Genomic DNA, 71,325 nt, shown 5'->3' with positions numbered 1-71,325 from the left:
CTACATGGGGGACACCCCTGCATGGCAGGGCACTCCTTGTGCGCATCAGCACTGTTCATGGGCCAGCTCCAAACAGATCAAGGAGGCCCGGGGTTTGAACCGCGGGCCTCCCACGTGGTAGGCGGACACCCTAACCACTGGGCCAAGTCCACTGTCCACCCTCACTTTTGAAGGACAGCTTTGCTGGATACAGAATTCTTGGTTGGCAGTTTTTCTCTTTCACTACCTTAAATGCATCAGACCACTTTCTTCTCTCCTTCATGGTTTCTCATGAGAGGTCTGCACTTAATCTTATCGGGTTTCCCTTTGCTTTTCTCTTGCTGCTTTCAGAATCCTCTCTTTATCTCTGATATTTGTCATTCTGAATAGTAGGTGTCTCAGGGTAGGTCTATTTGATTTACTCTGTTTTAGGTGCATTGTCCTTCTTGGATATTGATATTTACATCCTTCATAAGGGCTGGGAAGTTTTCAGTCAATTATTTCCTCAATAATTCTTTGACGTGATTTAGGAGAGTTGTGTGGTTATTACTGATTGCCTTAAATCCTGTATCTCTTCAGGATATTTGGTTTGTTCTTTTGGCTGGGCCATCTCTTCCTGGTTCCTACTATAGCTTATAAATTTTTGCTGATGTCTAGGCATCTGAATATGTTGGTGAATTTACTCTGATGGTCAATTTCTCTCTCTCGTCTTTGTTTTTTTCTTTTCACAGCTTTTCTTTGATATTTGGTTTGACTTATTCTCTCTTTAAAATTGCCCAGCTTAAGTTATCAAAACAGGTCCAAGGACTCACTAATGGGGGCAGATCCACCCCAAGGAGTTTGGGACAAGAGATACCTAAAAGCAATTTTTAGCATTGCAGTTTCCTGTCCAGCCAGCAGATGGTGCTTGTCAGCAAATCTTTCCTGGGAGGTGACTCTTTTCAACCTCTGCTTGCTCTTTTTTTTTTTTAATATTTATGTTTGGGGAATTCTCCATTTTTTTTTTTCAATTTCTCTCCCCTTCCCATCCCTCCCCTCAACCCCAGTTGTCTGTTCTCTGTGTCCATTCGCTGTGTGTTCTTCTGTGTCCACGCACTGGGAATCTGTGTCTCTTTTTGTTGCACCACTCCTGGCCAGGCTGCACTTTCTTTCATGCTGGGCGGCTCTCCTTACAGGGCACACTACCTGCGCGTGGGGCTCCCCTACATGGGGGACACCCCTGCATGGCATGGCACTCCTTGCGTGCATCAGCACTGCGTGTGGGCCAGCTCATGACACGGGTCAAGGGGCCTTGGGTTTGAACTGTGGACCTCCCATATGGTAGGCAGATGCTCTATCTGTTGAGCCAAGTCTGCTTCCCTCCACTTGCTTTTGATTCTGGTCTGGCCAGAGCAGAGATTCAAAGTAGGCTCTAGTGACCAAATTCACTGAGGAGAAATCACTCTCTGCCCTTCAGTGCACCCTCCCTCTTCCCAAGCAGTTGGCTGCAGTGAGCCACGAGCTTTCAGGCTGTTGGCCTTGAGGGGGGTGATGGGTGCTGATCCTGCCATGGGGGTTAGCAATTGACTTTTTTTTTTAAAGATTTATTTATTTACTCCCCCACTCCCTGGTGTCTGCTCTCTGTGTCTATTCTCTGTGCTTTCTTCTGTGTCTGCTTGTATTCTCATTAGGTGGCACCAGGAATTGCTCCTGGGATCTTGTGGAGTGGGAAAGAGGTGCTCACTCTCTTGTGCCACCTCAGCTCCCTGGTCTGCTGTGTCTTTTATTGTCTCTCCTCTGTGTCTCTTTTTGTTGTGTCGTCTTGCTGTGCCAGCACTCTGCTTGGGCCAGCTCACTGCACAGGCCAGCTTGCCTTCACCAGGAGGCCCTGGGAATTGAACCCTGGACTTCCCATGTGGTAGACGGGAGCCCAGTCACTTGGGCCACATCATCTTCCCAACTGTAGGAAAGGGTTAAGTTTAGTTTTCACAAAGGGGAAGCCAGAGCTCAGCCATGGGAGGAGGGAAGGGAAGGGGTTCTAGTGGCTTTGGTGCCAAGAATTTGAAAAGTGGCACCAAAACGAGGGGGGGCCAATGGTGAGAAGTGGGGGTGGGGCCAAAGTGAGAAGGGCCACTGGTGAGAAGTGGGGGCAAGGCCCATAGTGAAAGCGGCTCCAAATTTGAAAAGTGCTCCAGAAGTGAAATAGCAGGACGGTTTTATACCCTGTCAGGTAAGGCCTACTGCCTCTAATCAGTGGGAAGCAGTTACAAAAGAGTGACCATCGTCCTTCAGCACCCTTTAAACATGAGGTGTAAGCTCTCAGGGGGAGATAGAGGCTTCAGGGGGACTCAAACGGGCACTGGTGCAGGCCCCTGTTCTAACCCCCCCTTCCCTTGAGATACCTTTCTACCTGTTTCTTACAGTAGATAAAGGGACAGCCTTGGGGGTTCCAACCCAAATCTGGGGAAGTCAAAGGAGACCTGTAGCCTTCCTTTCCAAGATTTTGGATCCTGTCTCCTAGGGGATGGCCTGGATGCATTCAAGCTGTGGTGGCAACTGCTCTCTGGTAGAAGAGGGCAGGAAGCTGACTTGCAGGGAGGGCCTTAGTCATTAGCACTCCTCATCAGGTCAGAACTTTTCTGTCTCAGAAAGTGGGACAGTGGTTGACTGATTCCCAAGTTCTGAAGTATGAGGCTATCCTAATGGAAAAAATGACTCGATATTGACAATAGACCACAGCCTAAACCCAGCCTCCATCCTTTGGAATGGACCTGACCAAATGGAGCCTCCTGAGCATGACTGTTTAGATCTGACTGAGTATCAGACCCAAGTCTGGTCTGATGTAGGGGACCTACCCCTGCACTCAGGGGAGAAATTATTCATAGATCGGTCCTCCAGGGTCCTAGAAGGAAGGAGGCACAACGGCTATGTAATCGTAGATGGACTAACTTGTGAGGTGAAAGAACCTGGTTGATTGCCTAAGGACTGGTCAGCTCAAACTTGTGAATTGTATGCATTAAGCCAAGCCCTCAAATTAGTAGAGGAAAAGGATGGTACAGTCTATATTGACTCTACGTATGCCTTTGGGGTAGCCCACAGCTTTGGAAAATTTTGGGAAAAGGGGAGATTGGTTAACTGCAAAGGAAAATGGTTAGTCCATGGGGAATTAATAAAACTAGTATTGGCCAATCTACTCTGACCCAGGGACATATCAGTGGTGCATGTAAACGGACAGCAGAAAGGCCATACGTTTAAGCAAAGGGCAATAGGTTAGCAGATGAAGAGGCTAGGGAAGCCTCCCTTAGTTTTCCTTTGAAGTTGATGATACTGACACTCTCCATTCCCAAAGAGTTTGGGGTCCCCACATTCTCTGAAAAGGAGGCAAAAGAGCTGGAACAGTTAGGAGCCACCCTAAATGATCAAGAGAGGTGGCTTCTCCTGGATGGCTGGCAAATGTTGAATAAACAGGTGATGAAAGAGGTGTTAGCAGTCTTATCCCAAGGGGATCACTGGGGGATACAGACAATGTGTGATCTGGTTCTTAAGTATTTTAGATGCATGGGCCTTTATACTATAGCAAAACAAATAAATGAATGATGTATAATTTGCCAAAAGGTCAATAAGAAAGTTTTAAGGAAGAGAACTGGGCCTCAGGCCATTCCAGAGCATTCAGGTTGATTACACTGACATGCCCCCAATGGATCAGCTAAAGTATGTTTTGGTTATTATAGATCATCTAACAGGATGGGTAGAGGTGTATCCTCTGGCCTCAGCTACGACATCAAGAACTTCTAAAATTATCCTTGAACAAATCATTCCTCATTATGGGTTAGTGGAAAATGGAGACCCAGACAATGGTAGTCACTTTACCTCCTGTGTATTCCAGAATATTATGCAAAGGCTGGGTGTCACATGGAACTTTCATACACCTTGGCACCCGCTGTCTTCAGGGAGAGTGGAGAGAATGAACCAACCTTTAAAGAAGCATCTTTCAAGTTGGTCTTAGAAACAAAGTTACCCTGGATTAAGTGCTTACCCATAGCCCTATTGAGGATTAGAACTGCCCCTAGGAAAGAACTGGGAATCTCTCCATATGAAATGCTTTTGGCTTGCCTTTTCTAGGATTGGAGACCTCCCTTCGTTAGAGTTGAAGGATTTCTTCCTTAAGAATTATACAGTTGCTTTCTCCTCTACTTTGTCACCTCCCAGGTATGGTGGTTTGCTGGCCTAGACCCCGCCTCTTGAATTCACTGTCCATCAACACCAACCCAGCAGTTGGGCCCTAATCAAGTCATGGAAGGAGTCCAAACTTCAGTGTACCTGGCAAGGACTCTGTCAAGTTTTGTTGACAACTGAAACTGCAGTCTGGACAGCAGAAAAAGGCTGGACCCACTATATTCCAGTACCTGAACCAGATGATAAGTGCCCAACAACTTTGTCCAAGCCTTGGGAAATAATTTCAGCCCCAGGTCCCTTAAATATTACACTGAAAAGACAATAACTGGGGAGAGGGGGTTGAGCTGGGTATCATCCTAGTCACCAATGGCCCTAGTCCTCTCAGAATACCAAAGGAGGAATTCAGACCTTAAGTTACAGGTGAAAATAATCTTGCTAGCCATGATGTTTCAAACCCGAGAAGCAACTAGCCCCATCAAATTAGTTATAAACGTGACAGAAGGTCTGGAGTCCCAGACCGTGCACTTTGATGCCTGCCAAGTAATAGACTGTGGGAATTTAGAGCACCAGCGATGGCTGAGTGGGGAAAATAAATACCTGTGCCCACAGCCAGTGGGGAATGGTTACAGTCAAGCCCCCCTTGCCCCTCCTGAGATGATGTATAGTGGACTACCCAGAATAAGGGGTAGACCATGAATATGGGATGGGTCTCACCAAGTTCGAGGCCATTAAAGCGTAAGATAACCTTTTATAAAGGTAATACCCTGCCAGACTACAAAAGTCTTCAGGGCAATCCAGTAGTAATAACTGTTAAGGAGGCAGACAAATTAGAAACTGGGAGCAGCACCAGGGACCAAGTAGTCAATAAAAGAATATGGAATAGGGGCAGACATTACAGGTAAAGATCCTCTGGGGAGGTTCTGTATTCGATTTCCTCCTTCCCCTGTGGATATGATGTCAACATCTCCTCCAGCTAACCCTTCAGAGATACCGAGGGAAAACCCATCAAAGGCCAGTTCTCTGATGCGGAATGATCCCAAAGCAGTCAGGATACTTAACGGGATTTAAAGCAAACCATAGAAATAGAAATAGGATATCAGGACACAAGTGCCTGGGTAGAATTGGTCAAATATACAGTCCAGAGTCTGAACAAAAGCAACTGTTACGCTTGTGCAGCAGTCTGAGCCACTGCTCATACTGTACGCTTTCCACTAGGTATTAGGTATGGAAAAGCATGAAAGGGAGTTTAGTGCATGATACTCCTCTTCCAGAGTGCTACTCCTGCTGAAAATTATAGTACATTGTCCTCTCTCTTCCCTCCTGTCAAAAAGGGAAACACCAAAACCATACTGGCTTCCCACCTTGGTCCAGGAAGTCACTCTGCCTATCTTTCTAGATGGGGAAAAGGGCTCCAGGACCTTGGGACCGTGGCCTTGTGTACATGAGTATGGAACATGAGTGAGGATAGTACTGGCAAGTTCTCCAGGTTGGCCATACCCCGAGCAGACCTTTGGTGGTACTGCAGAAAGGGCATCCTCCAACTAATGTTATCTGAAAAGTGGGGAGGGACCTGTGTTCTGGTTCAATTGGCCATCCCATTTAGCCTGGCATTTGAAAAAGAGGAAGAAACACAAAACCAGGGAGAGAGAAAGAAAAAAATTTTACCTAGTTCCTTTGATGACTGAATTTATCTAGATAGTATAGGACTTCCCCGGGAGTCCCTAATGAATTTAAAGCTAGAAATCAAGTAGCTGCAGGATTTGAGTCATTCTTGTTCTGGTGGGTCACAGTTAACAAAAATGTGATTGGATTAACTATATATATTATAATCAACAAGGATTTATCAATTACACTAGGGATGCAGTTAAGGGACTAGCAGAACAGTTGGATGCTACTAGCCGAATGGCCTGGGAAAATAGGATAGCCCTAGACGTGATGCTAGGGGAAAAAGGAGGCATCTGTATTATGATTGGAGGTAGCTGATGTACCTTCATCCCCAATGGAACTACCCAGATGGAACTACCGCCAAAGCCTTGCAAAGCTTAACAGCCTTATTTGAAGAGTTAGCAGAAAATTCTGGCATTGACAACCCACTCACGGGATGGTTAAAGTTGGTTTAGAAAATGGAAAGGAGTGACCCTGTCTGTCCTGACGTCCCTTACCATCAAGGCTGGGGTACTCACAGCAGTTGGATTGTGCATCATCCCATGTGCCCGAGGGTTAGCTCAGAAACTCATTGACACGGCCCTAACTAAACAGATGCCCACACAGTACAAGAAAAACACCTTGTACCCCCTTAAAGAGGAAGATCTCTTTGATGGAGAATTTGAGGAGGCTCTTAGCGGATTTGAGAAACTAAATTGTGAAACCTAAAAGAGTCTGGAAGAAAGAGGGGGGATTTGTAGGAAAGGGTTAAGTTTAGCTTTCACAAAGGGGAAGCCAGCGCTGCTGTTGGAGGAGGGAGGGACAGGGGTTCTAGCGGCTTTGGTGCCAAGAATTTGAAAAGTGGTGCCGAAATGAGGAGGTGCCAATGGTGAGAGGTGGGGGCGGGGCCCATAGTGAAAGCAGCGCCAAATTTGAAAAGTGCACCAGGACTGAAAGCTGCGCCAAGCCCGCCCAGCCGGCTGGAATGCAGAGAGCGCGGGAGCGGGGACTCAGAGCGGGAACCGGGGAGCTTAGTTAGACCTCTCGGATCGGCTGTAACCCCTGAAGTACCCCGTCAGTGGGGAACAGGGGTGGGACCTGCGCGTTAGGCTTAGGGTATAAATGTCACTGTTTCTTGCTGTTTGGAGCATCGGCCATTTTATCCAGGTCGTGAGCCCGTTCTTGTAAGATTGTTAATAAAATTCTTTTCTCTTCCACAAGTGGGTGAGCTTTGGTTTTCTTACAGATACAGCTTTCTTTCTAACACCAACTTATAGTTTTCATTTCGGCTTCTTTGCCTCTCTGTCCCTCACCCTCCCTGGGGCTATGCAGCCCCTTCCTGGTCTGAAGACCCCAAAGCAAGTCCCGTGGGCAGCTTTTCCCCCTTCCTCTGCTATTTTTGTGGGAGAGTTGGGTTTTGCCCACCTTCTTTGAGGCCACCGTCCCAGAAGATCAGTTTCTCTGGTTTATGGTCTCACAAGTTCCAAAGATATATTGGCTTTTTAAGATGTTTTAGTGGGAATTTCCTATTTTTGGCAAACTTTTTCAGTAAAGGACCAGATAGTAAATATTTTTCCCTTTGTGGTTCCTCTGGTCTCCAGGCAGCTACTAAACTCAACCCCTAAGCCCCTGTAGTGTAAAATAGCCAAAGGCAGTATGCAAATGAGTAGGGATTTGGCCTAAAGGCTGTGGTTAAGGTCTCCTGGGCTAGACTGTTTTTTTTTTTATTTTTCAGGAGGTCCCGGGATTGAGCCCAGGACCTCATACATGGGAAGCAGGTGCTGCTCAACCACTGCTACATCTGCTCCCCTAGACTATGTTTTGTGTAAGTTTTGGATTATTTGTTTCTTAAATGTTTGAGAAAACTTTCCTTTAATACCTCACAGACCTGTTATGTTTTTTTAAACAAATCAGTTTTACTGATACATATTAATAAAGCATAAATCCATCCGAAGTGTACAATCGATGGTATTTGGTATAATCATGTAGCTGTGCATTCATCACTTCAGTCATTTTTAGAGCATTTTCATTATTCTGATAAAGATCTGTTTTTTTTAATGAATCATAGAGCACCATTACAGTATAGAATCTAGGCCATACAAAATACATACAAAGTTTCATCCAAGCAAGCCAAGGCTAGACTGGGAGCTGGACAACTGCAATACTTCGGTGAGGTGATTCAAGAAAGAGGAAATAGAGCCTTCAGAAACACGGGGTGCTGGTTAAGAATAACAGAAGTTCCTACAGAAAAGGAAGCCGCACCTGGCGGAAATGGTCTTGGACCCTCGGGTTTTGCCTTTGGCTTTCGACAATCCAGTCCAGCGCTTGCATCAATGGCTCTGGACTGGGAGGGACTGTGTGCAGCAGGGGATGGCTGAGACCACAATGGCCCACACCCACACGTGATTTCAGGTCCGCTGGAGCCAGACCAAGCCCCGCACTTGGACAGCGCACTGTGGCTCAGCAGATCCAGCACGTGGGGCCTCTGGGTCCCCGGCTCTCAGCACAGGGCGGGGCGCACAGCCCCTCACTCACACCCAGACAGGCCCCCCGGCTTTGGGACCAGACCCTGGGCCCACGACCCCTCTCCAGCCCCAGCTTGGTGTCCGAGTGACACTGGGAAGTGGCCGAGTGTGGAGGACGGCCTCTCGCCAGGCCCGGGGTTTGCTCTGCAGGATTCGGCTCACACGACGCGTTTCGGGTCAGCGTGCGCAGCGGCCTGTCCGCGTGTCCTCCAGGAGCTGACACCGGGCATAACGAAGGTTTCCAGGAGCCCTGGGGCCCCTCCCCACTGGGAGCGCGTGACTCGCAGGGTGAAGGCTGCTCTATTTCTCCTACCCTGCTCATTTATAAATGAAAGGAGACCTGCTCTCAGGCTGCATGGCGTGGGGGGTCACACTGCCAGTCTAGTATCTGGAGATGGGTCCCGACCATTTTCTCGAGTGGAACCTGCCAAGCCCCACCTGCCAAGCCCCACCCTTCCAGTGGGTGAGGGGTGGGGATGTGGGTGGGGAGAGAGCTGGGCGAGGCCCGTGGAGGAGGGGCCTGACGTTGAACCACATGCGTGCGTTGGTCAGGAGTGAGCTGGGTGGTGCACCCATGTTCTGTACTCTCCGGAATGTTCCTGGGGCAAACCTCTGAAGCTCAGAATCAGGAAGTGAGTCAGTGGCCTGGTTCTTCCCCGGCGAGCCTGATTTCAAAAACCATCAGCCCACATGCTTGACTGCAGCTTTAGAAAATAGGGTCACCAGAATCCTCTGGGGAATCTTTGGATAGCAAAAGGTGTACGTGACCTGCAAAACCATGCTTCTGTCCTATTTCTTACTGGTTGCGATGTGACCGATACATCAAGCCCTTTTAAACCTTCTGACATTCTTTCTGTGACTACGTAAGGTTTTTTAAATTTTAAAATTTTATTTATTTTTAAAATTTATTTCCCACCCCCTTACGGCCTGCTTGTTGTTTGCTCTCTGAGCCCATTCGCTGCGCGTTCTGTGTTTTTGCTTTGTCTCCCTTTTTGTTGTCAGTTGTTGTCAGCGGCACAGAATCTGTGTTTCTTTTTGCTGCGTCATCTTGTGTGTGACGCCATTCCTGGGCAGGCTGCACTTTCTTTCGCGCTGGGCGGCTCTCCTTACGGGGCGCACTCCTTGTGCATGGGGCTCCCCTATGCGGGGGACACCCCTGCGCAGCACGGCACTCCTTGCGCGCATCAGCACTGCGCATGGGCCAGCTCCACACGGGTCAAGGAGGCCCGGGGTTTGAACCACGGACCTCCCATGTGGTAGGTGGATGCCCTAACCACTGGGCCAAGTCCACTGCCTTGTCTCCCTTTTTGTTGGGTCACCTTGCTGAGTCGGCTCTCTGCAGTGCTGGCAGGCCGGGTGGCACTCTGTGGCACTGGCAGGCGAGCCTGCCTTCACAAGGAGGCCCTGGGGCTCAAAACCAGGGCCTCCCATATGGTAGACGGGAGCCCAACTGATCGAGCCACAGCTGCTTCCTACTACTAAGGTTTTGTAAATGGGTTAAATATTTATCGGTGACACCTGTTGTTGGAAGTCAAAATAATTAGGTAGGTTTGAAAACACAGCCCCAAAACAGGAGGAGCAGAAAGGTGTGGGAAGGCGATTGCTCAGAGCATGTTTGCGTATCAGGTGGCGATTGTGTTCTGCTGAGAGCACATGTGAAGACCACGGTGGACGCCGTGACCCTGTGCGGATCATCTTAGCACCTTTTGGAGATCCTGGGCTGGAAGGCAGATGCCACGGAGAACCTGGTTCTGCCGCACTTTGCTGGGGAATGGGGAGTCACCAGCCCTCCCCGCGCAAGCTCCTGTGGCCTGCGCCTGGCCTGGAGAGGGCTGGATGGCCACCGCCCTTGGAGGCCTGGACGTGCCGCTGCTGGTGCCCCTGCCTGGATTAATGACCTGGAAAGGTCACCTCCAGTCCTGCATTCCCCCCATAGGCCGTCACTGCCCATTTCTCTGTAGCACCCACAGGAGATGCCCGCAGGGCCCTTGGAGGAAAGGGCTGTGATTGTTTTTCCACGTGGCTGTAGGTTTTGCAGGCATCCGGGGAACTGACAACCGTTCCCCTAATAGGCTGATGGGAAGAGAGGCTTCCTGGCTTGGGACAGCAGCTGACCAGCACCCACCCGACAGGTGGGTCCAGGGGCTTCCGGGCCAGTGTGGAGAGGGACTCTCACTTCACTCATGCAACCTTCGGTTTGAGATCTCTGCCCCCTAGACCTGCTAGGATTGAAGTCTGCCGCAAAATAAAAGTGAGTTTCTGCTATTACTGTTTTGGGGTCCTCTGGGTTCCTCAATCCCCCTGAAACTAGCAAGCATGACCCTAAGTCCGAGTGCTGCCTCCCCCCATTTCCAGGTCCAGGTATGACCATGGAAGGGGCTGTACCTTCCCTGAAGTGAGGACCACTTTTGGGAATGAAGAGGTGCGCACCTGCCCAATGTCGCCACGCCTGCATATTTCTGTTAAAGTAGTGTCATCTTCCCATCCTTCAGACAGAGCACACCTGGGGTCTCTAGAAGAAAAAGGAAATTAAGTGCTCTCTTTGCGAACAGCCAATGCTCGCTTTCCACCTCCCATCTCCTCAGCCCTCATCCAAAAGAAACCAGCTCTTCTTTTTTTTTTCTTTCCCTCCTCCCCCCCCACCTCTCCTCCACCCTGCTGCTTTTGCTGTGTCAATTTGCTGTGTGATCGTCTGTATCTCTTTCTCTTTTTGTCTTCTATTCTCATCTTTCTCCTCTAGGATTCACTGAGATTCGATCCTGGTGACCTCTGATGTGGAGAGAGGTTCCCTGTCAATTGTGCCACCTCAGTTAGAGTTCTCTGCTGTGCTTCACCTTGACTCTCCCCTTTGTCTCTCTTTTGTTGCATCATCATCTTGCTGTGTGATTCACTTGCGTGGGCACTCGGCTTGCCATGCAGGCACTGGCTCGCTGTGCAGGCACGCTTTCTCTTCTCTTTTCACCAGGAGGTCCCAGGGATCAAACCTGGGTCCTCCCATGTGTAGGTGGAGGCCCTAGCACTTGAGCCACATCAGCTTCCCCCAGCTATTCTTTTTTTTTTTAAGATTTATTTATTTGTTTTTATTTATTCTCCCCCTCCCCCCAGTTGTCTGCTCTCTGTGTCCATTCGCTGTGTGTTCTTCTGTGTTTGCTTTTACTCTCATCAGGTGGCTCAGGGAATTGATCCTGGGACCTTCCAGAGTGGGATAGAGGTGATCATTCTCTTGTTGCCACCTCAGCTCCCTGATCTACTGCGTCTCTTATTGTCTCTCCTCTGTGTCTCTTTCTCTTGCATCATCTTGCTGTGCCAGCTTTCCGCGTGGGCCCCCTCTCCTGCGCAGGCCAGCACTCTGCATGAGCCAGCTCGCCACAGGGGCCAGCGTACCTTCACCAGAAGGCCCTGGGCATCAAACCCTGGACGTCCCATATATTAGACGGGAGCCCATTTGCTTGAGCCACATCCGCTTCCTGGGAATTTAAGTTTTGATTCATGAGAATATTTTTAAACTATTGATTCAATTGCTTGAATAATTATAGGACTACTCTCGGTTTTATCCCAACTTTAAGATATATCTTGTAGGAACAGTCCATTTGATCTAAGAAATTTTCATTATTAACTTTTTAGTTGAGGTTTTGATATATTGAAAATTGCCCAAACCACAAATGTACAGCTCAATAAATTATCTCAAAGTGAACACCCTTGTATAACTGTTACTGTAGTCAAAAGCATGGTCACCTCCCCAGCAGGCCTCTTGTGCTCCCTTCCAGGTACTTTTTTTTTTTTTTTTTAATTTTTATTAAAACTACTAATGGGGAAGTGGATGTAGCTCAAGTGGTTGACAGCCTGCTCCCCACATACGAGGTCCCTGGTTCAACCCCAGTACCTCTAAAAACAAAGCAAAACAAAAACACAAAAAAACTACTAATGGATATTTAAAAAATATCCCAGAATCTGGAACAAGTGTGAAGGAATAAACACTGAAATTTAACATCATGTAAGGCTGTGACCTGCCTCAGACAGGATGGATCTTTACCCTATTACTGGAGTATTTATAAATGGAATGAAATTCAGACAGAAAGAGAGAGAAAGCCATGGAAGAAAGAAGTTGAAATCAACAAAACCTGAAAGAGAAAGGAGAGACCAGCAGAGGCGCCACATGCCTTGCCACATGCCTTGCCACATGCCTTGCCACGTGCCTTGCCACGTGCCTTGCCACGTGCCTTGCCACGTGCCTTGCCACGTGATGGAGGGACCGAGGATCGCTGGCAGCCGGTCTCGGGAAGAAAGCATTGCCTGATGATGCCTTGATTTGGACATTTCTCCAGCCTCGAAATCTTGAGCAAATAAATTTCCATTGTTTAACCTGACCCAGTTTAGGGTATTTGCTTCGAGAAGCCTATCCTAGGAAACTGAAACATATGCTAAACAGTTTATAAAGAAATAACTTATTATATGCAATTAAAATAGAGAAAAAATAAAATCAGGTCCTTCCAGGCATAAATGTGTAGGTATTTTAAAATTTCATAGCAAAGAAATTTCTAATGAGGATTTCCCCATGTTTCCAAAGAAGATAATGCTGAACCTATCTTATAATGAACTTTTACATTTTGTCTCTTTTTCTGTAAATACAGTAGCAAAAACTGACATTCTCTTTTAAAAAATTCTCCCCTTTAAACACACACCTCTTTCTGGGTGGGTGCAATTTGGCCCACTGAGGCAGCATCACCTACAAAGATATGTGAGAGGGAAGGCATGCCCTCCCCACCACCTCCCCCACTTTTTTTTTTAGCTTGAGGCTTTAATGTCAGAATATAAAGTCTTGTAAGGGCTTAAAATAGGCCTTTCACAAAATAAGGCAGCTTTATGCTGTAAAAACATTGGTCTTTGTCAAAGGTTATGTTTTTTTTGCTCTCAACGGCTGTTACCAGCAGTCACTTCTTTAGAGATGAGTTTTCGATTCATGGTGACACCCGCACGTGGCTCTTTGGCTGCCCAAGTGTGGCTCACAGCCGAGACGCGTGAGCTCCGGCCAAGAGCGCCCCTGGTTTCACAAGCCGGATCCTGCCCAGCTCGTCCCCGCGGCTTCTGCCCTTGGCGGCAGGTCTGGGGCAGCAGGTCCTGCCCCGGCCGCGGGCCTCGCAGCCCCTGCCGTGTTGCCGGCGGCCCTTAGTCAGGTGCGGGGACCCTGCGCGTGGCGGCACGTGGAACGCGGGCTTCAGGCGCCCGCCGGGCTGGGGGACGCCGTTCCGGGTGGTCCTAAGGGTGGCCCTCCGGTCGTGGTCTGGGGCTCCCCCGCACCATCTGCACCCCTACAAACGCCCCCCCCCCTGCGCCCGGGCAACGCGCAGGGGCTGGCCGCTCCCCGCGCCCCCCCCCGCGCTCCCCGCGCCCCCCCCGCGCTCCCCGCGCCCCCCCCCCCGCGCTCCCCGCGCCCCCCCCCCCGCGCTCCCGCGCCCCCCCCCGCGCTCCCCCCCCCCCCGCGCTCCCGCGCCCCCCCGCGCTGCCCGCGCTCCCCCCCCCCTTCCCCCCCCCCCCCCCCCGTGCGCGCTGCCTTCGGCTACGCCCAACGTCTCAGATTACTTTTGTCCATTTTGAAACTTTATATAAATAGAATCATAGTCTATGTGTCCTTCCTTTCCATGTTTGGCTTCTTTCCTTCAACCTATTGTAAGGTTCATCCACGCTGTGGCCCGTACCCAGCAGTAGCTAAAACATTCCCCTGTGGGAATATCCCACGGTTTATTGACCCATGCGGCTGTTAATGGATATTTGGGTTGTTTTTAGATGTGGGCTTTTATGAATGGTGCTGTTATGAATACTCTCTTACGTGCCTTTTGGTGCGCAAATTTACAGGTTCTTGTTAGATATAAAATGGGAACAGAAGAGTCAGGTCATAGGGTTTTTGCATATATTCAACTTTACCGGATACTGACATACAGTTTTCCAAAGTGATGGGACCAATTTCGTACACTCCCACTAGCAATGACATTTCACAGTCTTGCTCACATAGAGCATTGTCAGCCTTTAATTTTTTGCCTTTTGGGTGAGGATGAATTGTGTAGTGGAATCTCTTTGTGGTTTTAGTTTTCATTCCGCTTGTCATTAAAGAGGTTGAACCTTTTCATAAGTTAACTGGCCTTCTGGAAGTCCTCTCTTGTAAAGTGCCGCAGTCTTTGTTTAGTTATATTAATCCTTCATGTACATGGACATAGCTGAAAGTCATAAAGGATATAAAGTATATTTGAGTAATCAAAAATGGTATTTCAGGGTTTGTACGTTTTAGTTACAGGGGATCCTCTGGGCTCTCATTTTAAATGTATCCCTCCTTCTTATACATGCAGTTCTAAGATGTATAGTCATCTTGTTTCTGGCCAAACAGATCAAAAACAGGAAATAGAGGGATGGTGTTTCCAGCCTAGGCTTAGTTGCAGGCCGCCTCCTGAGAGCCAATGCCACTAAAACTTGAGAGGTCACAATTTTAAAAAGGAAAAAAAAAGAAGAAATTAAGGCTCAAGGAAGTAGAAAGTCGCTTGCAACAAGCAGATTGATTTGAAAAACCCAAACCGGAAACGGACTTTGGGGTTAGGGCGTCCGTCTACCACATGGGAGGTTCGCGGTTCAAACCCCGGGCCTCCTTGACCCGTATGGAGCTGGCCCATGTGCAGTGCTGATGCGCACAAGGAGTGCCGTGCCACGCAGAGGTGTCCCCTGCGTAGGGGAGCCCCACGAACAAGGAGTGCACCCATAAGGAGAGCCGCCCAGCGCGAAGGAGGGAGCAGCCTGCCAAGGAATGGCGCCGCCCACACTTCCCGTGCTGCTGACAACAGAAGCGGACAAAGAAACAAGACGCAGCAAAAAGACACAGAAAACAGACAACCGGGGGAGGGGAGGGGAATTAAATAAATAAAAATAAATCTTTAAAAAAAAAAAAAAGAAAAGAAAAGCCCAAACCCCTTCTAGAGTAGTATCTGAGCAGGCTGCACCTGCAGCATTTTTGCTTTATGCAATCTGTAACACGTACAATGCCGTCAAAACCAAAATGGTTGCAAACTGGGGATGTGATTGAGGATGGCTTAGCCTTGGAGCCACAAAATGAGCAGTGTGGCTGTGTGCTGGATTTGACATAGGCAGGATGCATTGGAACTATGTAACAGGAATGTGGAAGAATTGGAGTTAACAAATGTTGACATGGCTCCTTAGCTAGCAAAATGTCCAAGTCATTTGATACAGTAATTATGAATCCTTTTTTTGGAACCAAAAATAATAAAGGGGCAGATACGGCCTTTCTATTTGGAAAGGGCAAGGACGGCAGCCCTTTCTTTATACCAGTCCTCGACTGGAGAACATATTCAAAAGAAAGCTGCAGATGGGAAAATCGAGATGGATATTATTGCAGAGTGGGAGTACGACCTTGCAGCATCATACAAATTTCATAAAAAGAAATCGGAGGATATCGACATGGATCTAATTCGGTGTTCTTCTTTAAAAACCTCCCAAGATAAAGGCAGCCTAACGGCTAAATAAAAGGAATAAAAAATTGTTTACTGAAAAAAGAAAACAGAAAACAACAAAATATCCCGAGCAAAGAGAAAGGCAGGGGATGAGGGCGGCCACGCCAACCCCAAGAGGCAGTAGCTGGCAAACTGTTAGAAAAACTAACTATGAAAACCAACATGTGCACACTCATACCTCCAGCTTCTCCTGCTGCCCAGGGCTTCCCCAGGACCTCCCGACCTCCCGACAGTCCATCCATCGAGGGTTAACTCCCAGCAAAGCAGCGGCATTGCGGGGACCCTGCCGCAGAGCCAAGATTGGCTTCTGTTCTGAGTGGCCGTGCCCTGGCCTTATGGATGCCAATAATTTGAAAATCACTCATGAACATGGGTATGCATTACTTTAATAACTGAGTAAACTAGTGAACACGTTTTGTTTTTTCCCCCATCCAATATCTGATATAAGAACTCCAAAAATATAACAGGGCTAGCTTCGTGTTGGCAGAACAATAATACAGTATGGCTCAGGGGGCATCAATATATTAAAATGCAGGATGATAATTGATATTGGTATTGGTGGGCCTCAGTCATTAAGAGAAATTTAATTATTTAAATATTTAATTATTTAATTATTTAAGAAAGCAGGCAAGAATATAAGACATTTTAGAAGTTCTAATCCAAAATGGATTCACCGTTTCGATGGTTATATAGGGCTGGGCTTTTAACCATCTAGAAAACCCACTTGTCCAGAAAAATCCATTTTCCAGAGTTTCAGAAGTCTGTATTCTTACATGAAACAGAACAATGGCCTGTCTGTATGACCTACAGAAAAAACGTGCATATTCTTGTGTTGCCAGACTCATTCTTCTCTACAGATTCTGTGTAAACCTGAGCACTGGCTCACCTGGACTGACCTTGCCTCCCTGCTCACCTGTGCTGACCATGCCTCCCTGCTCACCTGGGCTGGCCTTGCCTCCCTGCTCACCTGGGCTGACCTTGCCTCCCTGCTCACCTGGGCTGACCATACCTCCCTGCTCAATTGTGCTGACCGTGCCTCCTTGCTCACCTGCGCTGACTCTGCTCTGCTTACCTGTGTTGACCGTGCCTCCCTGCTCACCTGGGCTGGCCATGCTTCTTGGCCCTCTTCATTTTCTTTGCCTCAGTGGGCATCTGCCATGAAGCTGGGGTGGCACCAAGGAAGAACAAAAGCTCTTTTCTCATTTTTGACATTAGGTTGTGATGAAATTGCAACTCATCTCAGCCACTCAAACCATGGGCCTTTGAAAAATAGGAATTTAGGGTGGCAGACTTGGCCCAGTGGTTAGGGCGTCCGTCTACCACATGGGAGGTCTTCGGTTCAAACCCCGGGCCTCCTTGACCCGTGTGGAGCTGGCCCATGCGCAGTGCTGATGTGCGCAAGGAGTGCCCTGCCATGCAGGGGTGTCCCCCACGTAGGGGAGCTCCACGCGCAAGGAGTGTGCCCCATAAGGAGAGCTGCCCAGTGCGAAAGAAAGTGCAGCCTGCCCAGGAATGGTGCCGCCCACACGGAGAGCTGAAACAACAAAATGACGCAACAAAAAGAGACACAGATTCCCGTGCCGCTGACAACAACAGAAGTGGACAAAGAAGACGCAGCAAATAGACACAGAGAACAGACAATTGGGGTGGGGGGGATGGGGAGAGTAATTAAAAAAAAAAGAAAAATAGGAATTTAGAGTAAAAACAACCCCGATGAGCTGGAGATGTGATTGGATGGAGGCAAAAGGAAGTTCAGAGTACACAGCGACACACTAAAAAAACAAAACAAACAGTATGCTTCACAAATACAAGAAGGAGAAAATTCATGTAAAAGGTCAATGGAAAATTTTAGAGTTGGAGAAGACAATGAGTTAGAAATTAGGCAACATAAGCAATGCGTCTGTTATGTCTGGGGAGGGTGCTACAGACCCTTCTTTTCCAGAGGCAGGTGGCTCTTAGACTCAGAAGGCTGATCTGATCTGATCCGTTTATTAATGTATTTACTCAGTTGAACCAACTTTTCTCAATGTTAGTCATCTGCACGGGTTGCTGGTCAGCCGGGCTCTTGCCAAGTCCAAGGTATGGAGAAGCAGGCTCAGGCCTCGGAAGGGATGGCTGGACAGGGTGCAGGAGAGCTTGACAGCGGGGTCACTGGAATTTCAGGCTCTCGAGTTTCAGTGTACTTTCTTTTTTTTTTAGATTTAAAAATTTAAAAAAAAAATTTATTTGTCTCCCCTTCCCACGCCTCCCCAGTTGTCTGCTTTCTGTGTCCATTCACTGTGTGTTCTTTTGTGTCTTGTTGTATTCTTGTCAGTGGCACCGGGAATCTGTGTCTCTTTTTGCTGCATCATCTTGCTGCATCAGCTCTCCATGTGTGCGGCACCACTCCTGGGCAGGTGGCACTTTTTTCACGCGGGGCGGCTCTCCTTACAGGGCCTACACGGGGGACACCCCTGCGTGGCACAGCACTCCTTGAATACGTCAGCACTGTGCATGGGCCAGCTCACCACACGGGTCAGGAGGCCCTGGGTTTGAACCCTGGACCTCCCACTTGGTAGGCGGATGCTCTATCAGTTGAGCCACATCCGCTCCCCTCAGTGCACTTTCTGTAAGGATCCATGCAGGGCAATGAAAGCAACAGGGCTCTCTTGTGAACCCCAGATGGCGGACGCCCATGGGGGCAGAGCTGGGGGCTCTCAGGAGCCTCAGAAGCTCTATCTCCCCTCGTGGCCTCTGTGGGTACCCCTCCTGGAGTCGCCGCTTTGAGGGTCTGTTCCCATCTGCTCTGACTCCCTCCGGCCCCTTTTCCTCCCTCTCTGGGCCGTCTCCCCCACCCCACGGCTCTGGCTGACTCAGAGTCCCTTTCCACTCAGCTCCACCTTGCGCGGGCCCATCCAAGCCTGCCCGCCTTCTGCCCACACCGCGGCCCTGTCTTCCCACCAGGTGGATGCCAGGGCCCTGGCAGGTCTCAGGGTTGATGTCCCTCCTTGCAATGCTAGCAGACGTGGGGGTACGCTGGGCTCTACCAGGTGGCTCTTTGGGCAGCCTGTGGGCACGGGACAGAACTAAGCCTGGACAGTGGGTCTCTGGTTTCTGTAAATGTGGACTAGCGTTCCAGGAGTTGGGGATCATTTCTCCATAAAATGAGGGGGCTGAATAGATAATCATGCCATTTGCCACATACCAGGCCCTGCTCCAAGGACTACCCATAGATTTACTGTTTTGTTTTTTTTTAAAGATTTATTATTTTTTAAATTTCTCTCCCCTTCCCCACCCCATCCCCCAGTTGTCTCTCTTTGTGTCCATTTGCTGCGTGTTCTTCTGTGTCCGCTTGTATTCTTGTCAGTGGCACCTGGAATCTGTGTCTTGTTTTGTTGGCGTCATCTTGCTGCGTCAACTCTCCATGTGTGCGGCGCCACCCTGGGCAGGCTGCACATTTTTCGCATGGGGCGGCTCTCCTTACGGGGTGCACTCCTTGAGCGTGGGGCTCCCCTATGTGGGGGATACCCCTGCGTGGCACGGCACTCTTTGCATGCATCAGCTTTGCGTGTAGGCCAGCTCATCACATGGGTCAGGAGGCCCTGGGTTTGAACCTTGGACCTCCCATGTGGTAGGCGGATGCCCTATCCGTTGGGCCAAATCCACTTCCATAGATTTACTGTTGACCCCCTCTTAAAGATGGGGAGACTGAGGCACAGAAAGGTTGAATAAATTACCCAAAGTCACACAGCTAGTAAATGTCAGAGCTGGCTTCAGAATCCTTGCTCCTAGCCCTGCTTGGCTTCCTTTGAGATTCTTTCAGCTCTTGTTCTTTATGGGTCTAAGTTTTCAGGGAGATCTTTGCAGCAATTGATGCTCTCTAATTAAATGACAGTGGGGAGTCCTTTTGAAATATGCAGGAGATCCCGCGTTCACCTTCGGTATCCTTGTCCTGAATTCACGCAGCCATTCCAACATCCCTCTGACTCTGGAAGGGAACAACGAGGAAGAGGAGGCAAGGGAAGGGATTAGATGTTTGCCAGAATGGGCGGGTCTCAGCATCTGGCCGTGGAGGCGAGTGCCCTGCAGGATCTCTGCCTGCCCTCCGCCAGTTCCTTCTCCAAAGGGCATGGCAAACGTGGGCCTGTCACCAGGAGGAAATTTTTAAAGTCTATCCCTCAGCTAATTTCAGGAGGATTAGTCAATGCATTGATCAGACGTGTTTGATGGGTTTGGGTGTGACAAGGGCAAGCAGCCCAAGGAGACGCCTGGACACCCACACTTGCTCAGATGGTCCCAGGACCACTGGGATCTGCCTCGTGTGTGCTGGGGCTCTGGGGCCACCACTCGGTGGCGGCTAGAACAAGACGGCAACCGCCTCCGGTTCGGCTCCTCATCTCCCGCCAGCACGCATGGGTCTGCAGCCGTGGCTCGTGTCCATTCCTGAGACCGGCAGGAAATGCACGGTGGGGTCCCGTGAGGGCTGCCAGGATACCTGGGATACCCCACCAACCCCTAGGGCTCTGTCCACCAGGAGCAGGGGCCCAGGAAGCGCCATCGTTCGGGACAGGATGCCCCATCCTGCTCCTGTCTGCCTGAGGCCTCATCCTTCTCCAGGGGACACGTGTCCACAAAGGCTGCACTGTGTGGCATTTTCAATGCATTGTCATAAGACACTTAATAACCAAACCCATGAACCGATTGGACATGGTAATGACACTGGAGGAGATCAGGTATGTGCACGGCCACCTGGCCCAACGACCTGAGTCAGAAGGGCCATTGTGGAGAGGCTGTTATTGTTTTCCTGGGCGCAGCCAGGTGGATCCGCCCGGCTGGACTTGGTCAATTGCTACTGACAATTTCTCAGCCTTATAAGAGAAGAGCTTCCCGGGAAACGGCCCAGAACCCAGACCCGGAGTGCCGGGAGGATGCTGGTGGTCCTGCTGTCCCTGCTCCTGGGCGCCCAGGCCCAGCATGGGTCCGAGTGGACCTACTCAGGTGAGCCCTAAAAGCGCGGAGCCTGCCATTTCACAGGACTGCAGCGCGGGCCGCTCGGGACCTGGGGCGCTTCCTGGCCTGGAGCCTGCTCACCTGGGGCTCAGGCGCGGCCTTTGCGATGTCTCGGGGTGTCTGAAGAACAGTCTAAACCTAGGCTTCAATTGAGAAAAAGAGACAATAACTCTCCCCCTTCCTAAATCCCATGCGCTTGCAGAATTTTTGCTTTAAAACCCTCTCCCGCCCTGGCACTGACGGGCTCAAGAGCCAGCTGGCTGCTTGACTGCAAAGCTGTTTGCTTTTTCGATCTGCTTCAGTGTAACTGGAAAATGAAGTTGCTAGAAAGGAGAGGAAGGGCTTGCGCGTTAGGCGTAGGGGTATAAATTGTGTCATTTTTCTTTGTTTGGGGCGCCAGCCGTGTTTTCTGGTTGTGCACCCCTGCTTGCAAGATTGAGAATAAATTCTTTACTTCTCAAAAAAAAAAAAGTTGCTAAAAAGGATCTACTGTAGCCTCCAGAGATAGCCACAGGGTTTTTGAAATTTCACAAATACAGTGTCTTCCCGAATGTCTCTCCTTGATGTGCCACGAGGCACCTGTAGGTACTTCCTGACTGCCTCCTCAGTTGCGGTCGGGGAGACTCAGCCCCTTATGTTACTAGGATCCTGACTTTTAAAATGGGAGCTTTAAACCCCTGGCATTTAGCATGGATTCTAGACCACGGGGGACCCAAAGAAAAGAAGGCCGTGTGGGTCCCTGAGCACTGAGGAGACTTCCTGCCTGCTGACCCCCTGTATTCTGTACCGGACCAGCGAGTGGGGACCCGGGAGGAGGCCCGAGGCTGCTGGTGGAGGCAGGGGGCACACGGGTGTCGGGGCCGTGCCGCACCATCCGTGCCAGCCCCAGGCACATGGGGAGGTGCCAGCGCAGGTGGGTGCTGTGTCCCGAGGTCAAGGGAGCTAGCACTGGGGAAGCTCTGACGAGTGTCAGGAAGGCCAGCTGCAGAGGGCAGGACCGGGACATGCCACCCGCCTGCCAAGCCCCTGCAGCCCCTCGGCCTTCCTGCCCCATCTGGTCCCAGAGGTCCTGGGGGCGCTCGGGGGTGAAGGAGGGGAGAGGATTCAGCAGGAAGCCTGGCCTCCCAGGCGCAGCCCAGCCTCTGAGACTCCGGGCCTCCCGGGGAGCCATTGGAGACCCCGGAGAATGTTGGGGAGCCACTGCCAAGGCCTTCAGCCATTCTTGAGAGACACTCCACCTTGGTAGGGGCAAGGCCAGGACATTTTAATCAGTGAAGGGGCCGTGCTTAAGGCCCTTGGCCTTGGTGCAGGTGTCCTGCCTCTGGGGACCGAATTCCTTAGAAACTGGTTTGTATCATTGAATAGTGAAGAGCAGAGAATAGAAAACTGACTTTTCTATTAATTGCAAACCAAGAAGCTGAGAGAGCCCCAACTACAAAGACCTTTCTGAAACCAAGCTGTGCTTTTAACACGGAGCTTCTCCCTAAAGGGAAAAAGAGAGCTTGGACCCCCCCCAACTACAAATCGGTGAAACCATGACCCTCGGCTGTTAGGGGGCCAAGCCACCCTAAAAACAACTTGCCGTCATCCCTCTTTCCCCTGTGATTATTCATCAGCTTTAAAAAGATACACTTCCTGACTTTGGTGTTTTTTGACTAATCATGCTATGGCCTCTTTGAGTCTAACGCTTCATTAGCTGGCATAGGGGTAGCTGACGCCCACTGGTCTTTACCACACTGGGAATTCCTAAAAGGGGTTGGAGCAAGAAAACAGACGAGAAGGGTGCTGTGGATTGGGGGCAGAGCGGGCTTGGAAAGGAAGTCTGTACTTTTCAGCGGAATCGAGGGAAAGCCCCCCAAAAGCAACATGCTAATAATTCCATGCCCAAGGACTGAAAATACCTAACGGGGGGAAAGCTACGTGTTTAAGACTCTCTTTGCTGCCAAAGTACCAAGCCCTGTTGCCAGGGCTAGTGGTCACGCCCTGAGAGGGGGGACTCGGGCCAGGGCCCCCAGACACTGGGGTCCTAGAGTTGCTCTAAAAGCCCCTTCGGCCTCTGCTTCCCGGAAGGGCACCCCGTGGGTCTCCCACGCGGCAGGCCCCAGCCCAGGCAGCCCCGGAACGCGACCCTCCTGGCTCTTTCCTGACTCAGAGGGGGCGCTGGACGAAGAGCACTGGGCCGCCCACTACCCGGCCTGCGGCGGGAAGAGGCAGTCGCCCATCAACCTGCAGAGGAGGAAGGTGCGGTACGACCCCGCCTTGCCCGAGCTGGACCTGAGCGGCTTCCAGGAGCAGGAGGGCGCCTTCCCCATGGTCAACAATGGCCACACAGGTAAAGCGGCCGCGAGGCCTCGGCAGCCCCTCGGGTCAGCAGGGGCAGGCAGGTGACAGTCGCCTGGGCCGGCGGGAACGGAGGCCAGCGGGCAGCCTTGGGGTGGCCTCTTCCATGTCTCATCGTGTCTGTCAGACTCGATTCCCTGCTGGCTCCTGCTCTCCCCCTGGTCCCCTCCTGGTGCTCATGCTCTGCCCTGGTCAGCAGGAAGTTCGAACGCGGGTGGGCAGGGCTGCTGGGATTGCAGTGACCGACCGTCCCCATCGGGGACAGCTGCTGAAGCCACCCCTTCCGCGTGGGCTGTTTCTTGTCTGATTTTCTGAATTCAGATTGCATCTGATTAGCTCAGGGTGCCGACAGGTAGGCCCGGCATTTACCAGACTTTAAAAAGAAACCTGTTTCGGTTCCCTCCTAGATGGGGGGCAGGTCCGGAAAGGCTGGGTCTTGTGCACCCCTGTTTCAGAAGCCCCCTCTGGTCGACTGCAAAATCAGTGCAGAAATTTGCAGAATGTCCCCTGGTTTTCCACGTGGGCTCTTCTCCTTAAAGCCTCACGAGGGCCCCACGGGGGAGGCATTTTTCAGGCAAGGGCCTAAGTGACACACTTAAGGTCACAGCCTCCAGTGGCTGAGCAGGACCGGCTATGGATCCTTTCCCCGGGCGGCGCTCTCCCACTCTGGCCCATAAAATCGAGGTCACGGGACTCCGTTTTCCCATGTGCATAACCTAGAAAATAAAACCGATTGTCCTCCGTGGGGCTGTTGAAGGTGGCGCTGGGGGAATGGAATCGCACCTGAAAAAGTGGGGCGGACCTCAGGCACCAGTGCTCTGGGCCACGGAGATCCACAGATAATTAACGAAGCTCCCATTTTTATCGTTCGCGTGGAGGGGCTGTTTCCAAAGTGACTCTCTGAAGCTTCGGGCAGGTCCCTGCTTCCCTTCCCTCCTTACCCTTGGTGGGCAGGGGCTGGGACAAAAGGGCTGAAGGCAGCAGTAAAGGCAGCCACAAGCCCAGGTAATGCCACCTGGTCAGCAGCAAACCACTGACACCTGCCATGTGCCTGCTGTGCACCTGCTGAGTGCCTGCTGAGCACCTACTGAGCGCCTGCTGTGTGCAGGGCTTTGTACTGAGGGTCTGGAAGAGCGAAACTGTAAAGGAAGAGCCCACCTTCCTCCCACAAGGCTGGAGTGAAGCCCCACCCACGTAGAGCATCTCAAACATATTAAAATGTTTGAATTTACTACGTTCATTCATTTTTATGATGTGTATTTTGAAAGATTTTTTATGATTTAGCTTTTGAAATTATTTGATCGTACTTTTTACAATTGGCTGTAGGTTTTCAGCTGATTATAAATAGACAACTAATTCATAAATTTTCAGGTTTAATGAAAATCTGATGACTACTAAGTTGCTTAATAATTAATAAAGTTGCCAGGATGTAACATTTGTTAATTTTGATTTTGCAATGCTTCTTTTATTTCTTGGAACTAATATATATATATAAGCTATATATATATAAAATTATGTATATATATACATAAATATATATACATAAAAACTATATATATATAAAATTATATAACTATATATATAAAATTATGGTAGCATATACATATAACAAAATTTACCATTTTAACCATTTTTTATTAAAAAATTTTGAAGTACATTCAAACTTACAGGACAGTTACAAAAATAATACAGACCCCATACAAGAGCTCCAACATACCCCTACCCCTCAGATACCCAGTTCCATCAATTTTTTAAACATTTGCCACATTTGCCATATCATTCTGTCCCAGCTATCTGTCTGTCTGCCTATTTATCAATCCATTTTCTGACCACTTGAGCATAGGTTGTACACATCATGCTCCTTGATCACTTAGTTCTGCCATGTACATTTCCTAAGAACAAGGATATTCCCTTTTGTAACCACTTTAAGTGCAGTTATCAAGTTCAAGAAACTCAACATTGATATAAAGCTTATATTCTATATTACAATTTCTCTTGTGTCCCAATAATGTCCCTTTGAGACTTTTCTCCCTTCCAGGATCATGTATTGCATTTTATTGTCACTCTCTCTTTAGTTTATCTTCCTTTCTTCCTTTTTTTTTTTTTTTTTCCAATTGCGGAAACGTATATGTAACATAAACTTCTCCATTTTAACCCCTCCCAAGCACACTATTAAGTGGGATTAATCACGCTCACAATGTTGCAGTACCCTCATTACCATCTATTACTAGAACGTTCCCTTCACCCCAAACAAAAACCCTGCACTCATTCTGCCTTAACCTCCATTGCCCTTCCCCCCTCCCCTGGTAATCTGTACTTTACTTTCTGTCTCTATGAGTTTGCATATTCTCTGATGTTTTCTTTGTGGTTACCATGGGGCTTAAATTTAACATCTTTAATCTATAACAATCTCATCTGCTTTGGTAGAAACCTAACTTCAATAAACCAAGTTCCTATACCCTTTTGTCCCCCACCTTTATGTAGTTCTTGTCACAAATTGCATGTTTATACTTTATGTGTAAAAACCATTGATTTATCATTACATTTTACATACTTACCTTTCTGAACCCATAGGAAGTAAAAAGTGGAGCTATAAAAAGGCAGTAGCACTTACCCATGCCATTATCTTTACCAGAGGTCTTTATTTTTTCAAGTGACTCCAGTAAATTGTCTACTGTCCTTTCCTTTCAGCCTGCAGAATTCCCTCTGGAATTTCTCATGGGCCCGTCTAATGGCGATGAGCTCCCTTAGCTTGTGTTTATCTGGGAATGTCTTTATTCCTCCCTTATTTCTGAAAGTCAGCTTTGTTGCTATAGAATTCTATATATTTGCCAGATAGAATTCTTGGTTGGCAATTTTTTGCTTTCAGCACTTTAACTATGTCATCCCACTGCCTCTTGCCTCTGTGGTTTCCAGTGAGAAATCAGCTCTAAATCTTATTGAAGCTGCCTTGTATGTGACATATTCCTTCTTTCTTGTGGTTTTCAGAATTCTCTCTTTATCTTTGGCATTTGAGAGTATGACTATAATATGACATGGCCTGGGTCTATTTAGTTTTATACTGTTTGGAATTCATTGAGCACCTTGGATTATATATTCATGTCTTTCATTAAATTTGGAAGTTTTCAGCTATTATTTGAATATTCTCTCTACCCCTTTCTCTCTTTCTTCTCCTTATGGGACCCCGCAAGGTATATGTTGGTAGGTTTGATGGTGTCCCACAGATTCTTCAGGCTCTGTTCATTTTTCTTCATTATTTCCTCAATCTGCTCCTTAAACTGAATGATTTCACTTGCCTTGTCTTTAAGGTCACTGATTGTTTCTTCTACCATCCCCAATCTGCTGTTGAACCCCTCTAGGGAAGTTTTAATTTCTGTTACTGTGGTCTTCAGCTCCTTTTATTTCATTTTCATAATTTCCATCTCTTTATTGGCATTCTTGTGTTCATCTGTCCTTTTCCTGATTTCCTTTAGCTCTTTGTCAATGTTTTCCTTTAGCTCTTTAAGCATATTTAGGATCATATCTTAAAAGTATTCATCTGGTATGTTCCAGGTCTGGTCCTCCTCATTGATGGTTTCCAATGCTTTAATCTTTTTTTTTTTAAAGATTTATTTTTTATTTATTTATCTCACCTTCTTTCCACACTCCCCTCCCCCATTGTCTGCTCTCTGTGTTCACTCGCTGTTTGTTCTGTGTCTGCTTGCATTCTTGTCAGCAGCACCAGGAATCTGTATCTCTTTTTTTTTTTTTTTTAAGATTTATTTGTATTTATTTATTTAATTCCCCTCCCCTTCCCCGGTTGTCTGTTTTCTGTGTCTTTTTGCTGCGTCTTGTTTCTTTGTCCGCTTCTGTTGTCGTCAGCGGCACGGGAAGTGTGGGCGGCGCCATTCCTCGGCAGGCTGCTCCCTCCTTTGCGCTGGGCGGCTCTCCTTATGGGTGCACTCCTTGCGCGTGGGGCTCCCCTATGCGGGGGACACCCGTGTAGCACGGCACTCCTTGTGTGTATCAGCACTGCGCATGGGCCAGCTCCACACGGGTCAAGGAGGCCCGGGGCTTGAACCGCGGACCTCCCATGTGGTAGACGGACGCCCTAACCACTGGGCCAAAGTCCGTTTCCCTGTATCTCTTTTTGTTGCATTATCTTGCTGCGTTGGCTCTCCATGTGTGCAGTGCCACTCCTGGGTAGGCTGCGTTTTTTTTTGCATGGGGCAGCTCTCCTTGTGGGGCTTCCCTATGCGGGGGAGACCCCTGTGTGGCACAGCACTCCTTGCATGCATCAGCACTGTGCATGGGCCAGCTCACCCCATGGGGCAGGAGGCTCTGGGTTTGAACCCTGGACCCAGGGTAGGCAGATGCTCTATCAGTTGAGCCAAATCTGCTTCTCCAATGCTTTAATCTTCTCCTCTAGCCTGGGCCATAACTTCCCATTTTTTTGCATGTTTTGTGATCTTTTGTTGAAACCTGGACATTTTGCTATTTTGATGTGATATCACTGGGATTTAGACTCTGAGATGTCTGTTCCTTAAAGTTATATCCAGCTAGTGTTTTGACAGACTTTCCTTGAATGCCAGGAGCTAACAAAGAGAAGAAGAAGGAAAAAAATAAAAAAGAAAACACCTTGTTCCAGCCCTCTCCTTCAGGGCTTGTCCAAACAGTCAGTTCCCTGAGTAGCTCCAGGCCAATGCGCAGGGCCATCCCTGATCCTTTCTGCTTCCGCAGCTTCTCTTTGGGCATGTGCGTGTGGCCCTAGGAATCCCCCATCTACACAGTTCCGGATGTCCCTCGTCCTCTTGGTTCTGGGCATTGCACTTTATGTCCTACAGCCAGCAGTCCTTTGCCCCTGGCAGCCTCTTTTTTAAAAAATTTTTAATATTTTAAATTTGTTAAATTATTTATTTATTTCTCTCCCCTTACCCCCCACCCCCACCCCGGTTGTCTGCTCTCTCTGTCCATTTGCTGCGTGTTCTTCTGTGACTGCTTCTATCCTTATCAGCAGCACAGGGAATCTGTTTCTTTTTGTTGCGTCATCTTGTTGTGTCAGCTCTCCGTGTATGTGCGGCGCCATTCCTGGGGAGGCTGCACTTTCTTTCACGCTGGTGGCTCTCCTTACAGGGTGCACTCCTTGCGCGTGGGGTTCCCCTATGCGTGGCACAGCACTCCTTGCGCACATCAGCACTGCTCATGCGCCAGCTCCACACATGTCAAGGAGGCCTGGGGTTTGAACCGCGGACTTTCCATGTGGTAGGCAGACGCCCTATCCATTGGGCCAAGTCCGTTTCCCCCCGGCAGCCTCTTGACTGCTCTCCCATAGGGTGCTGTGGGAGGCTCCGTGAGCTGCCTTCTCCATACAGGACCAGTTCTGGGCCAACAAGTCACTCAGGCCACCCCCAGACAGACTGGGTCAGACATACAAGCTCCCAGCGCGTGCGTGAGGTTTACTCTGCTACCTTGGGTACTGAGACCCAGGATCCACGTGAGGTCATGGGCTGGCTGAGAGCCGGTGAGGAGTCAGGGAGGGGCCAGCCAGGGTGTCATGAGATCCTGCCACTTTTAAGTTGCCTTTTTCTCTATTGTGTGCTCCTCCTGTCACTGAAGTCCTTTAGCTGTTGTCTGGAGCTCTGAGAAAGATGTCTCTGCCAGTTCTTGCTGGTTGTTCAAAGCTCCTGTGGGGAGATGAAGGCCTGAAGCATCTCACGCTGCCATCTTGATCAGTGCAGGCCCGTGTTAGCCATTTATAAGTATATGAGCCAATGGCATTAATTACTTTTCTCACAGTTTCAGAGGCTCCAGAAAAGCTTCAAAGCCCGAGACACTGAGCTTGTAGTGTTGAGTGGGGAACCCATCTCTGTTCTTTTTTTTTTTAAAGATTTATTTATTTTATTTATTTCTCTCCCACCTCCCACCCCCCGTTGTCTTCTGTGTCCATTCACTGTGTGTTCTTCTGTGTCTGCCTGCATTCTTGTCAGTGGCACCAGGAATCTGTATTTCTTTTTCCTGCATCATCTTGCTGCGTCAGCTCTCCGTGTGTGTGGCGCCATTCCTGGGCAGGCTGTGCTTTTTTCATGCGTGTGGGGCTCCCCTTGATGACTCTACATAGGGAAACTTGCTAATGGGACAGAGGCTGCCTGTCCCTTTCCAAGTCCCAAATTATATCCTCATTGATATTTTTTTTGATTCACTCTTGCGTGTCACTCTCCATTTTCTTTTTGGCCTCGCTCATTCCAAAAGATACAGATTTCCCCGAGACCTGAGCTAGTATGGGGAGCAGGTACAGGAGTCGGATCTGAGCGGCTTCCCTGGCCTGTCTGGCAGAAGGAAGCTGGAAGAATGATCAATTTTCCCACTGGCAAGAGCCTAATGTTCCATCATCCATCGATAATCACAGCCAGATTAAATCCAAAGCAAAAAATTCTGTGTGTTCACTGTATTGCAACAGAATTTGGTCTCCTTTCTTCTGAGGGCAAATTAAGTCATGTCATGGCCAAGTGGGAGAAGCCCAAGTGGGGAGTTTAAACCCTTGCTCTCCGCCCTGCTCTGCTCCCGACAGATGCACTGTGTGACACTGAGTAAGTCTTTCCACTTGCCTGGGCCATGTAAACTTCCCTGTTCATAAAATAAAGGTGTTGGCCGCCAGTGGGTACGCTTCCTTCCATCCAAGAAGAGCTGGCTGTCAGTTGGGATAGTTCTAGAAGGCTACATGGGCCATGAGTTTTAACCTGGTCACGAAGAGGACAGCGGCTTTAGGTGGCCTTCTAAGCCATACCAACTCTGGGTAGTCAAGTTAATTGGAAAGGCCAGTCCCAGTAGGTGTGGCCCACTCTTCCTACACCTTGAGCCAATTCCAAACTTGGCCGGGGTGGGGAGGGGCATTCCAAGTTTCCACATCCATTGGTATTATTTGGTCAGGGCCTCCCCATTCCCTAGGGCCAACCAGCTGGGACCTGCCACTCCGTGGTCCTGCCTTGACCTTCTGGTTCTGGGCGGGACGGCGTGTGCCCTGGGAAAGGCTCCTCTTCCAGCCCTTCTTACTCAGCACCTGGTCCTGACCTCACCTTGCACCTGCGTGTCCACCACCTCCTCCTCTTGGGTGACCCTGCTCGTGGCATTTGAAGCCCAGGGAATGGGCAGGTGGGAGGTGACTTCCTGACCTGGAGGACCTCACCCAGCCCTGCACCCTGTCCTCTCTCCAGTGCAGATCCAGTTGCCTGGCACCATGCGCATGACGGTCCCCGATGGCACAGAGTACATCGCAGAGCAGATGCACTTCCACTGGGGCGGCGCATCCTCAGACACCAGGGGCTCTGAGCACACCATCGATGGCAAGAGATTCGCCAGCGAGGTATGGCGACCACCCTGCCGGCTCCTCTTTCTTTCAAGTCCCAGAGTCACTTTTTTCATTCGAACAGCCACGGAGACTGTTTGCAATGATGATGGCCAAGTAGCCCTGAGGGCGAGTTTATTTTTCATTCATTCAACCGCTCTTGAAGGGTCACTTATGTGCCAGGAGCACAGGCAGGGCCCTTGCCTTCCTGGAACTCACAGCTGTGCAGGAGCTAACAGCGCCCAGGGTGAGATAAGTCGCCTTCATTTCGGCTAGATTTCTATGTGCTAGGTTTTCCGGGTGCCCTCTTTTGCCCGGATCCATCCTTAGGATGACCACTGGTTTAGGGAGGCCTCCTGGGTTAGAGGGGCTTCACATTTGAGGTTTGCTTTTGGGACAGAGATCTTGGGACTGTACAGAGGACATCACCACTTGGCAGAGCCTCACTTCAAGAGCTGATAGATGGCTCTGTGCCAGGCCGAGGTGGAGCTGCCCACGAGGGGATCCCGGCCCCCACAGAGCTCTGAGCCAGTGAGCAATGCATGGTCAGGACTTCTGCCTGCAAGGGGACGCTGCTCCCAGGGGACTTTCCCTGAGTTGCCCTCTCCTCCCTCCTGTCATAGCTGCCTGCCTGTCCATGACTCCCTCTGCGTTTCTCCATCTCCTGCTCAGACGGTGCCTGGTCTCACCTCACTCTGGTTACAGTTTCTTCTGATCAGTTATCATTCATTCATTCATTCATTCATCTATCTATCTATCTATCTATCTCTCTATCTATCTATCTATATCTATCTATCTATCTATCTATCTATCTATCTATATCTATATGTATGCATGTATATATTTTATTTTATTCTATTTTGCGGGCTCTATTTTTATTTTATTTTATTTATTTTATTTTACGGTGTCTCTTGCTGTGAGGTCCTGCTTTCTCTGCCAGGCCGTGAGAGTCCTTGGGGTATGGCTGCCCAGTGGGCGAGGAGGGCCACGGTTTCTGCTCTTAGGACCATGCCTTAGTTTCCGGCAGCTGCTGTGACAAAGTGCTACCAACAGGTGGCGTAAACCATCTGAGATGTGTTCAGGTGGCCAGGAGGCCAAATCCCAGGTGGGCAGGGCCGTGCTCTCTCTGAAGCCTCGGGGGGAGGGTCTTCCCTGTGCCTCCTGGGGTTCTGGGGGAGGCTGGCAAACCTCAAGGGTCTCTGCCTCTGTCGTGATGTGGCCTTCTCATCTGTCTGTCTGGGTTCTCATTTCTTGGGACACTGGAGTTAGGGCCAGTCCTAAATCAGGATGATTAGCTCTTGATATCTTTAACTAAATACATCTTCAAAACCCTATTTCCAAATAAGGTCCCATTCTGAGGTTCCAGGTGGACACAAATTTTGGGGGACACTGTGACCCCTCTGCAGACCAGACACCAGCCAACTGGAAACCCTCACCCCTCTGCTTCTGGTCCTTTCTGACCAGGGACTGGAGAGTCCCTACCCCACCCCCAGCCCCTCTCCAGGCCCTTCACAGTCAGGAGGACTGTGCAGACCCCCACCCTGGGCCCTCGATCAAGCAGGCGGTTGCGGGGTCTCTCACACAAATCCACGCGTGGCCTCCACAAAGGGCCAAGGTCTCCGGGGAGCAAGCACTAAATCCGCTCCTGACCCCAGCTCTTGCCCGACCTCCAGAGGAACAGATGCCCAGGCCCCCTTCCTCGACCCCCAGAGACCTCAGCAGCCCCCATGGCTTTCTCTGATCCCTGCAGGCTCCACCAGCTTGTCTGCCTGGGAGGCGAAATGCCACTTCCACCCCAGGATCCCACTCGTGCTCTTTCCATGTGTGAGAAGTTCTAGATGCAGAACCCAGCTGGAGGGGGAGGGGAGCAGGAAGTGGTTTGTGTGCCTCGGGGGAAGCCTCCCTGGCGTTCAAGCCGGCTCCTGACCTACCCTCTCTTGCCCTCACAGCTTCACCTTGTGCACTACAATTCTAAATACAGGAACTACGAGAAGGCCAAAAACGCCCCAGACGGTCTGGCGGTCCTGGCAGCTCTCTTTGAGGTAAGTAGGCATACGCGCCTACCTTTGAAGTGATAGATTCATGTCTTAGAACATGGCATGGAGTCCAGGTGAAGAGTCTTCTTCATCCCTCTTGAGCTCATGATTTTTGTAATGCTGACCCCATTTCCAGACCTTGTTCAGGATGGGGCTTGCTCTGTGTTATCCCCCTTGGGGGCCTTGGGAGATTGGGCCAGATGGCTTAAAAGAGCTGGAATCCCAAAGGGGCTGACCGGATGGACACACCTGGCCTGAAGGGCAAGGGGCAGCCATAGCCCGACAGACAAACGCCAGACCTCTGCATTTCTAAGAAGTTCTGGAGGGCAGGACTAAAAATCTGATCCTCCCACAAAAAAAGTGTTAGTGCAATTGTCCAAAACAACCACCTCAGCACTCTGGAAATGCACCAAAGGCAAACGACAAATTGAAAATTATTGGTGAAAACTCGCTTGCATTTTGAGTAAGAACGGGAGGGTGCTCTGTGGCCTTGTTTCCTGGGCTGACTTATCCCCGTGCCCCGGTTTGGTCAGGAAGGTGGTTTCACTGGGGCAGAGCTGGTCGTGAAACCAGCAGCTTCCTTGCCAGAGGTGGCTGACTTGATTTGGGATGAGAGCTAAAACCCACACGGAGAGGCACTGTCAAGGAAAGTAGCAGACTTGACAGTAAAGACAGAAACAAACAGGGAACACTTGCGGCTCTGCTAGGCTGAGGTTGTGCTCCTAGTTGAGCTGAGTGGCAGAATAGTCTGAAACTTAACAGGGGAATCCTGGAAATGAGCGAACAACAGAAGGACTGTGTCAGCTTCCAGGAGGGCTGGGGAGAAGCAGAAGCTGGGGCAGAGCTGAGGATCAGCTGACGCTGAATGTGCTACTCGTCCCACATCAGGGGAGGAGGGACAGCTCATGGATTCAAGGGGTTGAGCACAATATCTCTCCAAATTGTTGGCTGACCACGTGGTTGTGCTGCCCCTACGTGACCTCTAGGAAGCCAGGCTGAAAAAGCAAAATAAGCCACTCACTTGGTCATTCTAATGTGGCATATGCATACAACGGGATGTTTCTCAGCTGAAAAAGGAATGAAGTTCTGATATGTGCTACAATGTGGATGAATTTTGAAGACATCATATTGTGTGAAATAAGCCAGATACAAAAGGAGAGATAGTGGATGTTTCCACTTACATGAAATAACCAGAACATGCAAAGTCATAGAGACAGAAAGTAGATTACAGGGAAGCGGATGTGGCTCAACAGATAGAGCATCTGCCTACCATATAGGAGGTCCAAGGCCTCCTAGCTCATGCGGTGAGCTGGCCCACGCTCAGTGCTGCTGCATGCAAGGAGTGCTAGCCCACGCAGGGGTGCCCCCACATAAAGGTGCCTCCCACGCAAGGAGAGGCCTCTCTGCAAGGAGAGCCACCCCACGCGAAACCGTAGCCTGCTCAGGAGTGGTGCCACACACAGAGAACTGATGCAGCAAGATGACGCAACAAAGAGACTCAGATCCCCAGTGCCGCCTGATGAGAATGCAAGCGGACACAGAGAGCAGACAATGGGGGGTGGGGATGGACAGAAATAAATTAATTAAAAAAAAAACAGAAAAGAAAGTAGATTACAGGTTACCAGGGCGAAAACAAAGAGGAAGTGGGGGAATTAGTGTTTAATTAGAATTTCTGTTTGGGGTGATGGAAAACTTTTGGTAATGGATGGTGATGATGATATAACAACATTGTGAATGTAATTAATGACTCTGAATTGTTTACTTGGAAGTGGTTGAGATGGGAAATTTTATGTTGTATATAAGTTACCCAATTTTGAAAGGGACACTATAGAGACAATGATAATTAAATGCAATACATGATCCTGGACTTGATCAAATAATGAACCAGAAAATGCCCAAAAAGACATTTTTGTGACAATTGAAAAAAATGGACTATAGACTGTGTATTAGTCAGCCAAATGGGTGCTGATGCAAAATACCAGAACTCTGTTGGCTTTTATAAAGAGTGTTGGTTTGGGGGAGAAGCTTACATTTACCAGGCCATATAGCTCAAGTTACTTCCCTCCCTAAAGTCTGTTGCTACATGTTGGAGCAAGATGGCTGCCGACATTCAGCCTTCCTCTTCCTCTCAGGGCTCCATGGTCCCATCTTCTTCCAATATCAGCTGTAGGCTGGGATAAGTCTCATCTCTCTTCCGGGGCTTGTTTCTCTCCAGTCTCAGCTGCTCTGTTCTCTCCAAAAGGTCAGCTGTAGACTCTCAGACTCTCAAGTCTTTGTCTCTCTCCTTGGGGCTTGATTCTCTCCAGGTCCAGCTCTCTCCCATGCGTTGACCTCCCAGGCTCCAGCTCAAAACTCCCATCTCCCTTCTCTGCTGTGGTTTCCCTTGGTGTGCAGGGACTCAATGTCCTACTGGCGTGGCCCAACCAAAGCCTTTACTCATAATTTAATCAAGTAAAAGTGAAACATCTGAATCCAATGTAATCTAATATGCCCAGAGGAACAAACCAGTTTACAAACTTAATCCAGTACTTATTTTAGGAATTCATAAACAATACCAAACTGCTACAGACCGTATGCTTTATATCAATGTTAAATTTCTTGAGATTGATATTTGTACTTTTGTACTTATAAAACATACATAAGTTTTATGTTCTATATGAAATACACATGAAAGTATTAAATGGTAAAGGAGAATGATGTATGAAAGCTACTCTCAACTGTTTAGAAGCTAGGTTAGGTAGATAGATAGATAGCTGATAGAATGATACAACAAATATGGCAAGATGTTAAAAGTTGGTAAATCTGGGTAGAAGGTACATTGGAGGTCTCTGTATTATCTTTGTGTTATGTTGGCAACTTTCCTATTTGGAAATTATTTCAAAATAAAAAGTTTAACAAAAAAGAGAGCATATTATGATCAGTGAGGGCTTTTGCAAATTTCTAGAAACTTCTAATCCATCTTATGAATTATGTGTTAAGATATTCACCGTTTGAAAAGTAAAAACTTTCATAGAAATCAATTAGCCGAAAAATATTTTTCCACATAAACGATGGTGAATAGATTGTATTTCTATCAACCCTAAAATATAATATACATATTCATAATAAAATCGTGGTCTTGATTTAAAAAACAAACTGAGCAGACACATCAGTAGTTGTAAAATGCTGGGGTCTCACATCCTGCAGATTAATTCCAGATAGGCTATTAAACAAATAGACAAACAAAAAACCCTCAGGAAAAAAATATCAGAATCCAGAGTGGCTGCCATACATTATCTAAAATGCCCAGTTTTTAACAACCAAAATTTAGGACATGCAAAGAGCTAGAGAAATGTGTTACCAGACAGTAAGTTGAATCCACCAAAAGAAACGAAGAGTGCCAGAAATAGTAACTATAAAAGGGTATATAAATACAATGTTCTCTTCTCTTGATTTCTTAAAAAAAACCTAAGATTTTAAAAGAACAATTATAACACTTATTTTTGGGTTTATAACATACGGAGATGTAAGATATATGGCAAAAACAGAAGAAAAGGCGGGGGGAGAAATAGAGCCAGAGTGGAGTAAAGTTCCTGTATTTCACTGGAATTAAATTACCGTTAACTTGACTTAGAGTGTGATCAGCAGTATATTGTAATTCCTAGAAAGCCACTCAGAAAATAACTAAAAATGGTTAAGGGTACATTAAATGGATTTGTTTAATGCACAAAAAAGGCAGAACCAAGGAACAAAATGACACGAGTCCGAAGGAAAACAAACAGCAGAAGGGCAGTCAGAAAGCCAAGGCAGCCGGAATTTACTCCCGGGGGAAGGGGACGGGGCAGCACCACTCATGGCAAAGAACAGTAGAAAACAGGTGTGTTCCACCCCAAGCAACGTTTCTGGCTTGCTGGACGTGAACACTTACATGAATTAAAACCAAGAATGCTGGGCAGAAGGGGCCGCCTGGCCTTGGGCGCCCGCTCCCTTCCGCGGGGTCAGAAGTCCTCGGGCCGAGAAGGGAGCCCAGGGGACCGGCCGCCCTCGTCGCGGCGTCTGGCTGGGGCTGACCCAGCTCCAGACAAGGCCCTGGAAGCTGCCAGGCGGCTTCAGAGACGCTCCCTCCGCGGGCCTGAGGGGCAGGCAGCTGGCGGCCGAGGCTGACCGCTGTGCCCGCATGCCCGCGCGTGCTGCCCCGGCCACCGCGGCTCTGCCCCCTCGGCCCGCGGGGTCAGCAGACAGAGCCCGGGTCCCTCGGCCACTGACGCTCCCCACTCTGCGTTTCTCCTACAGGGACAGGATCAAGTTGAAAACGTTTTTTACAGAGACTTCATTTCCCATTTGGGCAGGGTCAAGTATCCAGGTAAGGCAGGCTCAACAGGTGCTGCGGGAGGGGGGAGGAATGAGGGGTGAAGGGCGAAGCAGATGCGGGGGAGGGTGCGGGGAGGGTGCTCTGGTGGGGCGAGGTGGCCGCGAAGCTCCGACGGAAGCACAGCCCTCCCTGCGCATCTCTGGTCCAGCCCTTGCTGCTGTTGGCCCAGCTGGCGAGAACCTTCCAGAGCCTGCTCGTTGACTCCACCCCCAGCATCTCGCGATGGCGGCTTCTGGGTGGCCCGGGTTCTTCTAAGGAGGGGCTTCTTCCGTGAACGATGCTCACCCCTGGCCCAGCGGCGATGGCCGCCTCCTGTTAGAGCCAGCCTGGGCGCTGGACAGCGACGTCCTCCTTGGCTGCCCACCGAGAGGACTCCTAAAACTGGAGCCCCTCCCATGCCACCTGGGCGAGCGGGTCCCCGGAGCTGGTCTCCACGTCTCCTCTGCCTCCAGAAGCGAGGGTCTCGTCAGAGCCGTTGACCTCGTGATCCCTAAGAACCACCTGGGCGCCGAGGTCTCCACTGGGAGCGTCCAGCCCCTGGGCCTGCCCCAGCCTCCCGCTCCCGACCTCAGGGTGGCCGTCCCTCTGCCGGCTTGATTCCACAGTGCAGCCTTAGCACACTCCTACCAAAGCCCCGGTGCTGCCCTCCAGCCCGCCACCTGGCAACGCCCCAGACCAACCCTGGGCCACGCCTTTAGCCGGATCACCTGAAACCTGCTGAAGGGAGAAACTTACTCGTCCGTCCGGCTTTCTTTTTATTCCTAGCCACAAACATGAGCGGGTATTTGACCCGGCCTGGAAATCTTACCGCATCCCTCTGGGCGTCTGCTTTGCCCCGCTTCAGGATTCTTTCACCCCATTTCTCTCCTGAAGCCCCCGGCCCTGGTGCCCGTTCCTCCTCTGGATGTGCCCGTTCCTGCGATGCCCCTGTGCCCGCCCACTGCAAGGGCACAGACAGCCTTCCCTGGCCTCACCCCGTCTTCTGAGCCCCTGCCTGCCACGCCTGGGCCAGACCCTGTCTTCCTGCCCACTTGCACCAGCCCTCCGTCCTCCAGGCCGTTGCCCCTCTCTTACCCAGTCCCTCCCCCACAGCCTTCTTTTCGGACTCTTCATGGGAACACCCTTTCAGCACTCAGCTGTGCTTCAAGTCCACCCATCTCAAGACACAAACAAGCCAAGGCCTCTCCAGACCCCACCCTGCACCCAGCTCTCCCCTCCCCTTCTGTTCTCTTGAAACAGTCTAATAGTCCTGCTCACTGTTCTCGCCCCACCCTGCCTTCATCTGCCCCTACAGCCCCCCAGCCTGCGGATGGTGCCCCTGCTGCTGGGCCCCTGAGCCACTGTCCCCTGTTCTCTTCTTTTTTATTTTTTATTTTATTTTTTAAAATTTCTTTCCCCTTCCCCCCTCCCCCACCCCAGTTGTCTGTTCTCTGTGTCTATTTGCTGCGTCTTCTTCTTTTTGTCTGCTTCTGTTGTTGTCAGCAGCATGAGCATCTGTGCCTCTTTGTTGTTGCGTCATCTTGCTGCGTCACCTCTCTGTGTGTGCGGCACCATTCCTGGGCAGGCTGAACTTCTTTTACGCTGGGCGGCTCTCCTTTCAGGGCGCACTCCTTGTGCGTGGGGCTCCCCTACGCGGGGGACACCCCTGCATGACATGGCACTCCTTACGCACATCAGCACTGCGCTTGCATCAGCTCCACACAGGTCAAGGAGGCCTGGGGTTTGAACCATGGGCCTCCCATGTGGTAGACGGACGCCCTATCCACTGGGCCAAGTCTGCTTCCCATCTCTTCTTTTTTTTAGATTTATTTATTTTTTATTTATTTCTCTCCCCTTCCCTCTCCCCCCCCAGTTGTCTGCTCTCTGTGTCCAATCACTGTGTGTTCTTCTGTGACTGCTTCTATTCTTGTCAGCAGCACTGGGAATCTGTGTTTCTTTTTGTTGCGTCATCTTGCTGTGTCAGCTCTCCATGTGTGCGGCGCCATTCCTGGGCAGGCTGCGCTTTTTGGTTGCACTGGGTGGCTCTCCTTATGGGGCACACTCCTTACACGTGGGGCTCCCCTACACGGGGGATACCCCTGCATGGCCAGGTCCCCACACAAGTCAGAAGACCCTGGGTTTGAACCCTGGACCTCCCATGTGGTAGGCGGATGCTCTATCCATTGAGCCAAATTTGCTTCCCATTCCCTCTTCCCTTAAATGACCCTGTAACCACTCTCCATTGTATGACAGCTCTCCCCTGCCCTGCCCTCCTAGCTCTGCTCACTCAGTCTCTTTCTTTGGGTCTTGCTCTAACGGTGCATGGCTCCACGACAGTCCTCCCTCAGCTACTTCACTCAGTCCCATGGCCTGAATTGCCATCTTTAGGCCATGGACTCCAAAATTCTCTTTCTCCTCCATCTGCCTAGTGACGGCCGCAGGCAGGCCAGGTAAGTCAAGTGGGCGCAGGAACAATCTGGCTTGTTTACTCCCCGACACACTGGCAGGAGAAACCACAGGCCTGCGGAACCGGGTTTCCCAAGTCCACTGACTTCTGCGGTGCTATTTCTATGAACTGACTCTGCAGTCTGAGAAATTTGGCGGCTGATCAACATGGCCCCCTCTGGAGCCCGGATTCTTCCATTCAGCTCCTCGCTCGATGTTGCCCTGGGGACCCAAGGCTTAGCACAGCCAGGGCACAACCGTGCCCCCACCCTTCTCTGCCAATCCCCAGCCTGATTCTCTCTGCCATCTCCTTACACCCCTCCTTTGGGGTGCCCTCTCCTTACACCCTTTGCCTGGGGAGTGCCCTCTCCCTGCATCCCACCTAGGGAGTGCCCTCTCCTTACACCCTTTGCCTGTGGGTGCCCTATCCCAACGTTCCACCATCAGCTGAGCTTAGTTCCCAAGGGGCGTGGCAGGAAGAGCTCTGGTCGATGCACCCAGACCCTGGCTTTTTTTTTTTTTATCCACCCCCCCTTGCAGCTTTTTTTGGCTTGCTGTCTGCTCTCTGTGTCCGTTTGCTGCGTGTTCTTCTGGGTCTGCTTGTCTCCCTTTTCGTTGTGTCACCGTGCTGATTTGGCACTCCGCGGCGCTCCTGGCTTGGTCCTTATGCTGTTTTCTAATCTCCATCCACCCCCTCCTAAATGTCCCTGATCCAAGGACTTCTGCCCTTCTTTTGAGGGTGCCTGCCCAGAAGCCTCTGGGGCCATTCTTCCTTCCGGTCATTTGTCGTAACCGGTGTCCTCTGCCCAACACTAGCGATGGTGGTGAGGGCGTTCCTCTTGGGAGCACCTCCCTAGGTTCAGTGCCAGTCGCTTTTCAAGCATTTCCCCATTTGCCCTCATCGCCGTCCTCATTACCCTCCATTTTACAGGGAAGGAAACAGCCTGAGTGTAGTGAGTGCCAGCCAAGACCCCGCCGGCAGGAGGAGGCATCTGAGCGGTTTATCTCCCCGAGTCTCTGCTCTTGACCTCTTCAAGGAGGCAGGAGAGCAGGGACGTGTTTCCCAACGATCAGCTTCTGGGTTCTTCTGCTTAAATTGGGAGACTCAGCGCAGTGAGGGCTGAGCCCGAGCTCCCTCCCTAGAGGCAGCCGCAGCCCCTAATATGCATTTAATTCCTGATCCCTCCATTAGAACAAAACACGACTCTGCATAGCCTTGACATTCAGGACATGCTGCCTAAGAACCTCCAGCACTACTACAGCTACGAGGGGTCACTCACCACGCCTCCCTGTACCGAGAACGTCCTCTGGTTTATCCTGGCCGAGACCGTCAAGCTCTCTAAGAAGCAGGTAATGAACGGCACCGCTCTACCAGCCTCCCCCTTCACCAAATGGCTAATGAGAGGGATCCCCAAAAGCTCACCTGATGCCAACACCTGGGGCTCCTGTGGCATTTGTCATCTCATCTACAGGGCTACTTGTCCCTCACTTATAATGTGGTGTGATCTTACTAGTGCTGGGGCAGAAATGGGGAAACTGAGGCATTAGGGAATCCAAAGAGCTTATAGTTGATGCAGCAAAAATACTGGAGCCTGATCCAAATCACAGGGAAAGAGTTGCATAGTGAAGGCAAATGTCTACTGAGTGCTGCTGTCGTTGGACACTGTTCTAGGCGCTTGATGTAAAAAACCTCCTTCCTTGTGGAGCTTACGTGCTATCTTCTTAAATGGCTTCGTGCAGGAAGATAATGTCAAACTTACCCTTCGAGAGAACAGCTGTCAGTCGTCTTTTGTCCCTCAGGACAGCATTAACACCTGATAAATGTTTGTCAAATTGAATACATGGACAAATGTTACTGAGGTTGCAAAGCAACACTGGCATTTCCTTCCGGGTGATGTTCCGCCTCAGAAACAAACATTTGTTATTTTTTATTGCTTCTAAACTTCTCATTACACTACTCCAGGGAAGCGGTAGAAAGATTCCTACTTGAGGACACCCCCCCGACGATATCAACAAAAAAAACGTTGCCAACTAGAAGGAACCAAATTGTATCTTTTCCTGTAGACTCCATGTCTGAATATAAGAAAACCCTGTGCTCTCTCCTTTCACAGAGTATTTAACTTGAAAGCAGGAAATTGTTTTGATATAATAAGACAAAACTCACTCAGATTAACACACACACAGAAATATTTACTGATTCCCTACTGAGGTATACGGCATGTACTTTCCATGCATCATCTCATTTAACCTCACAAAAGTCTGGAGTTGTGGGTGTTAATTTTCACTTCCCAGAGATACTCACAAGATAAACAACCATGGTTGAAAATAAATGGATGGCAAAATCTAGCAAGACACATAAATATATGAATTTAGAGATGACATTGGTAATATCAACAAAGTAGACTTCAAAGTGTTAAAAAGGACAAAGGAATATTTTATTTTCTTCCAAGAAATTAAAACAATCATGTATATTTACATACCAAATAACCCAGTAGAAAAATTAAGATTTTAAAAAGTGTTCAATATACAAGACTTGACAACACTTCAATAACCCTAAGAGGTTCCTGACGGGGGAGCTCTGTTGCATTCCCTAATGGAACAGCAACAATCCTCCAAGTGCAATGGCTAAGACCAATAAGGAAGGATGGTCCAACAGTGAGTTCTTGATGCTAATGACTATGCTTGTGGGCCTGTGGGCCTGAAATAAGAACTAGGCCTAGAGCTGCAGGGTGCCTAAGAGTTACCTCCTCAGGGCCTCCATGTTGCTCAAAGGTGACCAGTCTCAAAGCCAAACTCAGCATGTAAATGCATTGCCTTCCCCCCAGCGGGGACATGACTCCCAGGGATGAGCCTCCCTGGCACCGAGGGATTACTACAAAGTACCAGCTGATGATGTAACTGGAGAACGACCTTGAATAAAAGGGTCAACTCAGACCAGCAGAATATCTCAGCCTACATGTAATATCAGGAGTTAAAAATGCTTTTTGACCCTGATTAAAAGGGGGAAATGGAAAGGACAAATGAGTTTATATGGCTATGAGTCTCCAAAAAAAGAGCCAGGAGGTCGTCAGAGGGTTTGCCCTTACACACACCTCAGCAGAGTACCAGAGACAGCTAAAGTAGATACAACCCAGGTATTGGTTCTTCTGAGGGTGACAGAGACCCACAGGTTTTATGGTCATGGCAGATGGACTTCAGTCCCATTTCAGTTGGCCCTACTTTGGAGGGCCCTACTTTGGAGTTTGTGGTTCTGAGTGTGATGGAGTTGGACTCAGGTGTGATCTTTGTTCACAAGCCTCTCCTGTCACTTTTACCAGACCTGTGGTTGGCGCTGGGGTTTAGTGTACATTCAGGGGACCTGAATCTCTGGACTCTCCATGTGATAGCCAGGCCCTGAGCCTCAACAGACTTGCAACTCCTACCCTCTGGTTTATTGGACTTACCCCAGCCAGCTAAGAGGGAGGTGAAGAAGGTCAACCACCACACCAGGGAGCCAAGAGTGCCTACAACTGCAAACAGGAGAATTGCATCCATTGTCCAAGTGGAGTCGAGGCACCCTCTCGATAGAGGGATGGAGTGGACATAGCCATCCCAGGGTCCACAGAATGGAGGAATAGAGTATAGATTAGAGTGTACTTACTGATACTCTATTCTGGAACTAATGAGATTAGTAATGGAAGTAAATGTAGCACTGAGATGGAGAAAGTGGCCATGGTAGCTGCTGAGGATGGGAATGGGAAGAAGAGATGTGTTGTGGGGGCATTTTCAAGACTTGGAGGTGTCCTGGGTGGTACTGCAAGGACAGTTACTGGACATTGTATGTCCTCCCATGGCCCACTGGGTGGACTGGGGGAGAGTGTAAAGTGTAATGTGGACCATTGACCATGTGGTGCAGCAGTGCTCAGAGATGTACTTACCAAGGGCAATGAATGTCCCATGATGATGGAAAAAAAAAATAACCCTAGGAGACTAACATGCTTCACCCTCAGAATTTTTCAGATAAGAAGACAAAGCAATTTAAGAATAAAAATGACTTTAATAGCATAAGTAACAAGTTTGATTTAATAGATACATCTAGAATTTCATACCCAACAGAGTATATCCATTTTTTTGTAAATGCCCATGCAATGGGTAAAAAAAAATTATCCAAGTAATATGCTACCAGAGAACTGCAATAAATTAAAAAAATAGAAATGCTATTGGCCACATTCTCATTACACTGCAAAGTAACTAGAAGTTAACATTGAAAGTATTACAATAACAACAACAACTACCTACTTGGGAATTTATAAACATTTTCCTAAATAACTCTCGGATGAAAGGGGAACTCAAAGTTAACATGGAAAACAGTACTGAGTTTTTTTACTGGCAATAGAATAGATATCCTGATAGTTGCTGTTGTGTTAAAAACAAAACAAAACACTAAACTAAGCATAAAGATTTTTAAGTGTATCAGTGAACTCATTAATTAATACTGTATGATGTCCCAGGTGTGATCCCTGGTACCTCCTAAAAACAAACAAAACCCAACTTTCATTGGGGAACAAGTATAATTCAGAGGTTGAGTGCCTGCTTCCCATGTATGAGGTCCTGGGTTCAAACCCAGGTACCTCCTAAAAAAAAAGAAAGAATGACAATTCTTTTTGACAATATGGGAGTGGAATCTCATATTGTCAAAATGAAAATGAATTACCAACCTAGAATTGTACATGCAGCAAAAAATCTTTTAGAAATGTAGACAAAATAGTTATTTTCAGAGCACAAAAATTGAGCTTTGTGCTTGATATATTTCCCTTATCTCCCTTCTACTATTGACCAAATACTAATAGAAGAGTTTAAAAGAGATTGTTTATAAATACTGTTAGAAGAATGAAAGGATGGGTGAGTTTTAGAATAATTCCTGGCACATAGCACTCAGAATTTCCTCTGGGCTTAAGGTCTCACAATTGCTTTCCCAGGATTATATGAATCCAAGCTCCAGTCCAGCTGCTTAAGTGAGCTCTTTTAAATTACATAGTGCTTCTTCCTCTCCCTTATTCACTTCATGTTGCCTGCAGATTTGGGAGCTAGAGAACTCTGTGTTGGATCACCAGAACAAGACCCTCCAAAATGATTACCGTAAGACCCAGCCCCTGAACCACAGGGTGGTGAAAGCCAACTTCATGTACCGTCATAATCAGCGTGAGTGAGATCAACTCCTGTTTATTTTTGCAATTTGTTGACTCCTTGTTTTCCTCCCTGCTCTGGGTGGACCCTCTTTTCTAATAATAGTAAAGGGAGGAGACCTAAGTAGCAGGAGGCTAAGACACCGGCCAACCCATATTGGGTTTGCGCCCTTACCTGGGTCAGGTAGAGATGCCAGTGAGTTGAACAGAGGAGACATGAAGATAGATGACTACCTGGTTTATTACCTACCTAATAGTGGCCAGAGACAGTAGGAAAAGCAAGATGTTAGCAGCATCCAGAAGCTTTCATAAGGTTGTAGGCTCAAGTTAACCTTGTTAAACCCAACTCAAATTATTCCCTCACATCTTTTATTTTGATTTATATTACAAGCTGATTCACAGCTCCTCTTAGATATTCCCTTAAAGTTGGTGCATCAGAGTTCTCCAGAGAAACAGATCCAACAGGGTATGTGTATGTATGTGTGTGCATGTGTGTGTGTGTGTGTGTGTGTATTACAAGGCATTGGTGAATTGGGGCACATGATTCTGAGAGCTAGTAAGCTTGAATTCTGTAGGCCAGGCTGCAGGCTGGAAATTCCAGTAAAGTGATGTTAAAGACTTGAGTCTGAAATTCCTCTGATCTCTGGAACCCTCAGTTCTTGCTGTTAAGGCATCCAACTGATTGGATAAGGTCAACTGATTGTAGATGCTAATCCCATCTATGAAATCCTCCATAGTAACAAAAAGGCCAGTATTTGACTAAACAACTGGATGCCATAACCTATCCAAGTTGACACATAAATTGAACCATCACAGTGGGGTTAACTAGACCACATAATATTTACTACATTTGCTTGAGGATCAGGCCTCAGACACCAGGGCACTGTGGGCATGAGCAGTACAACCTCCATTGGACCATTCACTCCATTGGGTCAGATTCTACCTGTTCTTGTTTTACCCTATTTCTGTGGTTACAAGAATGTCAATATTCTGCAGTCTTCCCATTTTCAGTCTGTCTGTTTCTCCCTGAAGTTGTGGTGCATTCTACATATCCTCTGAATTCATTGTCTTTATGAACGATTTTCATGAACTATTCCTGATACTTTTACATCTTCTAATACAATAGAATATGTCTCCAATATGTCCACTCAATACTATTCCACCTTTACATGTATCTTTCAAAACTTTAACATCTCCCACCCCCAAAAAGGCCCTTTTGTGATATTCTCTCTCTCTTTCCTTCCTGGTTCATTTATTGTTTTCTCTTTATAGGTTTGTTCTTCCAAAATGATACTAACAGAGGAAAAATGACACCAGCTAAAATGATAACTTCTCCATACTATGCTATGTAAAATATTAACAACAACAATCCCTTTTCCAAAGGGTGAGATCCTCTAGGACAGTTCCAGTTGTTAACAGGCTAACTAAAGGAAGCTTGGACACACTGATCTTTCTCCTTATACTAAGTTTTACCATCTCTCCTTTCTTTCTTTAATTATAATTTTACTTTTTCCTTGCAACAGGAACTGACAAACAGTTTTCTATATGCCACATCGCAAGTGATCTTTCCAAAGGAGGCTCACTCTGATTTACCCTCAAAAGGGAGCTCAGATGTTCTAGATATTTCTCCTTTAAGACCAAAATGTTCCATGTTGCTATGTGCATATATGTCCACTGTGCCTTTCCTCCTGAAACCTGTTTAGGATTATTACTTCAGCTCTCGGTAGACAATAAGAGGGCTTCTCTCCAGTGCTCAACCAAGGGATCTAATCTATGGCCTCCATTTGCTAATAAAAACAAGGAGAATAGGGTATCATCTTGCTTCACCTTCCCTCCAGATGAGAGCTCCATGTAATAGCGAATGGCTCAGCCAGCCTAGTTACATGACCAATGTGGTATCTCATAGTTCTATAGACTTCCATCCCACATGGATTAATATGGTCAATTTATTAGTGAGGAATTAATGAATAACTGAGAAACCAAGGTCAGTTACAAATCCAAGATAGTGGCCAAATACATACCTCTGACAATTTTTTATTGTAAAAAAATTATCCCAATTATTTTTATTATAAAAAATTATTATTGTGGTTAATAGTACACATACAAAAATGCTCCTCTCTTACAAGGTGTTAAGAATATGGAGATTAATGGGGAAATATAACTAATATAACATATAGACTATAGTTAACAGTAATATTCTAATATTTTTACAGCAATGGCAAAGAAGGTACTATATCAATGCAAAGGGTCAATAATGGGGGGTATAAGAAGATATGGAATTTTTCCTTTTGGAGTAATGAAAACATTCTGAAGTGGTCTGAGCTGATGACTGCACAACTCTGTGATGAAATGGAGAGCTACTGAGTGTATACTTTGGATGCACTGAACAAGGCAGGGGACCATATAACACAGTGAACCCCATAGTGGATGATGGACTGTGGTTAACAATATACAAATATGAGAACATTATCTCATCAACTATAACACATATACAATACTAATACATGGTGTTAATAGGATGGTTTGTAGGAAAAATACACCAAAAATAAGCTATGGACTATACATAGCAGTAATATTATGATGATGTTCTTTCATCATTTATAGCAAATGTGTCACAACACTGTAAGGTGTTGGTAGTGGAGTGATGTATGACAATCCTGTGTCATATGCATGATTGTTTTGTTAACTTACAACTTCTCAAATAAAAAAAGAAATTTAAAAAATTCCACTTTTACATGTATCTTTCAAAGAGACATGCTCTTTAGGTAAGGACCACTGAACACCACAAAAGGAACCATAGAGGAGAACCATATCCGTCATGTAGCTTCTTGGATTCTGGCAGCCCACAACCCAAATTCAGACATAGTGGAGATATTAGCTCCAATGGGATGGGGACATAGAGGGCATTCTAGGAATCAAAGCCACTCCCTTAAATACATGTGGGGAATGGCGTCTGGCTTTCCTGCAGTCTCTGTTTATGTGAGGACCATCAAGGTTTTTATCTTTACCTACTAATGACTCTTCTTTTTATAGGATGTAATTTAGACTCTGAGCTCCAACTTCAACCAAACAAGATCAATGATAACCACTTGATTAAAAAAATCCAACAGAAGAAAGCTACGAGAAAAGGAGTATCCAAAAAAAGAAAGCTAAGAGGAAACGGCAAGCTTAACCAGCTGGAAGGATGAGCTGTTGCAGGAATCTGTGCCTTCCGCTCAGAGAAACCCAGAGGTTTCTAAATTTCTGATTAGAACCGTGGAAACCATCATGGTGGAATAGAAGTGAGATGGTTTAAATGTATGTGAGATGGAATTTGAGTTAGACAACATCAGTGGGAATGGATTGGAATGGAAATTTAACAAAAATGGATACCAAACGGTCTTCCTCTGAAATCATTCACCTTGATCTGCTTAGATGCAAATCAGCTGACCTTCCCTTTAGCATCTAGAAGTAATAAAATAATTTTAGAACATGGTCATTAAAATTTTTCTCCTTTTTGTTTCTACTACTTCTTTGCTCTGTCCCAAGGGACACAGGTGAGAGGATAGAGAGCCAGATGGAAGGGAAAGGAATTTCCAAGACCAAGATTAAGAAAAATGGATGAGATTTTCATATTAGGTACTTGTTGGTGGGGAGGTTTGGAGCAGAGGCTATGTCCCGTGAGTAAAATAAAGACAGGAGAAGAAAAAGAAGGCAGGCCCTGGGAGAGATGGAGGGAGAAGGGGGGACTCAGTGCAGGCCTCGCCCTTATACGTTAAATGGTGCCACCTGCTAATTCTGTCCCTTACTAGTAATGTGGGATGATACAATCAACTGTCTCTTGGGGCTGTGTTTTGATGAAATAAGGTAATGCTTGAGGGAAGAGGATGTGGCTCAAGTGGAAAGGCCTCCATCTACCAAATGGGAGGACCCGGGTTAGATCCCTGGGGACTCCTGATGAAAAAGAAGAAGAAAAAGCATGCCTGCATGGCGAGCCAGTGCCTGTGTGGTGAGCCAAGTGCCTGCGTGGTGGACCAAGTGCCCATGTGAGTGCCCATGTGGTGAGGTGAGTGCCTACATGGCAAGCCCTATGTCCACGCAGCAAGCCGAGTGCCCACGTGGTGACCCACTGCCCGCACAAGTGAGTCACGCAGCAAGATGATGATGCAACAAAAGAGAGATGAAGGGGAGAGTCAAGGTGGAGCACAGCAGAGACCAGGAACTGAGGTGGAGCAATTGACCGGGAACCTCTCTCCACAGCAGAGGTCTTCAGGATCAAATCCTGGTCAGTCCTAGAGGAGAAATATGAGAAGACAAAAAGAGACATAGATACAGAAGATCACACAGTGAACGGACACAGCAAAAACGGCAGGGTGGGGGAGGAGGAGGGAAAGAAAAAAAAGATAATGTTTGAGAAGTATCCAGCATTACGGCAGGTGTTTTTATCCAGCAGTTATGTTTAGTCTTCCTTGCTGCCCCTTCCTTACCCACTCTTTTTTTTTTTTAAACCTTCCTCCTCATCTCTGCTTGAAGTCTTCATTATTATTTCTGAGTTCCTTTATCTGTTCTCCTTACTCCTTTGTTCTTCAAGTTGACATTCATTGTCTCCAAAGCACTTTTGCACATGATGTCATTGAACTCTTGAGGCCAGCCTCACTGAAATCACAGTGCCCTTGTTTTACAGAAAAAACAATTGAGATGCACAAAGGTCAGCTGCCTTCCCAAGATCTTCCACGTAGGAGGTGGTAAAACGAGGATTCAATTCCAAGTGTTTTTTCTCACTAGTCATAAAGACTATGCAAATTAAAACCACAATAAGATACCATTTCCCACCCCCAGAAGGGCACAGTGTGCAGCCTGACACTCCCTGCTGAGAAGGTGGGGCAGTCTTCATCCTGCAGGAGGGCTTTCTGCAAGCACGTTGGAAAGACCACCCCAAGCTGAGCATGTGCATCTCCTGTGACCCAGCACTTCCACCCTGAGGCATTGACCTTAGAGGAGCTAGCATACATCCAACGAGATATAGAAGAATGTTCCTCACAGCAGTACTTGTCATAGAAACATAGAGGAAACAGCCTGAATGTTTGTCAATAGTCTAAGGTCAAATAAATGACATCTCGCAGTTCGCACCATGTAGGAGCAAAAAAACAAGCTACAACCTATCAAAACAGTAGAAACATACACGCGTCATGTTGAGCCAAAAAAGCATGTAGCAGAAAAAAATACAATGTTTTTATAAAAAGTTGAAAAATAAAATTACATACACCTATAATTTTTAAAGTGGTGTTATACATAGTCAAGGTAATTGATCAGAAGGATAAACAGTAAATTCAGAATCTGGTACATCCGTTAGGGGGATGGTGGGAGGAGAACACAGGACCTTTGGCTGTGTCTGCAGTGACTTGCTATATATGTGGGGTATTCATGACTCTTTGTTACCTTTATTACTTTATTACTCCTCATTCCTTTTAAAATGCAAACCTGATCACGTAATATTCCTACTCAAAACTCTCCAATGGCTTCCCATTATGTTTTGAAAACATTCTAAAGCCCTAATCAGGGCTAATCAGGGTCTCATCATTTGACCTCTGACTACTTCTTTTTATTTTTGAAATATCCGTATAATCTTTGTGTATTTGCCTGGGTTCATAGGACAATTATGCATAAAATACAGGGTTCCCATATACCATCCTATTAGTAACACCATGCAAGAATGATATCTTGCACTAGGGATCCGTCTGTGCCCACATTATCTTGGGGAAGTGTGTTTTTATGTCCCTTTCTGGCACCTACAAGTTACACCACCTGTGACTGCTGTGCAGAGAAAGCAATTTACGGTATTTAATTTGCTAGCCTTTTAATCCAGCTTTCCCTGGAGGCTATACATTGTTCTACTGGAGTCCAGAGTTTAGAAAGAGTTGATTCAGGTGGCATTTGTAATCTGTGATGGGGAACTGTAGTCTGTAAAGCAGCCCTCTTTATCACCTTCCAGCTTCTTCCTCTCTACCTGGGACCCATGAGCTGTAATTTTTACCTATTTCTCTTCCTCCCTTCCTTAATACATTACTGACCTAACTAACCTGGCTTGGTCTTGAAATTCATTTCTTAGAGCTTAGCCAAGAACCTAGAGAAAATCAGGCAACACTCTGAATTTGCTGATTTAAAATATTTTATATAAGTAGAATCATACAATATTTGTCCTTTTGCATATGGCTCACTTCACTCAACATGATGTTGTCAAGGTTCATCCATGTTGGGACATGTGTCAGAACTTCCCTCCTTTTTACGCTGAGTAACATTCCATGGCATGGATAGACCACACGCTGCTCATCCATTTATCCGCTGATGGACACTGGGGGTGTGCGCACCTCTCGGCTAATGTGAATAATGCTGCTGTGAACACTGGTGTGCAAGCATCTGTTTGAGTCCCTGCTTTCAATTCTTTTGGGGGTATTTACCTAGAGGTGAAATTGCTGTGTCATATGATAGTTTTGTGTTTAACTTTTTGAGGAACTGCCCAACTGCCCAACTGTTTTCCACAGTGGCTGCAACATTTTATATTCCCACCAACAATGTAGGAGGTTCCAAATGCTCTTCATCCTCATCAGCACTTGTTATTTTCCATTTTCTTAATCATGTTACTGGATTTCCTCTAGGTTCTTGGTTACATTACAGAAAAGAATTTAAGAAGGGAAGCAGATGTGGCTCAACCAATTGGGCTCCCATCTACCAAATAGCAGGTCCAGGGTTTGATACCCAGGGCCTCCTAGTGAAGGCGAGCTGACCCATGTGGCGAGCTGGCCAACGTGGAGTGATGGCACAGCAAGATGACGCAACAAAAAGAGATGCAGAGGAGAGATAATGAGAGACACGGTAGATCAGGGAGCTAAGGTGGCGCAAGAGAATGATTGCCTCTCTCCCAATCTGGAGAGTCCCAGGATTGGTTCCTGGAGCTGCCTAATGAGAATACAAGCAGACACAGAGGAACATGCAGCAAGTGGACACAGGGAGCAGACAATGGAGGGAGGAGGGAGAAAAATAAATAAATAAATCTTAAAAAAAAGGAATTGAAGAACGTGGTGGTATAGTTAGGCCAGTTTATTAAGGAAATAAGAGAGAGAGTAGAAATGGGAGAAAATAATAGGTTACGGTTTCGCAGGTATACTTGCAGGTTGGTCCAGGCAGAAAAGGGGGCAAGAGAGCTTTCTGCTTGTGTGGTTACCTTCGAAACCATTAATTACTCCTCCCCCTTGCTAATGTTTGGGGGAGGGGCCCCGGTTTTTGGCTTTTTGATTGATTACCCCACCTGTCAATTCCTGGGAGTGGGAGTGGGTGGTCAGTGATAAGGCCCCTTGAGAATATCCAGGTTTTTCCTTGATCCCAGAAGGAATTTTGTTCTCAATGGCAGGTTCTCACGGGATTCTTCCAGCAGCCTTCTTGTGGGTTTTTTCCCGTGGGATTTCCAGCTGGAATTCCATGGCCACGTGTTTCACGGCCATGCTTTTCTGCAGGTTTTAGATCTGTCTCCCCATTCCCTAAACTAGCCTGCCTCAATCACAGTCATCCCCGTGGGTGTGGCGTGGCGCCTCGTTGTACCCTGGCTCCTTGCACGTCATCTCGCACCCTCTCCTTTTCCCGCAGAGGTCCAGCCGGGGCGTTCCTCCAGCACACCAAACCCGCCCCGGCTCAGGGCCTCGGCACGGCCGTGCCGTCTGCCCTGGAAGGAGGGTGCAGGCCTCTTCTTTCTTGCTGCGCGTCTCCACCCACACCCACCACCCAGGCCAGCACACCAGAGACCGACAGTGAGCTTGCGACGGCCCTGGCTCTCTCGGGTGACACCTTGGTGGCAGCTTCTTCACCATTTTGCCCTGGACTGGGGCCCCAGGCTGGGTCATTGCTGTGAAATCCAATCCGGCGAGAGGGGGCTCGAAAAGGGCTCCAGAAAGGGGGTGTCTGTGGGACACCCCAGAGAGAATCATGATGGTCTCTGCAACAGGTCCCTGGGCTGGCCGAGTCACAGTCCACTGAGGCTGCCCTGGGCCACCGGGAGTCTCCACCGAGGCTGCCCTGGGCCACCGGGAGTCCCAAGCATCGGCCAGGGCATTGCCAGCGCCACACACAGAGAGGGCAGCTGGTGGGGTCTGGAGGGCAACGGGGTGCAAGTCAGGCTCAGCAAGGAATGCCCAGGGTCGTTCACCCCCAGGCTGCGCCCCAGGTCGTTCACCCCCAGGCTGCGCCCCAGGTCGTTCACCCCCAGAAGTTCCTACAATCTCATCTCATCTTGACCCTCCCAGCTATGACATGAGGTGGGGAAACTGAGGCCCAGAGTCCATCAGTGATAGAACTGGGATTTGCAGTCAGGCCTTGGGCTCCAGCCAGTCTTCTTCCCACTCTTCTGTGATGCCTTCCTTTGGGGTGGGGAGCGGGGAGGACCCAGACAGCACTTGTCCCCATATGCCTAAAGGGTAGAAAAACCAAGCCTTGTGTTTCAGCACTTACTAAATAATGACAAAAGCTTGGGTTCCCGATACACCCTTTAGCCCTAGGGAAGCTTATTTTCCCCTGCACTTAGCGCAGACTCGTGAGAACATTTATGGCAATGTTTATAGTTCACATGTGTTCATCAGCACCGCCAGGTGTGGTTTCTCCTCAAGGAATGGCGCCCTTGGGAATCAGCAGGAGAAAAGTCTGTTTTCTAGAAAGAAGACTCAGGAAACTGCAGGTCCCACCAAACTCATCCATCCAGCAAGTTTCCAGAGGCCCCGCCGCGTGGGCGCACGAGCTCAGGCAGCTCCCCACCCTCCAGGAGGTCACGGTGGGCGCGCAGGAGGCAGGTGGTAGCGTTCCCGCAGGTGAGCACCCCCAGGTGTGCCTGAAGGGGCAGGGAGGGTGAGCCCAGGGGGACAGGCAGGGCTTGCAGGCACCGAGGCCTGGGAGGCAGGGCCGGGTGAACGCAGGAGGCCGGGGAGCATGACATGGCGGGAAGTGAGTCATGGACCTGAGCTGGAGAACCAGGACTTTCCAGGGGAGCAGTGCGCAGGTGGGGGTCTTTGGGGTGGCAGGTGGAGCAGGCCTTGGGCCCTCGACGTAGATGAGTGGTTCTCAGCCTCCTCATCCCATGGAGGGCGTGGGGATCCCTGGAAGGCTTGTGGGACTGCAGGTGCCTGGCCCCCCCTCCCCCCAGGGGAGTTTCTGATTCAGGAGGGCAGGGTGCGGGGGAGGGCGAGAATTTGTATGCCTTTTTTTTTTTTTCAAAGATTTATTTTTCTGCCCTTCCTCCCCACCCCATTGTCTGCTCTTTGTGTCCATTTGCTGTGTGTTCTTCTGTGTCCGCTTGTATTCTTGTCAGGCAGCACCAGGAATCTGTGTCTCTTTTTGTTGCATCATCTTGCTGCGTCAGCTTTCTGTGTGTGTGGTGCCACTCCTGGGTGAGCTGGTGCAGGGTGGCTCTCCTTGTGAGGTGCAATTCTTGCGTGTGGGGTACCCCTATGTAGGGAGCACCCCTGTGTGACAGGGCACTGCTTGTATATGGCAGCACTGCACATAGGCCAGCTCATCACACGGGCCAGGAGGCCCTGGGTATCAAACCCTGGATCTCCTATATGGTAGGCAGATGCTCTATCAGTTGAGCCACATCCACCTCCTGACAATTTGTATTTCTAACATCATGCCGATGCTACACTTTGAGAAGCACTGCTGTGGTCTTATTTGAGCTTCCTGGAGGTCTGAACTGGGGTGTGGCTCTCAATCCCTGGCAAGCAGTGACCTGCCGCTCTGACTTGCTGTGTTCCTTAAGGAACTATGTAATTCAAGACTCTTTTCTGAGTCAGAAAATGCAGATCAAACAGGTTTAGTGATGAAGGGAATCTACTGGTTCACCTGGAAAAATCCAGGTGAAGTGTGGCTTCAAGCACAGCCAGGCGCCAGGCTGGACCCACATCATCAGCACGGAGTCCCTCTCCTCCTCCAGCCTCCCCTCCTCCCTGTGGCCTTGCTCTCAGGCAGCCACCCCCCTGCAGAGGGTACCAGTAATATGGCCTGTGCATAAATTCAAACTTATTCTATATCCAAGTATGCCTAGTTCCCTGCAAAGCCAAATGAGAGAGGTATAAACTCTACAGGCTTTGGATATTCAGGGAGGATGCAAACTAAATGTGTTAATTAAAGCTTACCTGGAATGTGGGGGGTTCGTGTTAAAAGCTTACCTGGAATGTGGGGGATATGTGTTAATTCAAGCTTACCTGGAGGATATAACCTCTCTGATTCACAGATAAAGCACCGTTTGACTCCCCACTCCTCCATCCTCTGTATAAAAGGGCCAAAAATCTTATTCGGGCCTTGGTTTTTATTAGGACAGGAGTCCACAGAGTCTGGCCGATCGTAATAAATCTTCCTTCCCAGAATCCTCGTGTCCTGGCCTTCAATACTGCATATACCTGACTTCTCCCTGCTACAACATCTCTGGGGGCTTGTCCGGAATATGCTGAGAAGGTCAGAAGCAGCAACGGTTGATTGCCCCTCCTGGACATCTCCGAGAAGGCCAGGAGGGCCTGGGTGAACCCCAACCCTGGGTGCCCCTGGACTCCCCTTAGTCCAGAAAGAGGTTGTGAACTCCACCAGAGCCCTCCTGGAGAAAATGGAGACATCAGAGGGTTCAAGAGCCCCTGAGAATGAAGCAAGGAGCTCTGCACACCAGATGGGTAAGACCCATGGGGGTGTAGTGCAGGAAAAAAAATTAGGAGGGAAGCCTGATTAGCTCTTAAAAGAAGGCCCAGTACTCCTGAGGAAAAGGGTGGAAGCCGTCTTCTCTAGATCAGAGAATGGAAAAGGGGTGGTTTTGTGCATGTGGTTGTGGAAACTGAGTGAGATGCAGAAACACACTTCTGTGGGGCGAGTGTGGAGTCCTGATCTGCAGTTCCGTGGCAACTTCATCTGGTCAAGGATGGTCTGGAGGGCCTCCCTGCTAAGGAACCCTCTTCCGAGTCAGGGGTTTATACCAACCTGCTAAGGTTAAGAGGCGCCGTAAACTCCCATGAGGGACGCGGCTGGAAACGGACGAAGCAAAAGGCTGAGTAAGTGTTGTGCAGCATCGACACAGGGTGGAAACATGGGAAACATGCAAAGTAGGACCCTGTTAGGTTGTATGCTGAAAAACTTTCCCCGAGCATTCCATGGAGGTGTATATGGCATAAAGATCCAGCCAGGAAAGTTTAGAATGCTTTGTGAATTAGAATGGCTGACTTCCAGTGTGGGCTGGCCCCAGGAAGGCACTTTTGACCCCAGATCATCCGTAAAGGCCATGACGTAGTAACCGGAAAACCAGGGCACCCTGACCAGTTCCCCTACATCAATGCTTGGCAGGCTGCTGTGAGTCAAAGTCCACCCTGGATAGGGAAATGTACAACTAAAGAAGCCAGGATTTGCCTGATTCAAAAACCCAGAAGTGCTGTCCCAGGAACCAGGCTGAACAAGCACTGTGCAAAGCATCCAGAGGAAGTGAGCCCCAAATCCAGAGCCATCCCACCCATTCTAGAAGGGCCAGACCAGAATGACCTCCTGCTGCCCTCTGTGATCGCTCCTACTGCACCAGTGCTGAGAAATGGGGATCAGGCAATTTCCTTAAGCAGCGCTCCCCCATCGCCGTCTGCGCTCGGAAGTGCACTCACACCGTCCCCACAGCTGCCTTTGTTGCCAACCCCACCAGGAAGTGTACCCACACCATCCCCGCAGCTGTTTTTGTCACCATCTGCACCGAGAAATGTAGCCCAGCTGCCCCTGCAGCCGTGTTTGCCCCTGGCAGTGCAGTGCTGACCATCAGTCAGGAAGGAGTTCCTGAAAAATGACAACTCAGATCACGGGGAGCCCCGGAGACAGGTGGAGCAGGGGGAAGGGCGACCCTACAGTTACCTCTCCATGAAGCCCAAGCTACAATTTATTACGATGCAGATGGCCAGATTCAAGGGGGAAACCGAACATTCGTGTACCAGCCCTTTACTACAACAGACCTCTTTAACTGGAAAAACCACAACCCCATCATACTCAGAGAGGCCTCAGGCCGTGATGGACCTCTTCCAGTCCATCACATAGACCCACAAACCCTCCTGGGCTGATTGTAAACAGCTCATCATGATCTTCCTTAACTTTGAAGAGAGAATGCGAGTCACACGAGGGGCTCTAACCTGGCTCAAAGAACTCCCACCCGAGGGAACCCTGGGCAGTGACCAATACGCCCACACACAGTTCCCAGATGAGGACCCCCAGTGGGATCCCAATAACGTGATCGGGCTCAACCGACTAGAAGCTTCCATAGGGCCTTAGGTGAAGGGTTCAGAGCTGGGAGCCAACAAGCAGTAAACATGGCAAAAACCACCCCAATCCTACAAATTCTTGATGAAATTCTGGCTCAATTCTATGAAAGACTGTGTGAGGCATTTTGTGTACACACGCCCTTTAACCGGACGCTCCTGAAAGCCAAGCAATGGTCAATGCAGCATTTGTTGCCCAATCACAGGCTGACATCTGAAGAGAGCTATAAAAGCTAGATGGATTCACTGGTATGAATACTTTTCAGCTTATGGAAATAGCCACCAAGGTTTATGTCACCCGCGATGTAGAAACCCAAAGGGAAGAAAACCTGAAGATGAAAAAAAAAAAGCAGACCTTCTTGCAGCAGCAGTGGTCGAAAAAAGCAATCCTGTGTCAAGGAAAGTAAACTGGGAAACCCCTGCCCCAAGGAGGGGGAGGGGCCCAACCCTAGGGTGAAATCAGTGTGTGTCCTGCAAGGTGGAGGGACATTGGAAGTGGGAGTGTCCCAGCAGCCACTCGACCCTGTTGCTGCAAAACAAGCGGCCAAAACGTTAGCCAGGAAAGCTAGTGGAGCGTCTCAAACCAAACCCTGGGTTTGCAAAAATTCAGAAGGAAGACCCACAAATCAGCTCATTGCTCTTGCGAGAATAGAAGGCTCTGATAGAGAGTATTAGGACAGACCAGGCTCCTGTTCTCTCGACCCCGTTGAGCCTATGATCGGAGTCCAAACTGGGGGCCGCACTGTATATATGATGGTTGACATTGGGGCTCAGCACTTTGTAATGACCAAGCCAGTGAGGCCATTATCAAAAAGACAAGCCGCTATCGTAAGGGCGCCTGGTGAAAGCACCCAGCAACCCTTCCAAGCCAGGACCTGTAACATTGGGGGAAAGGAGGTCACTCACGAATTCCTGCATCTCCCAGAGTGCCCAGTCCCCCTCCCGGCTCCAGACCTCCTGTCTAAACTACAGGCTCAAATTACCTTTAACACCATGGGGCAATCCACATTAACACAGGGGCCACCAAACCCTCTGAAAATAGTGCTAACCCTCCCTCCGCAGGAGGAATGGAGACTGTTCTGCCTCAGCGAAGCTGGCCAATCTATGGCCACATGGCTCCCCTTCAAAGATGTGCCCGAAGTATGGGCAGAGGGCAACCCAACAGGGATGGCACATGACATTCCTCCAATTACTATTGAAATAAAGCCCACAGCCAGCCCAGTGAGCATAAAGCAATATCCAGTCCATGTGAAGCGCAAGAAGTCCGGCTACAAACTCAGAGATTGCTGAATGAAGGCATATTAAAGCCGTGCCAATCTCCCAGTTAAAAAGACTGATGGGGATTACTGCCCACCCAGGACTTGCGAGCAGTCATCCCAGCAGTAGTAACTCTCCATCCTGCGGTCCCTAACCCATACACTCTCCTCACCCTGATACCCTCAAAAGCAATCTGCTTTTCATGCCTCGATCTTTTTTTTTTTTAATTCTTATTTTTTATATTTATTTATTTATTTCTCTCCCCTCCCTGCCCCGGTTGTCTGTTCTCTGTGTCCATTTGCTGCGTCTTCTTTGTCCGCTTCTGTTGTTGTCAGCGGCATGGAAATCTGTGTTTCCTTTTGTTACGCCATCTTGTTGTGTCAGTTCTCTGTGTGTGCAGGGGCATTCCTGGGCAGGCTGCACTTTCTTTGGTGCTGGGTGGCTCCCCTTATGGGGTGCATTCCTTGCACGTGGGGCTCCCCTCCGCAGGCGACAGCCCTGCGAGGCAGGGCACTCCTTGTGCGCATCAACACTGCGCATGGGCCAGCTCCACATGGGTCAAGGAGGCCCGGGGTTTGAACCGCGGACCTCCCATGTGGTAGAGGAACTCCCTAACCACTGGGCCAAGTCTGCTTCCCATGCCTGGATCTTAAAGACGCCTTCTGCATTTGGGTAGCACCCTGGACCCAACCAATTTTCACCTTTACGTGGGACAATCTGAGCTCCGGTGAAAAGCAACAGCTAACTTGGACATGACTCCCTCCGGGATTTAAAAATGTGCCCACTATTTTTGGACAATCCCTGGCCAGTGATCTCAAATCCTTTAAACCAGAAAGCCATAACTTTTCTCCTCCAATACGTAGATGACCTCATTCTTGGAAGTGCCACCTACTGAGACTGTGCTACTGGAGCCCATTCCCATTTAAAACATCTGCAACAAAAGGGCTATCAAGGGTCCACGAAAAAAACCCACATCTGCCTACCTCAGGTCAAATATCTAGGTTATAAAATAGCACAAGGGCTCCGTGAACTTGGACTTGAAAAAAGGAGGCAATCTGTATCCTCCCTGAACCCAACACCCACCAAAAGTTGTGAGAATTCCTCGGAGTGGCTGGATTCTGCCACATTTGGATCCCTAATTTGGGGTCCTCACGCTCCCTTTATATGAAGCCACAAAACTGGGAGATTGTGAACCTGCTCTGGGAAAGCCCACAGAAGGACATTTTCACTGCTCTCAGTCAGGCTCTGAAGGAAGCACTGAGCCTCGGGCTTCCAGATCTCAGTAAACCGTTCTACCTATACGTTCACAATCACCAAAGCATCGCAGTAGGAGTACTCGCTCAATTCCTGGGTTCCTGGTAAAGACCTGTAGCCTATGCATCCAAACAACTGGACCTGTGGCCCAGGGATGACCCTCATGCCTGCAAGCTGTAGCAGCTGCAGCAATGGTAACACTAGATGCCATAAAATTAACTCTTGGGCAGCCTATAATTGTTTGGGTTCTGCATCAGTAATCACAATCTTAGAAGCCAAAGGAACACACTGTCTTACTAACAGCTGCCTGGTTAAATATCAAACCCTAGTATGTGAAAATCCATCCGTCCAACTAGAATTTGTTAAAACCCTCAATCCTGCCACCCTGCCACCCTTGGAACGGAGGGTTCCAGTCCATAACTGCTTGGAAACATCGCAAGAATATATTCCAGCCAACCGGACCTCCAAGACCAGCCACGGCCAAATCCTGACATGGAGCTCTTCATGGATAGGAGTAGCTTTGTTCAGGGCAGTGACCAGCGAGTGGGATACACTGTAGTAACCTCTGAAACCACAGCAGAGGCCCAGCGCCTCCCGGATAACACATTAGCACAAAAAGCCAAACTCACTGCCCTCACCAGAGCCTTGTGGCTGGGGCCAAGGTTAACATCTGCACAGACTCCAAATATGCCTTCCTTACCCTTCACACGCATGGAGCCTTATACAAACAGAAAGGACTCATTGACTCGGGAGGAAAGAGCATTAAATATGGCACACAGATTCTGGAGCTACTAGAAGCAGTTTGGGAGCCTATCAAAGTGACCGTGATGTACTGCAAGGGACACCAGACAAGCCACAGCCCCGTTGCTCAAGGAAATCCCCTCCACACTGAGGGGACGGGAATGAGGTCAGTGCTTTTCCAGGGAGGCTCAGCACGGCAGGAGCAGCTGCAGGCCAGCAAGACCTCCACTGCGATCCCAACCTCAGCTCCCGCTCTCTCTTCATTCTCTCGCTCGCCCTGTGTGTATCTTTTCCTGAGAGCTGTTAATCCATTCAATTTCATTCTGCACTTCTCAAGCAATTCCGGGACCCCCACATCCTACTTTCATTTGCAGATTCAGACAGTCTCCCTGGGTAGTGGGAGAAGGCAAAGAACTTTCTGATTAATTTTAATTTTTACTTTCCCTTAAAAGCCAGATTCCTTGGAAAATCTGTGCTCCTGTTTTCCTGATGTGCTCATCTGGTTCTCTGGGTATCCTACTTTCTAGATCCTACTTTGATCCTCCCAGTTTTTAACGTGTACGCCAACATACCCCCTACACAGTTACCCAGATTTGCTTTTAAAACCACATTTCTCTCTCCTTCCTTCCTTCCTTCCTTCCTTCCTTCCTTCCTTCCTTCCTTCCTTCCTTCTTTCCTTCCCTCCCTCCCCCTTCCCTCCCTCCCTCCCTCCCTCCCTCACTCCCTCCCTCCTTCCTTCCTTCCTTCCTTCCTTCCTTCCTTTTTCTTTCTTTCTCTTTCTTTTTCTTCCTTCCTTCCTTCCTTTTTCTTTCTTTCTCTTTCTTTTTCTTCCTTCCTTCCTTCCTTTCATCATCTTCTAAACATTTGAGAGTAGGTTGTGTACATTCTCCTCCTTTACCATTTAATACATCCTTATTATCCTAAAAGCAAGAACATTTACTTATGTAACTACCTTAAGTAGAGTAATCAAGTTCAAGATACTTAACATTGATATAAAGATTATTATCTACATAAGAATTTTTTCAGGGAAGCAGATGTGGCTCAGATGAAGTGGCTCCTGCCTACCACATGGGAGGTCCAGGTTTGGTTCCTGGTGCCTCCTAGAGAAGACAAGCAAGACAGTGAGCTCATGCAATGGGCTGGTGCGGTGAGCTGACACAATAAGTTGATGCAGTGCGATGATGCAACCAAGAGACACAATGAGGAAACACAATGAGAGACACAACAAACCAGGGAGTGGACGTGGCTCAGGCAATTGGGTGTCTTTTTCCCACATGGAAGTCCCAGGTTCGGTTCTAATGCCTAAATAGAGAAGACCAGCACACAACAAACAGACACAGCAAATGCAAACAAGGGGATGGGGAGAAATAAATAAATAAAACAAATCTTAAAAAAAAAAGTATTTTTTCAGTGGTCCCCAGAATGGCCATTTGGACCTTTTTTCCTCCATCACTAGATCCAGTTCGGGATCATGTATTGCCTTAATGCCTTTTAGCTTCAGTTTCTACATCTCTAAATTGAGGCTGATAATACTTGCCTCGTATAAACCAAGTGGAAATGCTTGGTAAATTATGAAGCATTTTGTGAAAGTGAGGGGTTACTTCTGTCGGGATTATGGAATATGTCTGATAGCTGGATTCCCCGGGCACGCTCATCCCAGAGTCCCATCAGGCCAGGTTCTCCTCGTGTGGGTTTGTGCAGTGCCCTGGGCCAGTGTCTGGTTCTTCAGGAGACTGGAGCTGTGGCTCTGACAGGTCGTAGGGCTTCCCCAGCTCGGGTAGCTCATCCAGGAACTCCAGCAGTCCACTGTGACTCTTCCCCGGGATGGCGGCTGCCCCTCCGGGATCACATACCCCACGCGGAGCTCTTCAAGGCCTTCCTCCTGCGAAGCGGATGTGGCTCAGGCCACTGGGCTCCTGCCTATCTCAGGGGAGGTCACTGGTTCGGATCCCAGTGCCTCCTTAAGAAGACAGCGAGCTGGTGTGACGGGCAGGCACAGCAAGCTGACACAACAAGATGATACAAGAATTAGAAAGAAAAAAAAAACATAAGGAGAGACACAACAGAGCAGGGAGCGGAGGTGGCTCAGGTGATTAGGAATCTCCCTCCCACATTGGAAGTCCTGGAGTTTGACTCCTAAAGAAACAAGGAAGATGAACAGATATAGCAAGTACAAACAATAAGAGGGTGGGGAGAAATAAATAAAATAAAATAAAATAATAACGGAGCCTTCCTCCTGATCTGCCGATGGCCTGCCCTGAAGGGGACGGCCACGCAGAGCTCCTCAAAGCCTCCCTCCTGCTCTGCTGGTCTCACGGTACTGGGCCCCATTAGTGGCCCAAGAGAAAGCAGTAAAGAAGCCACCCAACAGTGTCACCCGAGTGTGCTCAGGGCCACCCAAGAAACCTCCAGGACCAAAACGCTTGCCTGGTGAATCCCACCAAACATTTAAGGAAGAAATAAAACCAGTTCTACAGAAACTCTTCTAGAAAGCTGAAGAGGAAGGAATGCTTCTCAACTCACTCCATGAAGTCTTCTGACATTAAACTGGACAAAAAACTTCACAAGACAATACACCAATATCCCTCATGAACACAGCTGCAAAGATTCTTAACCAACTTTTAGCAAATCTAATCCAGCAAGATATCAAAAGGATGATAATACATCTCGTCTAAGCGGAGTTTATTCCAGGAACGCAGGCTTGGTTTACTGTTTTAAAAATCCAGGCAATTCAGCACATTAACAGACTAAGCAAGAAGCCCATACAACCACCCCACTGGACACCAGGAATTAACAGAATTCCTGATAAAAATCCTCAGAGAACTAGCACTAGAAGGAACTTCCTTCCTTTAAAGGCACCTACACAGAACCTCCCGCTGACATGTGTGATGAAAGACTGAATACTGGGAAATGGACTTGGCCCAGTGGTTAGGGCGTCCGTCTACCACATGGGAGGTCCGCGGTTCAAACCCCGGGCCTCCTTGACCCGTGTGGAGCTGGTCCATGCGCAGTGCTGATGCGCTCAAGGAGTGCCCTGTCACACAGGGGTGCCCCCGCGTAGGGGAGCCTCACGCGCAAGGAGTGCGCCCCGTAAGGAGAGCCGCCCAGCGCGAAAGAAAGTGCAGCCTGCCCAGGAATAGCGCCACCCACACTTCCCGTGCCGCTGATGACAACAGAAGCGGACAGAGAAACAAGACGCAGCAAATAGACACAGAAAACAGACAACCAGGGTGGGGGTGGGGGTGGGGGGGGAATTAAATAAATAAATAAAACCTTAAAAAAAAATAGATGAGAAAAGTCTCTGAAGCTCAGAGACTCAAAAAAAAAAAAAAAAAGACAATATTTTCCTCCTAAGATCAGGAAAAGGGAAAAATAATGTGGGTTCTAGTCAACATTGTACTGCAGGGTCTAGCCAGTGCAAGCAGAGAAGAAAAAGAAATAAAGGCATCCAGATAGAAAAGGCAGAAAGAAAACTGCCTTTTTTTTGCAGGCAACATGATTTTTCCTTCCAGAAAGTTTTGTGGTATCTCTTTTTCAGAAGCTCCTGGAACTTGAACAAATGCGTGTAGCATGGATTGTTACCAGCGTGGGCTCGACATGCCCTGGGGGGTAACCGTGCACGGGCCAGCGCAGGGGTCAGGCCAGAGGCTGAGGAGGCTCCGGGGGTGGCAGGGCTGGAGGCACGGGCCCCCTTGCTCTGCGTGCGAGGTTTGGGCTCCCGCAGGGTGGGCTGGCAGCCCCCAGGGAGAAAACGACTCCTGGTGTGGGGCCAGGTGTGCCCTGGGCAGGGCTCACGGCCTGCTTGGTGGCCGGTCCAGGCGGAAAACCGTTCTGCAGGTCAGCTAAAGCCTGCTGCGTCCTCAGTGGCGCTCAGGAGGCGACACTGTCATGGAACTCTTGGAGCCGCTTGGGAGGGGTTTCTTGTAAAGGGACCGCCCCCCTCTTCTGTGTCTGAGCCTCTCCCCCCTGGGTCAGCTGACTGGTCCAGCTTTTCAGATGTCCCTGCCCCCCGCCACTTCGTACCTCATGGATTTCAACATTGGGAGGGTCCTCAGCCTGCTCCTGGTCCCTGTCCCTGGTAAGACCCCTTTGTTCAACGTTCCTCACCGTTGTTATCAAGCTCCTGCTTGAATACCTCCACTGACAGGAAGCTCGTTACCTCCCAAGACAGCCCATCCCAGTATGGGCTCTCGGTTTGAAACCTGGCTCTGCCACTTGGATAAAGTAACTTCCCTGTCTCATTGCCCACATCTGAAAAAGGGGGGAAATAATCGTGTTAGTATCTCCCTCACAGGGTTGTTGGGAAGACGAAATGTGTCGGGTGTGAGGCAGATCCCGATCCTTGGATCTGAGCCCTCAGTGTGTCCTGCCGCCGTCCGTGTGGCGTGTCTGCCCCCTCCTTAGCTGAGGGCTCCTTTGGAAGCTCTTCAAGGTGCTGGCCCTTTCCTAACCTTCTACCCTAAATACAAACCAAGACTTCCCATTCCAGCCACGTTCAAGTGTAGCATTCAGCGGGGTTAGTTACGTTCACGGTGTTGTGCTGCCGCCACCGCCGTCCATTACCAAAGCTTCTGTATCATCCCAGACAGAAACTGTACCCAACCCCACCCAACCATGCCCCTGGGAATCAGTATTCTAATTTCTGACTCATAGATTTGCATATTCTAGTTATTTCACTGAAGTGAGATAATAAAATATTAGTCCTTCAGTGCCGGGCTTATTTCACTCAACACGAGGTCCTCAAGATTCATCCATGATGTATCAGAACCTCATTCCTTTCCATGGCTGAATACTGCTCCATTGCATGTGTATATGGTGCACGTGTTTTTTTTAGGTACCAGGGACTGAGCCTGGGACCGCGTATGTGGGAAGCCAGCACCCGAGCCCTGAGCCACATCAGCTTCCCTGGGTTGGTTTTCTCATTTATTTTGCTTCTGGTTGGTTTTTTTTTTTTTTTTTCCAGGAGGTACCAGGTACAGAATCTGGGACCTCCTGTGTGGAAGGTGGGCCCTCAACCACTTGAGACACGTCCACTCACCAAATGGTGCACCTTTGTACATCCATTCTCCCATTGATGGGCACTTGGGTTGCTTCCATTTTTCAACAACTGTGTTATTCAGTACTCCACCCCTTTTTAATATATTTATTTATTTATATTAAAGAAGTTGTAGGTTTACAGAAAAATTGTACATAAATTATAGCATTCCCATAAACCACTCTATTATCAACACCTTGTGGTACATTTGTTACAATTCATGAAAGAACGTGATCAGACCGTATCTGCCCTTTTGTGCCTGGCTTATTTCACTCAGCTGGGCTCTTCAATGTTCATCCATTGTCGTGTGCATCAGAACTTGATTCCTTTCTACGGCTGAACAACATTCTGTTGTACATATCTACCACAGTTTTCTCATCCATTCGTCACTTAGGGACACTTGGGTTGCTTCCATCTTTTGACAATTGTGAATAATTCCACTTTGCACATCAGTGTGCAAATGTCTGTGTGCGTCCCCACTTTCCATTATTTGGGGTATATACCTCGTAGTGGGATTGCCAGTCATATGGCAATTCTCTTCTTCACTTTCTGAGGATCCGCCACGCTGCCTTCCACAGCGGCTGCCCCATTTCACACTCCCACCTTGTTCAGTACTTTCTGATGTCCAGGAAGATGCTGCCACCTCAGCCTCCCCTGTCCCCAGAGTGTGATCCTAGCCTGTGCCCTCGTCGCAGAAAAGAAACCCTAATTATCGACCACATCTTCGCCGTCATCTCCGTCGTCCTCACAACAGCATCAGAGGGACAAGGCATCTGAGCTGGTCACCTTTTCTTGGTTGACGCTGACCGTGTGTGCAGGACCGGGCGTGGCTCAGGTTCACGAGTGGAAGGAAAGAGACGTGCTTTGGTCTGGGATGGACAAGCCCAGCACCCTTGGCCAAGGCTGGGAGCAGGAGTGGACAGGAGGCTGGACCCCGTTTCTTTTCCTGTCTTCGCAGTGAGCCTCTTGGCTTTCCTGCGTGGTCACAGTATGTGGCCAACTATGAGGGCTCCAGACTCCACTTCCTGCTCCCCTTTTCTACCTGGGGCAGTCCCTGACTTTTGATTCTTGGGACTTGTACTCAGACATTTCCCTTTTCCAAAAACCTGCTCTCTATAATTTTCCGTTAAAACTCATAATAAATGCTTTGCTATATCTCCTCTTCCTTCTCTTCCTCGCTGAAATATTTTAAATTACAGACATGATATTTTGCCTCTAAATATCTTATCATGTATCTTTTTTAGCCTTTTTCACAGCTTTACTGAGGCATACTTCATATGCAATAAACTGTAGGCATTTAAATTACATAGTTTAATCAGTTTTTAACATAAACCAAACCAACCCATGAAACCAAACCATCACCCTAATAAAGATAATTGACACATCCATCACCCCTTAATGCATCCTCATGCTCGTTGGTAATTCCTGCCTCCTGCCTCTTTCCCACTCCCCCCTTTCCTAGGCAATCATTAATCTACTTCTATCAATATAAATTAGGTTGCATTCTCTGGAATTTCACATACATGGAAGCATGCAGTATGCATTCTTTTCTCTGGCTTCTTTCACTCAGCCAAATTACTTTGAGCTACATCCATGTTGTTGCATTCCTTTTATTGCAGAGTAGCATTATCTGGATAGACTAGTTGTTTGTTTATTCATTTGTTTATTTTGTACATTCACCTATTGATGGAATTTTGGGTTGTTTCCAGTTTTATTTTGTTTATTTTGATTTTTTAAAAAGATTTATTTATTTATTTATTTCTCTCCCCTCCCTGCCCCCCGCCCTGGTTGTCTGTTCTCTGTGTCTATTTGCTGCGTCTTCTTCTTTGTCCATTTCTGTTGTTGTCAGCGGCACGGGAATCTGTGTCTCTTTTTGTTGCGTCATCTTGTTGTGTCAGCTCTCCGTGTGTGCAGCGCCATTCCTGGGCAGGCTGCACTTTCTTTCGCGCTGGGCGGCTCTCCTTACGGGGTGCACTCCTTGCACGTGGGGCTCCCCTACGTGGGGGACAGCCCTGCATGGCATGGCACTCCTTGTGTGCATCAGCACTGTGCATGGGCCAGCTCCACTTCCACATGGGTCAAGGAGGCCTGGGCTTTGAACTGTGGACCTCTCATGTGGCAGATGGACACCCTAACCACTGGGCCAAGTCTGCTTCCCTTGATTTTTCAATTAAAAAAATTTTTATAGAAGCTTCAGATAACATAAATGCCACATCAAAAACAAATGTTACATCAAAATCATATGGGAGGCCCTGGGTTCTCTTCCCAGGGCCTCCGCGTGAAGGTAAGCTGGCCCGTGCCACGGAGAGCCGACCGCCTGCACCCACAGAGAGCTAGCGCAGCAAGATGACGCAGCAAAGGAAGACAAGCAGACACAGAAGAATGCACAGTGAATGGACAGAGTGCAGATAGCAAGCAATTGGCAAGGGGGCCCGGGGGATAAATTTAAAAAATAAAATAAAAAACCCATAGGGGATTCCCATATACCTCACTCGCTCTCCCTCCACTACTTTCCCATATTAACAACATCTTTTCTTAGCATGGTACATTTGTTACAATTGATGAACACAATTGTACTAACCAAGGACTTTGGTTTACATTATAATTTACAATTTGCCCACACAATTTTATAGGTTTTGACAAAATGTATAATGGCCTGTGTCCATCATTGCAATGTCACGCAGGATAATTCCAGGGCCCCCCGAATGCCCCCGTATTGTTCCTATTCTTCCCTCTCCCTCCCCTCAGAACCTCTGGTGGGCACTGCCTTTACATCGATGGTACAAGTTCTTCCATTGCTAGAGTAATCGTAACTCTGCTTTAGTTCATGGGTGTTTTCCCCCTTATGTCCATTCATTCCTCAGGCTTGAGGATTTGGGGGTGGTGATGCCCACCCTGTTTCTGACTGACAGAGGACTTAGATCCCATGGGGCAATGGGTGGAACCGTCTCGCTTGCAGTTGCAGACACTCTGCTTCCTGGAATGGGCGCTGTCCATCATCATCCTTTTGTTAGTTGTCCTGGGTGAATCCTATGAACTGGAGAGAAGGTGTTGCAACTCTGCCGAGATTCAGGGCTCAAGCAGCATATGGACAGACTGAAGATTGAAGTCTGGGACATATATTTAACAAGTATAGTGCTAATTATAGGTTCAAAAACAGGGGCAGAAGAACCACATGTAGGGAAATTATAAATAAGTCTAACTCTGTTACATTGGGGAGCACATATTCCAAAGTAAAGCTCACTGTGCAGGTGCTTGTTGTAGAGTTTGAGAGAGGTTCAATTATTTGCGTATAGAGAGGCCAGGACTCAGGAATGATTTTGAGAAGGAAAAATGGTTTATTGACGGCCGTCCGGACTCGGGAGCTTTCTGTTTCAATCCCAAGCCCCGAACAAGATTTTTGAGTCCCTTTTATACAGAGAGGAAAGGCCAAATGGTTCTTTCGTTTCAGTTCTCAATAGGCTTGAATTAGCATATATCTTCCACATCCTAAGTAAGCCTCTAGCATGGACGTCATACATTCCAGATAAGCTTTTAGCACATTTGGTTTGCATTTCCCTGAATATTCAAAGTCTATAGAGTTTGCATTGATAAACTGTTTCCTGGGACTGGTCACCAAGGGCAGGACTGCAGCCCCCCATCATCCCACACCCACAAGTCAGGACAGACAGCCTAGATTAAGGTTATCTCCGCAGAGACGAAGAGCCTCCCACCCATAGCCCACATCATGCTGAATTCCCAAAATTGTCTGCCCTGCCTCTAGTGTCTGGATGTCTCGAGAGCCCTCAGGAGCCCTGCTCTTTGAGGCTCTGTTTACTTTGGCAGTCAGTGAGATCCTGCTGAGACGTGCTTAAGTGTAACCTCTGGAATGACTTCTGACTCACTGGGAAATCTCTTAGCCATAAAAACTTATTTGTATTTAATATTTCCCCCTTTGGTCAAAGTCTTTTTATTATGGGTCTTTTGAAAATGCCCATTCTTTTATATAATAAATAAAATAAAACCTTTATTTCACATCCCAAAATTTAAAATAATCCCTTAATATTATTGAACATTCCTATCATATTCAAATCTCTGATCACCCCCCCCAATATTTTTTACAGTAGATTTATTCAAACCAGGAACCAATCAAGGCTTACATGTTGTATTTGTTAGCTATGTCTCTTAAATACCTTTTAACCTAGAACAGTTCCTGCCAGTAGCAACAATAAGCACCCCTTCCTGCTCCTACTTTCGGTCTCTGAATACCATTTCCCTCGTAAAGGGACCTGGACTCCTTGGAGAAATGACTAATCCTGGGTCTGGAGCAGCAAATGTACAAGGTGATCCTGAGACAACAGTGTTGTGCGAGAAGCATGGACCCTCTTAAGAGGGGTGTCAGGTCATCTGCCAAAGGGACACAGGAGATGTCTTTAAAGGACTCGCACTGGCCCACGCTGGAACTAGCTGAGGATCAAAAAGCATTAATGACTGGCTGCATTTCTACCAAAGAAAGAAGGTCAGCCCTTCACAAAGTCTTCAAGAAACAGAAGAAGGAACCCTTCCCAGCTCATTTTACACAGCCAGCGTTACCCTGAGACCTAAGCCTGACAAGCGCTTGGGAGAACGTGGGGAAATTCGAACCCGCATTGCTGGTGGGAATGTAAAATAGTGCAGCCGCTTTGGAAAAGAGTGTGACAATTCCTCAAAATGTTAAATGCAGAGTTACCATATTACTAAGCAATTCCACTCTTAGGTATACTCTTAAGAGAACTGAAAATATTTGTCCTCACAAAAGTTTTACGTGAGTGGTCAGAGCAGCAGTACTTAAAAAAGCCCCAAATGGAAACAACCCAAATGCCCATTGACTGATGAATGGACAAACAAAATGGGGTTTATTTATCATATAGTGGCTTGTGATTCCACCCTAAAAAGGAATGAAGTAATGATACATGCCACAACAGGGATGACCCTTAAAGACATGCTAAGTGAAAGAAGTAAGTCACAAAAGGCCATATATTGTAGGGTTCCATTTATATGAAATGTTCTGAATAGGCAAATCCAGAGTCACAGAAGGTAGATTACTGGTTACCAGGAATTGGGGAGTGACTGGTAATGAATTCAGGAGGTTTTATCTTTGGGGTGATGAAAATGTCCTAAAATTAGATAGAGGTGATGGTTGCACAACTCTGTGAATATAGTCAAAACTATTGAATTGTACTCTTTAAAAGGTTGAAGTTTATGGTATGTGAACCATATCCAATAAAGCATTATAAAAATAATTTTTCACTGACTGCCAGTGTTGCTCAGTGGTGGAATGTCAGCTTCCCACATCCTTGGTCCTGGTACCTCAAAAAAATTAATAATAATTATTGCACTTCATTGAAATACATATAAACAACATGAATTCATAATGACATTCTAAGATTCTGGCAACAGGGAAAGAAAAAAGGAAGAAATGGAGAAGGGAGGATGCAAAAGGCCGGGTTGCCCACAAAAATTCTGGGAGCAGCTTCCACCCACCATTCCTTCCTCTCCTGGAGAGGTAGCTTCTGGAATCAGCTCCCCATACTTAGAGCTGGTTCTATCTCCCCCATGCAGGTTTGAAAGCACACCTCTCTGATGCACATATCTGGGAGGATACAGGGAGGTGGGAAGAACCTAAAAGAAGCCAGAGCAGCTGGTTCTTTCTCCCCATCCAATCTGCTCCCCTTCCCCAGGAGCAGAGAGTATCCCCAAGAAGCCACTGGTCGGGTCACCTCCAAGCAGCTTGCAAGGGAGCTCCCAGAATTCCTTAAGTCAAGGTTGCTTTACCAGCCTTCCTTGCCCTCCCCCCACCCCCCAGAGATTTCTAGATTTCCAAAGGGACATGGCAGCTCCTTGCTCACACTGGCCCAGCTGCAGTTCGTAGGTATGATCCTCAGCCAGGACTTGCCTCTTACTGCCAAGAGCACCTGCTCTGTGAGCTTCCTCCTCCTCTCCTCTCCCCACCTCTTAGGACCCATGGGTGGGCCTCTTCATGGAGGCAGTGTGGGGTGAAGACAGAGAGCCAGCCTGGTGGCCCCGTCCTGTCCCCAGCTCCATGTGTGCCCTTGACCAAGTCAGTTGTTACTTGGGTCTCGGGTTGGGATCTGGTTCCTACTTTTCATTTCTAGAGGTTCTATCATGTTCTTTATCAAATCTGCCTGTTGATTCCCTAATCACATTTTTATTCTTTATCTATTGAGGTATATTAATTATATTTATTTTATATCTTACATACAATAGTTCCCAGAGCTGAAGTGTTGGGAAAACTGGATTTACTATTTGTCGTTTACTATTTGCTCATGGGGACA

General features: G+C 48.3%; 1 protein-coding gene and 1 pseudogene across 1 annotated transcript; both read left to right on the top strand.

The window, feature by feature from the left end:
• Positions 1-10,139: 10,139 nt before the first annotated feature.
• Positions 10,140-15,827, top strand: LOC101413685 (rRNA N(6)-adenosine-methyltransferase METTL5 pseudogene; annotated as a pseudogene).
• A 4,828-nt stretch (positions 15,828-20,655) lies between these two features.
• Positions 20,656-47,924, top strand: CA6 (carbonic anhydrase 6). The gene is made up of 8 exons (XM_004449177.5): positions 20,656-20,791; positions 22,956-23,135; positions 30,334-30,482; positions 32,414-32,506; positions 36,773-36,842; positions 40,468-40,625; positions 44,333-44,456; positions 47,474-47,924. The coding sequence occupies exons 1-8, from the start codon at positions 20,722-20,724 to the stop codon at positions 47,626-47,628; spliced, it is 999 nt and encodes a 332-aa protein (XP_004449234.2). The 5' UTR covers positions 20,656-20,721; the 3' UTR covers positions 47,629-47,924.
• Positions 47,925-71,325: the final 23,401 nt, after the last annotated feature.

This window comes from Dasypus novemcinctus, chromosome 9 (genome assembly GCF_030445035.2).
Source record: "Dasypus novemcinctus isolate mDasNov1 chromosome 9, mDasNov1.1.hap2, whole genome shotgun sequence".
Classification (NCBI taxonomy): Eukaryota; Metazoa; Chordata; class Mammalia; order Cingulata; family Dasypodidae; genus Dasypus; species Dasypus novemcinctus.
This window is presented reverse-complemented; position numbering and strand designations above follow the sequence as displayed.

Bases quoted from the DNA above. Each gene is read 5' to 3' on its own strand.
- CA6 (XM_004449177.5), top strand. From the start codon at position 20,722: ATGCTGGTGGTCCTGCTGTCCCTGCTCCTGGGCGCCCAGGCCCAGCAT. The intron at 20,792-22,955 runs GTGAGCCCTAAA...TTCCTGACTCAG, and splicing joins GTCCGAGTGGACCTACTCAG to AGGGGGCGCTGGACGAAGAG. The intron at 23,136-30,333 runs GTAAAGCGGCCG...TCCTCTCTCCAG, and splicing joins GGTCAACAATGGCCACACAG to TGCAGATCCAGTTGCCTGGC.